General features: G+C 34.3%; 4 protein-coding genes, 1 long non-coding RNA gene, 1 other non-coding gene and 1 pseudogene across 11 annotated transcripts; 4 read left to right on the top strand and 3 right to left on the bottom strand.

The window, feature by feature from the left end:
• Positions 1-29505: 29505 nt before the first annotated feature.
• On the bottom strand, positions 29506-29578 carry Trnak-uuu. Its single transcript has one exon. It is a non-coding gene; the product is annotated as a tRNA-Lys (tRNA).
• Positions 29579-38393: 8815 nt separating this feature from the next.
• Positions 38394-39824, top strand: LOC106666729 (methyltransferase-like protein 2). 2 transcript variants are annotated; one of them, XM_014394109.2, is made up of 6 exons: positions 38394-38580; positions 38638-38790; positions 38847-39074; positions 39142-39255; positions 39317-39489; positions 39569-39824. In XM_014394109.2, the coding sequence occupies exons 1-6, from the start codon at positions 38489-38491 to the stop codon at positions 39706-39708; spliced, it is 900 nt and encodes a 299-aa protein (XP_014249595.1). In that variant the 5' UTR covers positions 38394-38488; the 3' UTR covers positions 39709-39824. The 2 variants fall into 2 exon arrangements, with proteins under 2 accessions (XP_014249595.1, XP_014249604.1); XM_014394118.2 differs by having other exon boundaries at positions 38491-38580; positions 38627-38790.
• A 6127-nt stretch (positions 39825-45951) lies between these two features.
• On the top strand, positions 45952-54849 carry LOC106668477 (tyrosine-protein phosphatase non-receptor type 4). Its single transcript, XM_024229338.1, has 16 exons — positions 45952-45994; positions 46136-46302; positions 46367-46495; positions 46558-46771; positions 46835-46955; positions 47097-47184; positions 49074-49226; positions 49383-49774; positions 49836-49998; positions 51090-51254; positions 51833-51950; positions 52017-52253; positions 52578-52927; positions 53001-53123; positions 53184-53345; positions 53416-54849. Exons 1-16 carry the CDS (start codon positions 45967-45969, stop codon positions 53500-53502), a joined length of 2697 nt encoding a protein of 898 aa, XP_024085106.1. The 5' UTR covers positions 45952-45966; the 3' UTR covers positions 53503-54849.
• Positions 54850-58953: 4104 nt separating this feature from the next.
• LOC106668490 (venom serine carboxypeptidase-like) lies at positions 58954-61118 on the top strand. Its single transcript, XM_014397317.2, has one exon. The coding sequence runs from the start codon at positions 59162-59164 to the stop codon at positions 60524-60526; it is 1365 nt and encodes a 454-aa protein (XP_014252803.1). The 5' UTR covers positions 58954-59161; the 3' UTR covers positions 60527-61118.
• A 988-nt stretch (positions 61119-62106) lies between these two features.
• On the top strand, positions 62107-63982 carry LOC106668484 (venom serine carboxypeptidase-like). The gene is made up of 2 exons (XM_014397303.2): positions 62107-63273; positions 63387-63982. The coding sequence occupies exons 1-2, from the start codon at positions 62485-62487 to the stop codon at positions 63969-63971; spliced, it is 1374 nt and encodes a 457-aa protein (XP_014252789.1). The 5' UTR covers positions 62107-62484; the 3' UTR covers positions 63972-63982.
• Positions 63983-64175: 193 nt separating this feature from the next.
• LOC106670820 lies at positions 64176-66880 on the bottom strand. 5 transcript variants are annotated; one of them, XR_001341133.2, is made up of 7 exons: positions 66746-66880; positions 66562-66691; positions 66401-66498; positions 66114-66329; positions 64535-64660; positions 64360-64461; positions 64176-64283 (listed from the first exon to the last, which is right to left on the bottom strand). It is a non-coding gene; the product is annotated as an uncharacterized LOC106670820 (long non-coding RNA). The 5 variants fall into 5 exon arrangements; XR_001341134.2 differs by having other exon boundaries at positions 66226-66329; XR_002910758.1 differs by having other exon boundaries at positions 66114-66290.
• Positions 66881-67976: 1096 nt separating this feature from the next.
• On the bottom strand, positions 67977-70601 carry LOC106666457 (annotated as a pseudogene).
• Positions 70602-72089: the final 1488 nt, after the last annotated feature.

The raw sequence follows: 72089 nt of genomic DNA, 5'->3' as shown, positions 1-72089 counted from the left end.
TTTACATGATTGATTGCTCGGGGCGGATTATGGAATTTTTCGTCCAAATCAAACATCCCTTCCTTTCGGATACAATTATTCCGACGGTGTATTTGCTCAACTCGCCGAAAATTTCTGAATGCTAAATTAGCAAATTAATCAAAACCGTGTCTCAGACTAATGTTTTTAAATTAAGATCGGGGAAATGATTTTAAAAAAAGTCAACTAACTTTCTGATTTAAAGTTTGGATTTACTAATTAGAAAGCACAGGGTTCGTTTGTTTAAAACAACGAATATACATAAGTGTAGAAGCATAATTAAAAAAATGTATTTGCTGGTAAAATGTAAGGCTTAAACTTTGAGCCGCGTTAACTGTTTGTTATTTAAAAACGGAAATTTAAACGTTACAAAATTAAGAGGGTTGGAAAAACATTTGACCTTATTTTACATATTTCTGATTACTTTTCTAACATCGACCAAGTAACCAAATAATATTGAATCATAACTATACTAAAAAAAGGATCATATTTAATGATACAATATATACATGCTTACATTAAAATGTCGTAGGTTTTTAAATGGATATAATAAATAAATAATGAATACAATTATGATCGCTTTTACCCTTTGGTGTGTCTAGTATCGTTAAATAATAATAATAATAATTTTATTTGCAAAAAGTACAGTAATGTAGTAAGATAAAACATAAAAAAAAGAAAAAATTTTAAGGATGAAATAATAAAACAATAAATAAAAATTAAGCCATTTAACCAATCTGCATCTTTTCGCCTGTCACCTAAAAGCAGAGCTTGTAACAGGTGGCAGGATTTATGAAAGTGAAAAAAATTGTAAAAAATTAAATCAAATGAACTTAGAAGGTCTATAAGGCAAAATAAACGAAAGAAATAATGAAGAGGGAAAAACAAAACTAAACTAAAATGCATTAAATTGAAATAAAGATAAAATAAAAATTAAAGAATACAATAATTGCCATATGATGCCAAATATACCACAAATAAAGTTCAAATTGTAAATTGAAACTTTTTACAGTAATAAATTTTTTTAAATCGTAATGAAAATTAAATTTGTTCAAATTAATTTTATGATTTAAAAGAAACCTAAAAACAACATTTAATGAAAAAAATTAAAGCAGAAATTAGTGTGTGCTTTGGACATAAAAATATTAGTAATTTTTTTATCTTGTTTGTTACTCATTGCTTGATCCAGCAAAAAGATTATTTTTAAAAACATACAAACAAGAACATTTTAAAAACAATTGTTTAAAATTTAAAACCTGAAAAATATCACAGTTTTTGTGTGTTGAATCTAAAAGGTTTAGAAAGGATGGATGATTTTCAAAAGAGAATTTTGAGTTATAATTAATGGATTTCAATAACAATTGTTGGTTCCACCCCATGAAACAATACCATAGCAAATTATAGACTGAACCAAGGCATGATAAACTGATTTTAACTATTTTAAATTTAGGATCTTTAGGATCGGGAATCGGTGATCCAAGAAACACTTTCCTCCGTTCGAATTGTGCGTCATCCATCGAGCTGGAACCACGCAGGACTAAGCGTAGCTAGTGGAATGGCTTCTAAAAGTTCAGGGGGATCTCTCTCAACAATGCGATGAACCTTTCACAATTTAAATGTTGATCAAATTTAAATTTATGTTCCTATGAACACATTCCTTATTAACCAACACTATATATTTATTTACACAGAAAAATTTTGTGTTTCTTGTGACCATGTAAAGAAATTCGACCTGTTCAGTATTCCATTGTTTGTAAACTTAGATTCGTCGGTCCATAAACAAGCTAATAAAATATTTGGATTGTCGGCCAAAAAAAAATCAACGGATGCCAAAAATACGACATATTGTATCTCTTAGACATAAACCCCGAATGACGTACGTGCTGTGGTTAATGGTCAGTGTGAAGGACTTTAAAAAAACGTTTTTATGAAATTCCAAAATTCTGCTTGTATTCCGAAGTGATGTGTGGGATGCTCTATTCAATAAATAATACAATACGAAATACAAGAAAATTGGTAATTCATTCTTCCGGTTCGGAGAGGCTGATTTTTTCTAGGCAATCCGGTGTGATACATATCTCACAAGCCTCATCAGTGTTTGATGGCTAGGTTGGCGTCGATCAGGACACCATCGCCGATAAAACATTGCTGAACAATATTTTCAGTCGCTTTTCACAAAAATCTCACTTCTCACCTTTGTCCTGGTGTAAACAATTGACGAAGCATCCAAGCCAATAGAGCGACTCAAAGAGATTAATTTTTTGTTGATTTTTCAAGATAAACAAGTTTTTAATCTTTGTGCTTAGGCACTGTTTTTATTCCCAGATGCAAGTAAACGACGAATTATAGAATAGAATAATCGAATAATATATAATTATATTANTATATAATTATAGAATAATAATTATAGAAACGATAAATTGTTGTTTACCAACGCCTTCTATTTTAAAAGTAATATTTGTGTATATTTTTAACATCGCCATAGCTATTCCAGTTTTAAATTTTTTTACCATTTTTTTGTTAGTTTTGTTTTCAAATCCGCTATTTGCTTGACTGCGCAAAAAAGGAAGGTAAAAGACAAACAGATGGATGCCCTGTACAATTATTTTTTAAAAATTTTATCCCGGGAAATCCTTGAGCGAATTCAAAGAAAATCATCATTTTCATCAATAACGACATATGTTAATTATTTGCAACAAAAAACATACGGTTGTATTTGAAAAAAGTTACAAGCCATCTTGTATACCTGCGGTATAAAAAAGCTTGTTTTTTTTAAATAAAAATAGATACTTTTCAAAAATAATAAAGGGGTGTGTGGTGATTGAATATAAAAAATATTTTTTGCATTGTATAAATTCACTTTATCCACATCCTACATGTATTTGTTAAATTAAACAATGTTTGTAAATCCCAAGCCCTGAAGATGACCTCAATAAAGATTGAAACGTTGGCATGATAAAGAAAATGTTTTTCCGAAACCTACATCACACCAGACCGCATCTCACGATTTCCGAATAATAATAAAGGGGGGTTGCAATATGGTATTTCTGTAGCTTGCTTTGTGGACAATACAAGTAGCTGGTTCCATATGAACAAGGACACGCTGTATATATGTATATAAACTAAAATACGTTAGTTTGAAATGAATAACAAAATTCGTCCGGTGATCTGGGTTTTTTTTTCTTTGAGTGTTATACATAAATTATGTATACATGTATGTATGAATATATATGTATGAATATATATGTACATATTTATCATAGTTATCATTCATTTGGGCCTTCACTTTTTTTGCTACTCGCATGGTTTAAAAATGTCAAAGGGAGGCGTCCATCATTGCGAGGTAGAGGTCCTGGGTTCGAATCCCTGCATTCGAAACCGACATACTTACAAATGGGCTTTTTTCAAAAAACACTGGCACCACGAAGGTTCAAATGTTGAGTAGAAATGGGAGTAGCCAAATAGGAGTAAAAAACTCTCGTTAAAAAAAAATGTAAAAACAACTCTTGGTATATGCCTTTTTTATTTAAATAAAACGGATAAATTAATATTTTTCCATAGCAGAGCCGCCATATAAACATCTGCGGACGTTGGCAAAGTACTAAAAGTCATAACTTCTCCTACATTAAATCCCACCAACTGGGAAACTCTATGACTCTAATTGGTTTTTCTCATCTTCTCTTAGTAATATTCATAAGGTACTGTCCAGATTAACATCTTTTGGTATTCAGATTCTTTGCCGGGTCCATTAAGCCGTTTCCATATTATTTTCCATTCAGCCCGCACAACAATAAAACTTCCCAGTAATTCAACCGTCTGAGGATGATTCGCCCAATTAAACAGCCCTCCTCCCACCCAACTTCCTTGTCCAGTGGCAATCAACCGAATGGCTGGGATATTGATGTTGGCCCTATCCTGATTCGGGAGGCCTCTCTTTAAGGAATTCTCAGTAGCCCTGGCGGACGGAAAGCAGAATCTTTTTTCATTTCGTTAAATAACATTAATATTTACAATGTAATGATAATATGAATCTTCATAATGCAGTATAACATTTGTAACCGGCATAGTGGAACGTATCACTAACTTTTCCACAGTAAGAAGAAAGTTCAGTTGAAATGAATACCCTATCGACATTCGAATCATTGCAAGATTTAAATCTGACGACACACTCTATCGTTTTTATAAGTAGGGGTTTTAGATTTCCCCAGTGCTTTCGATGATAACTGCGTTCCACTCGGAGAGAAAGCTTCCTGGGATAAGTCGCTTTTTCTATCTTTCATAACCGTAATCTGATGAAAACGAAATAATTGACGTTACGAAAGTTCGATTTTCTCATAGAGCCACATGTTTCGAGAGATTTCATCGCGCCTACATTCTAGGTCCTTAAAATTTCGCAGGTACCTGTTTACGGATCTACAATAATTTAGAAAGTTAGACTTTATTACAAAATTATATTTCCTGAACATTATGGCTTATTGTATCTTTTAAGTCAATTTTCTAAAGACACCTACAACTTGTTCTTTAACCTTTCGTTTATTAATGACAATAGGAAGAGGGAGAGAGAGAGAGAGATAGAGAGAGAGAGAGAGAGAGAGAGAGAGAGAGAGAGAGAGAGACAGACAGACAGACAGACAGACAGACAAGACAGACAGACAGACAGACAGTGGGAAAGCAGCGTAGAAAATAAGAACAAAAACAACAGAAAAGATTCCAACTTTCACACGTCTAAACTTTAAAAAACAAGTCGTTGGCCACGCCTGGTAATGAAGTCTGTCAACCTAGACACGCCCACTTCAACAAAGAGAAAAACATAACGAGACAGAAGTAGAGAAAAAGAAAGAGAGAAAGAAAAAGAGAGAAGCACAAAGACAATTTCTGTGTAAAACAAAATTATAAATTAATTAATTAATTAAACATTGAAAATATACAAAGAGCGATGTACTTACAATTAGTATTAAATCCATTATATTTCTTGGCCCGATTGACCAAATAACTTCTTTCGAAAATTCGAAAGGATGGGTTGAGATGGGAAGTTAGTATCCGAGTGAATCGAAGTCACGATAGCTCAAATGGTAGAGCAGCGGCGTATTTAGCCAAAGGTCGTGGGTTCGAATCCCGCTCGTGACACTAACTTTTTCATTTCAACCGATACCTTACATAAAGATTAATTAATTGAAATTAGTATTAAAGTTTTGTTAACAACGTTGTTATGATTTTCAATGTAGGTCAAATGGTACATATATCTTTATGATGCAAAACAGAACAACATACACTCCATATTTTTGAAAAGTGAACCTTCTAAAAGCTTTAATACATTTTTGGTAGTACTAACAAAGGCACAAATATATTAAAAATATTTATTATCTTTGCCTGTAGTGCTGTTTGTATACTTAAATCATTATGAAAAATGTACGATTTACAGTTGACCCTAACTTGTAAGTACCAAGTAGAAAAGCTAATCAGAAAATGAGCAGCAAAAAACTTGCAAATCGGCCCTTTAGCAACATTGAAAATCATTCAATTATTCACCATTTTCCAGGAAGTCCGTTTGAATAAATATTGCAGTTTTATCGACCGGAAATCGTCGGCTCTCACCGATTAGGTACCGATTCGGTACATTTTCCCAAGGTGATTGAAATTCTCTCGCAGGCCCAGATTTGGGTTGGAAAGAAGTGCATACGTAGGCAAACAAAGACAAGGCGAAAAGGGTGTAAATTCGTTTGGCCCACTCAGGACCCTGAGAATGGCAAATACGATCAAAAACGTCTCCACTCGTCGATGCTTTCTTTCTCCTTTTCATATACACTATTTTACCAACTCCCTTATACCTAATTTTTTCCTTCAACTTTCATCCAAATATCCCATTCTTGGTATTTCAATTTTATCTTTCAGATCTTTAGATTCACCTCCATCCATGTACAAAGAATTGGTCTCGGATATCAACTTAGAATATAAAATATGTGAATCTTATGAGACAATGATTTGCTTAATCAATTAAAATATTCAAATGCTAAAACTTGGCCTTGATAAGTAGAGAAGAGAAGAAATGTTTGTCGAATCATTAGACTTTAAAAATAATCTATTAGTTTTCGTGATCCGATTGACCAAATAAATTCTTTTCAATTAATTAATCTTTAATTAAGGTTTTGTTTGAGATAAAAATGTCAGTGTTACGAACGGGATTCGAACCCACGACCTTCGGCTAAATACGTCGCTGCTCTACCACTTGAGCTATCGTGACTCGATCCACTCGGACACCAACTTCCAATCTCAACCCAACCTTTTGAATTTTCTCTCCTTTTGGCCATTTTTCAAATGTCGTGTAATCTATTTGATTCTCGGCGACAAATGAATTTAAATTTAAAAATAATTATGAATTTTCGAAATTGCCAACGGGAGACTTGTTTTAGAAAGTAAATAGACATCAACAATCTAATTGTTAAGCAGTAAACGTTTGGAGAGGAATAAAAGCGACAAACAAACAATCCTGGCCGAGAGATTGCCTTTAGACTCATTCCGTGCACAAACAGTTGTTTTTTTAACCTAAATGGATGTTTTCACCCCCTTTGACATGTTTTCATATGCGGTAATCCGATTTTTACATTTACCATTAGTGGAACAATTTTAAAACGACTCCCTCTAAAAATATCAACGGTCATAATTGTCTATTTTTAATTTATCCTGGCACTTATTTAGCTCTTGGTATACAATTGAATTATTTGTTGTGTTGGCGGAGTGAAAATCATCTGAGTAAAAAATAAAAAAGCGTTTCTCATAAATTTTTTTAAAATTCATTCAGGCATGCAATATTTAATGACTTCCTTCCCAAACGTTTTTCTATATTTGAACAAAATTTCATAGAACAGAAATTGATTTTCAGATGTTTGACTTTTTCATTGATTAGTAACGACAGCGAATTCGTGAATCACCAAAACCACTTTTTAAATTATTGCCCTTCGATGTCGATAAGCACCCTCAAATTTATTACCGATCAAATAAATTTCGATACTTTCCATCGAGCTCTCTATCCATTTGTCGAAAATACTATTTCATGTTATTCAAAGTAAAAATTTTTAATGATTATGTAGAGATCGTGAGATGCGGTCTGGTGTGATGTGGGTTTAGAAAAACATTTTCTTTATCGTGCCAACGTTTTGATTTTTATTGAGATCATCTTCAAGGCCTGGGATTTATAAAAATTGTTTAAATTGTACAAATACATGTAAGATGTGAAAATGAATTTATAAAATTAATTTGTACGATATAGAAATTTTAGGTTTAATCAAAGTATTTGTACTCACTCAAAGTGTGTGTTTTCTGTGTAAATGTGTCATTGTTGTGTGTCGTGTTGAGAGTGTTAGTGAGATATTAATGTTTTTTATTTATATATGTTTGATTTTGAAGAAGTCGGGAAGGAAGGAGGGATAGAAATTCATTTTTCTATGAGGAGTCGTCTTCTTTGAGGTGAAAGGGACCGACAATGGAAAAAAGGGTAACGGTTTGTCGTTAGGGCTTAGTTAATCTTTCAGGATTATTACTGACGAGATTATTAGGGAAAGGAGAGATAAAGTGTTGGGAATTAGATTATGTAGAATTGTTTGATGTGTGGAATGTAATGATTGTTTTATATGTTGTATTATATGTTTTGTGTGTCATATGTATGTTATTGATATCGACACAAAACTTTGGCACAATAAAGAAAATGTTTTTCTAAAACCTAGGTCACACCAGACTGCATCTCACTATCTCTAAATAATCATTAATTAACGGTCACTAAATACTACTCAGTAAAATACTTTCTAAAAAAACACACACACAGATAACCTAAAGGCACTTCAATGGCTCGCACTACAGGATGGAGAAGACACCATTAAAAATGTGATAATGAACACGGATAGTCAAATCTCCCTGATATAGTTAAAAATTATAAGCAAGAGAGGTCTGTGATCACAGAAATCAGATCACATAAGAAAACAATGAGCGAAGAGGCTGGAAAATAAATACAGAAAAGGTACATGCTTTCCCGAATACTAGGTTGTACTTAAAAGGACAATGAGGATCGTTAACGTCCGCATCTAGCCTATTCGGCCTTATCGGACGTTTTAATTCTCAAGATGAGAGCTGACGCACCTCCACATACAACAGAATGGTGTTACTGCCGCAGCGTTGGTGTAAAGGCAGCTCAGCCCCGAAGACAACCTCGCTCCCCGCTTCCGAGTGGTCGGGTTTGCATTAAGCATCAGATCGAATTGCCGCGCGCATACAGCTTCCTAAGCCAAAATACATCAGTCTGGTCTCTCGCGCACTCCATAGGTAGAGAAGGCCAGATTAGAGGGGCTTCCTTAGCGTAGAAACTACCGGATCCGCTCTGGCCACGGTTTTGTTTAAAGTGGAATTGCTAACCACCCCCTAGAGGAGACCGCCTACGATAAAAGCCTCCAATCGAGCTCAGCCTACACCTACGTGCATACTCGAGTAGGAGCAACCGATTCACTAACCGTACCATCCGCCACTACTCACGATTTCGAGGAACTTTTCAGCATAATCATAGCGTCCTCAACGCTGATACGCTGCCGTCCGATCCGCCGGATCCCGTGAGGCCGGGTGTATAAAGGTGGTCACACGCAAGTTTCGAGCGAAGGTAGAAGACAGACAGAAAAGGTACAAGGTCATATTGACATTCAGGGAAACGAGATGTAACAGTTACAGAAGCCGCAAAAAACACAGAACTCGAAGCAGTAAAGACCGCTGCACCAAAAAGTCACTTCAATGGCAAAGAAGACAGGGAGAATAGACAAAAGGATCCCAAACTAAAAAAATTCCCACAGTAGAATCGAGGATGTCCCTATCAACGGAACACCATTATATGCAGATGGACGAGTTCCAGTGGGACCATTTTTTGTCTGCCCAAATCAAGAATCCACACGAATAAAACTGATAAAGGAGGTTCCGACACAAAGCGGCCAGTGTCCAGTACATCACCAGTTTTAATTACTAAATAGACGAAGACCTTCCAAGGACTTGTTAAAAATATAGCTTTAAATTTATAGAACTGTTAATTGTAAAATTGATCAGATTGTTACAAATCTAAAGTACGTACCTTTCATCACAATTGGAGCAGGTACAAAATAATAAACCCTTCAGCCATACGGGTACTACGGTTGAAAACATCCTCACACAGAGAAGGAGAGGGGGAGAGAGAGAGAGAGAGAGAGAGAGAGAGACATAGAGACAGACAGAGTCAGAAAGAGGTCTTTTATTGACTTCGATGGATGTCAAGCACGGACATTTGATTTTATCTCACGTAACTTGTCTCTAACATCTCATCAATTTTCTTACTACATTTTGCAATATTTTTGCTTTGAAATCTCCTACGTTGGTGTTCTTCTTCTCTAGGTTTCGTCTTTCTTCTTGCTTCTGACTCCGTGTTGAAACGACTTTCACGCTGACTGCTACATCCAGCGTCCAGATGGGACAAATGGTCGCAGCCGGAAATCCCTTCTGTCTTGATTTTGTTCTTGAACCGCGATTTAAAGCTATGCTAGCTTCAAATTCTCGTTGTGTAAATTGGACGCAACTGCGGGTCAAATGATTAGAACTTTTTGAATTTTAGCTTATTCGCGGTCCTTGTTCTGGCGCCAGTTAAATAATCGTCCTTCGGGAAACGCTATTTAAAAAGAAGAAGTTTTATTATAAAAGATTACATTGGTGAGACCGACACTATAACTGACAGAACGGTACAATAAGAATGAGCCCCCGTATCTAGTTGATATAAGAGTTTATACACATATTTGTCTAATTGGACTAATTGGTATAATTGGTCTAAGGGTTGTGGATTACAATGATAAAAGGGTGCTTTTTCGCCTTTGGCCCCTAGGCTAATTGGTTCCTAGTTATCTGACTGGCTTATTATCTGGCACCTCTGACCCGTTCGACTTATCGGACGTGCTGGTTGTCTACATGTAGGTCGTAACTTTCATCAGTGTTTAGAAAACCTTGTAATTTCCCATCTGCTACTTCCCCATTGTCTCCTAACCTTAATCCCATTGAGCACATGTGGGAAGCTATCTATCACCATCCGCAGCCAGTTGACCTGCAACAACTCAGTGAAGCGTTGCAACAGCTATGAAATAAAATTTCGTATGAAATTAGTGACAACCTTATTAACAGTATGCCTAACAGGTGCACAGAGGTTTTAGTTAACAGAGGATACACGGTATTAACTGTTTAAAAAAATTATTGTGTGCCATAAACAAAATTGTTATTAAATCCTTTTATTTTGTTGTTTTTCAGAATCTGTACTAATTCTAGTACTGATTTACTTCAACCATCCTAACCATCCCTAACCATCCCTCAAATTTGATTGGTATATATCGTAATGTTGTGTTAATTTTTAAAATATTACACAGGATTAATAGGAAAAAGAAAGTTAAAATAATGGTCTGTTTTTACGACAGGCCATTACTTTAACTTTCTTTATTCCTATTAATCCCGTGTAATTTTTTAACAATTAACATAACATCTGTTTTTATGACTGGCCATGTCATTTGTTCATCAACAAAAAAATTATTAACACACATAAACACCCTATATAACACCCTATAAAAAAAGTGTAATACATTTTTCCTTTGCCGAATCACTCGGCTTATTTCTTATCAGATTTTTCAAAGAACTGCATATATATATANTATATATATATGTTGAGGTTTGGTGTCATTAAATGTTTTCTAAGACAAAATCATTTCGATTTCGTGAATTCTTGCAAAAAGAATACGTTTAGTTAAGAAAAAAGCCTTACATTATGGACTCAATAATGTGTTGTAATATCAAGTTAAATCAATTATGTTATTAGTTACAAGAAACACTAGATCATAATGATCAGAAAGGTGAATAAACACATAAAAATTATCAATACCAATTTCACAGTTTGAACATTTAATTCCACTCATAAATTTACATTTAGTAATCAGAACCCTTCTTTTGAAGGGAGATAATTTGAATTGGTGAATACGGAAAATGCCAACGTGCAAATTCACGCGAATCAACAAGTCTAATTGGGCTAAAATTATATCTAAATTTAACCTCTCGAACTAGAAGCGAACAGCGAAATTGGACGGGCCAGAATTACATAGACACGATCAGACCGTGCACAACTCGAGGAAATAAATCGTACCTTTGAAAGTTCAATTATTCCGATTTCGCCTCATCCCATTGTCAGTTCTAAAAGAAAGAAAGGGCGATTTATCTCAGGGCCTTTCTTTCAGAATGGATGGGAGGCATCTTCAAAAGCACAGTGGAAATTTCCATTGCATTACTTATATATAAAAAATACAGTTTGTCAGTTTTAACATTTAAAAGGATCCAAAGGGTTATTTAGGCATAAAACGTTCGAATAAAATCCTTACAACGCGTTATCATTGTTTAGGAATTTTATATTTCGCCCTTTTCCAAACGGCCAATTTATGCGTAACATATTTTTTACTTCGATCAAAAATTTATATAATTTTTAATGTCAGTTTATCCATTTTAAATTTTAAAATGAAACGGAACTTTCTATATTACCTCCAATTGTATGTCGGAATTAAACAGGAAAACAAAGTCTATAACACTCTTTATTTTTAACTTCTTCACAGGACACTCAATACAAATGATGAGTCGTTAATAAGTCTTAAGCTTTTTCGTCTTTGCTCAAAAATTAAAAACCTTCCCTCCTTCACTACCGCAGCACTCTCGCGCCTTTTTTCCTCATTCGGCCATTCTTTACGTTTATCAGCCCCGGATGAGCCGTCATCGTCGTTTTGGTGCTGTTGTACCCCAATTCTGGATATCCACCGCAGATGTCGCCATGCTGGTCCTCGTGGTCGCCGACCCGCCGAACGCTATGGCTGTTGATCCTAGTTGCCGATAATCTTACATGGCCCAAAAACTTTCCCTTAATTTTAATCCCGGTGCAAACTGGGTGCCCTGTGTTGCCACAAAATCATCATCGGCATACACTTGGGATGGTTTGCACTTTTTTTCTCTGATGTATTTTGAGTAACCTGTCCATACTCTTCTTGTCACATTCTCTGAGTTCATCACGCATTCTCTGTAATGTTTCTTAACATGCTCCTCGCTCGCTGCGCAACGAACTAGTTTGCTACGTTTTTCCGCTGACTTCGGATTTTGAAGCATTGCTAAAGACATGTCAAAATCTTTTCTTTGTTTTACTTTTCTTTACTCTTTCGACGTTCCTTCTTCTCTTTTTTTTTCAATTTTTAATTCACGATCCAAATTTCGCTGACAAAGCCTTTGCAAATTTTGATTGATGATTTCATGGCTCGCATCAAAAAACAAGTACGGGTTTCTTCTCAAATGGAACTTCATCATTATAATTTATTCCTTTTTCCTTATTTTCTCTTAGTTTCTTAACGACGATATTACTTCACTTCTGGGAAAAAAATTACGTCCTAGTAACATATCGTATGGAATGAGGTCATCGTCAACAACGAGAAAAACAATGTTAGCAAAAGTTTAAATGTGAAACTGTGATCGTAAAGATAATCTGGCCAAGAGTCATAACAAGTTTGGATCCGAGATCCAAAATATTCGTCACACATCCAAACAACGAAACTGGAGGTTTATGAAAAAAACATACTGTTCTATTTCTCGTCCGTTGAACTCCTCTAACCTGTTGTCAAGAAAATCTTGCCCCGCTTTTGTTGTCATTTTTCTCCTTTTCCGGAGCGGCCCACAATTGACGGAATTAGACAGAAGAACAGAGTCTATAACAAATTATTCATTATTAACTTTTTCACAATACACTCAACAAAAATTAATATTTGTCGTTAATACGTCTTTAGCTTTTTCATTTTTGTTCAAAACTGAAAAACCGCCCCTTCTCCACTACTACTCTAGCTAATTCACTCTCCCTCCACGTCCACACTCTCGCGTTTTTCTCCACATGCACAGTAAACAAACATCGAAAAATAATAATAACATTTCCATAAACCAATGACACCAATTTTATTATATAAATAAAAAAGGTTTCATTCGAATAGTGTACAACAATTTGATTGGTTGATACTTTATTATTAATAGCAAAAGATTCGTAAGTTAACTATTAATTATTTCAATTTTAAACTTTATAATAACCAATTAACGATTGTAATAACAATAAAGTGAATAAATAAAACATTTTATTTTCTTACTTGTGGATTGTTGGGTCTTTTATTGTTTAATGATAAGGATATTTTTAAATGTTGTGTAAGTTTGAAATGCAAATGCCAAAGTCCCAATTAGTTATTTGAGTTTGAAAATTCTTTTAGATCTTTACTCTTTGATTAAGTCCGTCTATTACTAAGTTTTCAAAGTGAGGAGAAATTATGTCAGAATAAGACACAATTATTAAAACGACAAGTAAAATCAGGAAGTACCGGCAACAGTGCACGCAAGTTTAAAATTAATCAGAACAAAAAGGTCAAAGTTGGATGAAGTTGGAAAGAAATTCAAGCTTTAAGGAAAAAAGCATGCCATTTAGACAAGTGTAAAATAAAAACATAGTAGCATTTTACAAAAACAATGATAAATGATGACCGAAGAGGGGGCGTCGGTGGCCGCAACGGTTTAGGCGTTGACACGGTAAGGTAAAGGCCCCGGGTTCGAATCCAGTGGCCCTGTATTCTAACCCGACATACTTACAAATGGGCTTTTTTTCAAAAACACCGGCACCCTGAGGGTTTATACGACCTCTGCTCTTGCGAACCATTGTAAAAAAAAAATAATAATGACCGAAAATGTTATAATTGGATTGCATCCAATCCAACGGCTAAATTTCACATATGATCTGAAATGGATCATTTTCTACTGATTGATGTAGTACAAAAACTCAATTAATAATTCATCCAACAATGGTTTACCAAAAATGAGATGGACCATCCATCTAATGGCCATCTTTAAATTACACCCAACGCCTCGAGTAGAAAAAAAACCTATAGTTCAAATAAATTTTCGACATCCGTTTATATGCATATGTATATATTCAGGTCAAACATCGAAAAGAACAACCAATATTCACGTTCTACAATGGATAAAAATAGAAAACAATAGTACAACATGCTGTTATAAAAAGAGTTGAATAGAAATCGTCCGGCACATTCGTCATGGTAACGTCCCCATCGCAAACTGGCATTACATATTCGTTAAAGACAGATCCTACAGCAAATAATCCATAAAAAGAAAAATCGTTAAAATAGGCTGTATTTAACCTAGGTGATAAAATTGCCAACCACACTCTATCAAAATATTATTTATTTTTGTACAATAGCATAAAAGAATTACTGGTTTTATTTCATGCTAAATAATTTTAAAAATATATGTTATAGTTTTAGTAAACCTCTAGATTTTATTACGTTTTGGAAAGAATAAAATATTTTTTTGATTATCCTAAACCAAGGTTCAAACTTCGCAGGTTTTTATCTAAAAATGTGTATTTTTTTCACGTTCTCATGAATCCGTCTGCTATCAGCCCAGGTTTAGGTGGCCAGAGAATAGGCAATAGTGACAAGATAATTCAAGCTTATACGAGTTTTCCTTCTGAAGAAATCGTCAATCTTTTCAAGAAAATAAGATGTATGAAGTATCAAGATACGTGTGACAGCAGCAATGATAATGGACAAATCGTTTATGATAAATGGATCGAAAGAGTCGGATGTATCTCTTGGATTATTCGAACAAAAATTCGTACAAAACAATAAATTTGAGATTAGAAGAATAGACAATAGAAAGAGATAAACAGACAGCCATAGTATTGAGAATAATAAAACTGAAAGTGACACTTGATAAAAAATATATTGATAAACAGAAAAAGAAGTAGGTTTGTTCCCTAAATAGTAAAAAATAGTCAATTGAAGATTATGTGAAAAAAAGACAAAAAGCAAAACTTTAAATAAATATAGTGAGCTTGAAACGAGGGTTAAAATAATTGCAATGAAAAAAGAATGAGACAAGATGGAATAAGTAAGAGATTACATTTAGAGAAAAGTACGTACTGATAGAAGTAGAAGAAGATGGAAAGAGTGACCAAATGAATAAGAGACAAACAGACAGATAGACAGAAAGGAAGATGGAACATGTTGTAAAAGCAAGGATAGAAGAAAGAATACTAGAAAAATATTTCTTACAAGATTACTCTAGAATCGCAAATCATTTACAGAGAAAACACAATAGCAATTTTATCCTTATTTGTCTTTATCGGGTTTATCGGGCGCAGCTCGCCAACAATACATTGCCGCTTTGTCTTTCTTAGTTCAATTAGTTTATTATAAAGAAACAACAAATAATTTAAATCCATTATATTTCGTGGTCTGATTGACCAAATAACTTCTTTCAATTAATTAATTTTTATGTAAGGTATTGGTTGAAATGAAAAAGTTATTGTCACGAGCTGGATTCGAACCCACGACCTTCGGCTAAATACGACGCTGCTTTACCACTTGAGCTATCGTGATTTCGATCCACTCGGATACTAACTTCCCATCTCAACCCAACCTTTCGAATTTTCCCTCCTTTTTGCCATTTTTCAAATGTCGTGTAATCAGGATTCGATTCTCGGTGACAAATTAAATAGCCACAGAGAGCTTTAGTGAAGATATATTTTGTTTTACTCATTAAATCCATCATATTTCGTGGTCCAATTGGCCAAATAACTTCCTACCAAATAAATTCAAAAAAGTAATAGAAGTATCACTTCACTAAGCAGCTTCCCATGGCCATTCATAAATCGCTGAGAATCGAATCCTGATTACACGACATTTGAAAATGGCAAAAAGAGGGAAAATTCGAACGCGTGTAGGTTGAGATGGAGAGTTGGTGTCCGAGAGGATCGAAGTCGGGATAGCTCAAGTGGTAGAGATGCGGTGCATTTAGTCGAAGGTCGTGGGTTCAAATCCCGCTCTCGACAGTAACTTTTTCATTATAACCAATACCATACACAAAGATTAATTTGTTGAAACAAAAAATATATTCTATATCCAAATTTAAAAAAATTCTATGTCGAAAAGTATGTTTTCTTTTACTTTATAAATCCACTATAACACGTTAAAATCATCTTTGGAGATGATATTGTAAACAATTAAAAAGCAGGTTGGACATTCATTTAATCGGGAAAGGGTTAGTTTTACATCCTATCAAAGAAACGTGAAATTGTTTATTTGATCATATTTGTTAAAGTTGTTAACTAAGATTGTTATTTGTAATAACTGTATTCGGTGAACTTTGCACACTGGCGCTATTTACGAGAAACCATTGTTTAGCCACAACTCCTTAACTACCAAAATAGGCTGAATCTGAAAGGATGACTAATGATCAAACTTCTTGCAACAGATCGACGCCTCGAAAACCTTGCAGGTTAATTTCACAGACGTACTGACAAATAGAGACATTGCCGAATTGCTGCAGTGGATTATTTTACAAACAAATATTTGTGTGTAAAATATTCGGGGGAAACCGTTCCGAAATGATTGTCAGTATCGTATATTATTTAAAGCTGGGATTATCCGTGATCTGTTTCAAGTTACAGAGTGCGTTTGGATAAATATAGGCTAATATCCGCCAGAGCAATACGTAATATCCTGAGGGGGGACGTCTGCAGAATTAGCACCTCTCTGTTCACAAATGCCGAGTGTAGATCAATATTTAGATTAACAGCAATAGAGAAGGCAATAATGAAAAAATCCTCCCCAACACGGGAGTTTTTGCCTTCGCAAATATTTCAAATTGGATTTTTGTATCAATTTGGATTGAAGGAAAAATTATTCCTTCATAAATTCTTTAAATATCACATCTCTTTATTACAAACTACTTAAAATCATTTAAATCTTTAGTTTTTGTATACAGAAATTTTATTATATAGGTTTTTGCGTTTCCTTCTTCATTGGTTTAGACGTAAAAGCAATAAAAGCGTGTGGTTAACAAAATTCAGTCCCGATTGCTCGTTATTTTTACACCGGTTGGTCGGCCTATTTTCGTCTTTGGTTTTACAATTGTAAAACCGCATGTACTATGAGCCAGATAATGTGAACTAGAAACCCTGAAACGAACCAGCCAATAAACTAAAAAAGAAAAAATAATTACACCAAAGGGCACGGGGACGCCAGGCTGCACGCAATCCTCGCCGCCTTTGCATTACTGGTTGTTTTACTACAACCGGGGAAAAAATAAAATCCAAGTCTGTCGGTTAAATAGTGACAAGGGACAAATTAATTCGCAATAATTAACTAATTATTTGAGAAATAACACATTAGACGAGTTATACCATTTATACGTCAAAGAGCTGAACCTAGAGCTATACTACTGTACCGGAAACTTCTATTTTGTTATTTATATCAAACTGTATGTGATATTCAATCTACACCAAAAGGCAAAAAAAGTGGCCACCCGTAATATTTTGATTTATCTGTCATATTTCATTGATTATCTTGCAATAATATTCAATCCGTTTTTAAGGGGTTCGAGCAATGTGTGGTGTTTAGTGACCGTTAGTTAATGATTATTCGGAGATCGTGAGATGCGATCTGGTGTGACGTAACTTTAAAAAAAACATTTTCTTTATCGTGCCAACGTTTCGATCTATATTGAGATCATCTTCAGGGCTCAAAGTGTTTGTTTTCCGTGTAGATGTGTCATTCTTGTCTGTCGTGTTGAGAGTGCCAGTGAGATATTGATGTTTTGGCACACACAATGTTTGTTTGAGTGTTTTTCTAAAACCTACGTCACACCAGACCACAACTCACGATCTCCGAATAATCGTTTAGAGCAATCAAAACAAAATCTCCCACTTTTACAATTTACAATTGGATTTTGAAAAATAAATCTTTGAATAGCCATTCTCTTCTTGATGTTTTTAAAGCTTTTTTCTAATATTCCGGTGGTTTGATTGTTTAAGTTGTACCATTTCTAAGTTTCAAATGTGTTCCAGTGATTGTTCTAAGTGATACAGATTCGGGTAGAATCATAGCAATGTTAGAAGATGGAAGATGTCAAAAATATGTGGCCAGGGTGCTTAACATCACCAAGATACTGGAGGTTATTCAAGAAGACCTGATTTAGGATACTATCATGTCACATCTCAAAGAGAGGATCGTTTAATTTTTCGAATTTACTCCGTAATCGAATTTCTACAGTTGTTGCGATCAAGAAATGAAATCACAAAGTTAGAAATGATAATGTCAGTTTAGGAACTGTAAGGCGAAGATTTTCAGAAGCTGGATTACAATGATAAGGCCTGCCACTGGTTTACAAGTTCTGACAAAGCAAAGAAAAGATCAGTTAGGTTTCGCAAGAAATCCTATCAATTGGTCGGAGAAAGATTCAACTAAAGTCTTGTTAACGGATGAGTCAAGGTTTTGTGTTAGGTCTTCTGACGGCCGGGAGAGGGTTTTAAGAAGGAATGATATATCCCCGCAACATTTTGCCTCCGGAGAACCGAGGTGGTGGTGTTATGCGTTGGGCAGGCATTTTTATGGAAGGTCGCACAAACTTGATGGGTTCTTTATTTGTCACTAATTGGCGAGGTTATATTTTAATGCAAGGTTCCACATAGCTAGGATCATTGATGGTTACTTGAAAAGGGCTTTAATTCGATGTTTGAAGTTGCCAGCATAACCCTATCGTAACCTGCGGGACGGGTTACCAAAGAGAGTAAAAGTCGCACCATGATGCCAGAGAACTTGCATGAATTAAGAATGCTGCTGTTGGACGAGTATGAAAATATTCCACAGCACTACGTTCAAAACCTCAAAATCACTGCCACGACGAATGCAAGCAGTGATCAACAAAGGAGAAAGAAATACTTCTTACTGAATTGAATATTTTCTGCTTTGTTTCCATAGCAACATTTTTGTAAAATTGTTTTACTCAGTTTAATTTTTTTTTAACTATATCTTATATTTTTCTTTAAAATATCCAGTAAAGAACAAAAAATAAAAATTATAACGATTACTGCAAAAACAAGGATGATCACTAATTTTGCCTTTCTTTGTATGTATCATACTATATGCTTTGAAATTCATAAGTTTTGATTTTTTTAAAAATTAATTATGGTATAACGAAAGAAAATTCACCAAAACACCGGAAAATAATTTAGAATTAAAATTAACTAACAATTTATTTACTAGTTTTGCACTTAATCAGTTTGGGGGCAAGTAATAAATTGTCAGTTAAAGTTATTCTGACACTAAATGATTTAGTGAATTTATTTTGACGCATCATAATATAAAAATTCTTATTCGAACTCATAAACTTCTGATCTCGTTTAATTTTATTTACATTAAAATAAGTATTTTGTAATTAATATATAACGATAAAAATACATATCGTTTGAAATAAACATCAAAATATCGGGTTTTTTGTCTTTGATTATATTTTTTTCTGTTTTAATATGAGAAAAAGATATCCAGAATAAGCGATAATCAGAACTTTTTCCTCATGCTTCAAATTATGATATCGGAAAATAAAATACCTCTCAACCTTAAAAATAATCAATCTTTCTAAACAGTTGGATTGCTAGATAAAGAAATATAATGAAACTTCGCCCATTTCACTGCAAGAAACTGTTAGATTAAAACTATTATCGTTCCAAAGAAAAGCTTCTTTCAGAAATAATATTAAATCATCTGAATCTTGTAAAATATCCAACTTTTAAATTGTTGCCATGTTTAAGTTTTTTATGTTTTGTTCGGACTGTTTTCCCTTTTGATAATGTTCAAAGTAAAACTTATGTACTGCATATATTCCTATGTTAACATTTGAACACATACATTCATTATTGATATGGGGATTCTTATACATAATTATGACGCTTCCATAAACACACAACACTTACAACAACTGAATGAATTAACAGTACGGCTCTGAAATTGGAGAATGAAAATAAACCTAACAAAAAGCGTACAGATAAATTTAACCCTGCGTAAAAGTAAATATCCTCCAGTGAGTAAAAATGGAACCCCTTTCTCTACCATTGACCTTGTGTATTATATTGGATTTTTCATGGATAAACGACGGGCTTGGAATCCGCACACAAGGCTGAAAAGACAAAAAACAAACTTTTAAATTATACACACTTACGACAAAATTAGACATTGAAAACAAACTTAATTTACAAGATAATACTCTGGGCGTACGGTTGTCAAGTATAAGCTCAACCAAGGATTCCAATTCCCAATGTCTTCACTCTATTTTTCGAAAATTCTCCATCAAACTATAAACACTCCTTGTTATATTGAAATAAAGAGATCAGGGTTGAAGCCTTGTAAGTGAAAAAACCACTTCTTTTTCTGCTGTCGAGCTTTCGGCTGTATTTAACGCCTTCCTCAGGACACTATTTCATTACAAGTTTTAGAAAAGTATTTGTAAGTATGTCGGGTTCGAAGGCAGGGCCGCTGGATTCGAACCCGGGACCGGTATTACAGTGATGGGCGCCATGTCAACACCTAACCGTTGCGGCCACCGACGCCCCAATGGTAATTGCTATATGTGAAATTGTTAGCGTTAATATATCTCTGAAACCAAAGAAAATTACTTCAGGACAAATTTGTAAGCCATTGGCATCATTGTTGCGTGGAAATGATTCGTACTTTGGCAACCGGCCCTCTCTGAACAATCCCACATGATAAAACTCAATTTTGGTGCAACATGCAGCATAATTGGAATCTGTATCACCCCCGCGAGGGCGTAATCTCCTTAAACTCTTGGAAGCGCGAAAAGATAGACAGCAATCTCCCCGAATCTAATTCGACAACCCCCCCTGTCTCCATTTCCAATAAGTGATTGTTCAAATTTCAATCAGACTTGCAATTACATAGGGTTCAGCAACGTCTACGCCAGGCCGCAACGAGTTTACCCCCGTAACGGTATTCGCTTAAACTTAATTGCCTTTTTCCATGAAAATCCCACCTCCCCTTCTTTTGAAGGAATATCTATTTTTTTCTTCTGATTTTTTTTTAACAATCAACAATATGAAATTTTAAATCGTCGGATGAAAGTTGGAATGGCACATCTGAGAAGCTGTCACTACTATTCATTTAATCAATTAATTATTCTTTCTATATAACGTCTTGGTTGAGATAGAAAAAAGTCAGTGTCACGGACGGGATTCGAACCTTCGACCTTCGGTTAAATATGCCGCTGCTCTACCACTTGAGCTATCCTAACTTCGTCCCACTCGGACACCAACTCTCCATTTTAACCTAAAACCGTTCGAATTTTCTCTCTTTTTACCATTTTCAAATTCGTGTAATCGGATTGGATTCTCAGCGACTTATGAAGTGGCCTCGGGGAGCTGTTTCGTGAAGTGATATTTCTTTTACTTTTTAAATATTAATCCATTTACGTTTTCGTGGTCAATTGCCCAAGCTACTTCTTTCAATCAATTAATTATTATTTCTATATAAGATCTTGGTTGAGATAGAAAAGTCACGAGCGGGATTCGAACCCACGACCGGCTAAATACGCCGCTGCTCTACCACTTGAGACAACCTAACTTCGATCCTCTCGGACACTAATTAATTAATTGAAAGAAGGAACTTGGTCAATTGAACACGAAAACGTAAATGGATTATTATGATTTAATGTTTTCAAAAATATCTTCATTCTAAATCCAGGTAGATATTGGACCTTGTAGTGTTCAATATTATTTTCCTGCAGGCGTCAAAACATAAGTGTAGTTAGAAACTTGTAACTGATTGTTTTTAATCATAGTACTGTTGAACATCTATATTAAGGAAAAAAGAGATTATTTGACCGTATCGATAAAAACCTTTATTTGTGAAAAAAGCGATTTTCAATTTTTCCTGTCTTTCTTTAAATCTCGTTTATTACAACTTTTCCAGTCATTTTCAACAAATTAAAATTTTAAAACGCATTTCTATTATTAAAAAAGGGATTTATATAAAATATGGCGTATCTTGGAAATCAAACATTATTCTTTTATCATTATTTATTAAACATTATTATTTATTATTCAGAAATCGTGAGATTCGGTGAAGTGTGATGTATGTTTCAGAAAAACATTTTCTTTATCGTGCCAAAGTTTCGATCTTTATTGAGATCATCTTCAGGGCCTGGGATTTACAAACATTGTTTAAATTTAACAATGTTTGTAAATCCCAGGCCCTGAAGATGATCTCAATAAAGATACGTTGGCACGATAAAGAAAATGTTTTTCTGAAACATACATCACAACAGACCGCATCTCACGATTTCTGAATAATTATCGACTAACGGTCACTAATCACATTATTATTTATCAAAACAATCAAACAACATTAGTCAACAAATGATAGATAAGTCTTATTGATATTATGGTAATTTGTTACCGTTAGAATTTAGAATAAGATTGGAAAGATATGTCCGTAATTTTGTCGACAGAGATAAAAGGAAACCCAGTTTTGGTTTCGAACAAAAACTTGTTGAATCATCCCCAAATACAACGGCAAGCTTGTAGAAGCCTGCCATGGCGGGAGGGCTTGCAACTGATTACCATAATCCATAAAGTTGTTCTCAATGGCCATCCTTTCTACCCGGCAAGTTCAGTAGTGAGATTATGGAAACAAGACACCCCCCTCCGTAGAAAAAAGAAGGAAAAACTCCGCTCTTTTTCATAGATTATTATTCTCTCTACAATCCTCAGATCCATCTAGTGACAATGGCGTAATTCAGCGAGAGACCGACTGACAAACGAGATTAGACGGACCGGGATGACGGGTAAAGAATTTCTTATTAAAAGTCATTACACGAATTTTAAAACTTGTTCTGCGACGTTATTTCATTCGAGTCTGGATAATATTGTTAAATTAAATATTGTTATAAGGATCAAAGCCACACCTCAAATGCTTCCAATTTGGGCTTGTTTTACTCTATACAACAATACGGAAAATATATAGCGCATTCTGACTAGCAAGTTTAACTTCCCGTTTGTGAAGAAGCCTTTCATTTTTACAAATGCCGCTCTTCCCATTTGAATTCTTTTATTCATCTCAGCAGTCCGATCGTTCGTATCCTCGAACAACTCCCTACAATGTATGGTATGTTTTCACTCGATTTATTACACAGTTATTTATAACGATGTTTGGAGTAATTTTGTTTAACATCTTACTAACTATTCTATATTTAGTTTCTTAAAATTTATTTATACTTTAGACTAGTTTTATTCAAAGCCTTTACCATATCCTTCAATTCTTTATTGAAGCTGCTATTGTCACAGCATCATCGGCATTTATCTTTTGATGTCACTCTTGTGAAGATCACAACAAAACAGGATTCCAAGGTTCAATTCTCATAGCTTTTCTAATCATTATCACCCTGAAAAGTTACTTTCTGAAACGACAGTTTTGAAAGCAAACGATAAACCGAATATACTTTACTTTTTTTCAGAAACAATGCAACAGCTTATAATAAAATCAATCAACACACATACGCGATGTCACATTATCGTTAACTAATTAATCTTTATGTAATATATTAGTTGAGATAAAAAAAGTCACGAGTGGGATTCGAACCCACAACCTTCGGCTAAATACGCCGCTACTCTACCACTTGAGGTATCGTGACTTCGATCCACCCGGACACCAACTCTCCATCTCAACCTACAACAGTTCGAATTTTCCCTCTTTTTGCCATTTTCAAATGTCGTGTAATCGGACTGGATTCTCAGCGACTTATGAAATGGACACGGGGTGCTGTTTCGTGAAGCGATACTTTTTTACTTTTTAAATATTAATCCATTTACGTTTTCGTGGTCAATTGACCAAGTTACTTCTTTCAAGCCATTAATTATTCTTTCTATGTAAGGTACACTAAAGCTCTCCTTGGCCATTTCATTTGTCGCTGAGAATCAAATACGACAAACACGACATCTGAAAAAATCGCAAAAAGGAGGGCAAATTCGAAGTTGGGTTGAGATGGGAAGTTAGTATCCGAGTGGATCGAGGTCACGAAAGCTCAAGTGGTAGAGCAGCAGCGTATTTAGCCGAAGGCTATGGGTTCAAATCTCGCTCGTGATACAGACTTTTTTATCTCAACCAATACCTTACATAAAGATTAATTAATTGAAAAATATTATTTGGTCAATCGGACAACGAAATCTAATGATTTATCGTTAACGTTATTGTATATCATTTTTTTAGTATTTTTCCTGTCCTGGCTTTCTATAGGTACAAAGAAAATTTATCATTCAAAATCGTACTGAGTTGTTATTATACTACAATTAATTAAGGTTTTTAGTTAAGATAAAAAGTCAATGGCACGAGCGGGATACGAACCCACGATCTATGGCTTGATAAGCCGCTGCTCTACCACTTGAGCTATCGTGATCTCGATCCACTCGGACACCAACTTCCTATCTCAACCCCACCTTTTGAGTTTTCCCTCCTTATTGTTGTTATTATAATGTAAAATTAAATCGGATAAATGTTAAATTAAACAATTAAACAACAACAAAAAATTGAATCGATGTTAAAGAAACGTTTATAAAGTTATAATAAATAAATTGGAACTTTGGTATTTTTAAAGCTCTAATAAAAGCAAAGAAAGTCAATGACTCTCCTCCGATCAGCACGTTTACACATATCACAACAGAAGTTTCAGTGACTTCACAAAGCGAGGTCGTTAATTGAAATATTAATGTAATCAATTCATGTGCGACTCAATAATTGAAATTCACAAACGGTGTGGTTTAATATTTTTTACTGTTCCCAGACAGGGTTTGTGTTTCTGTATGCCTTGTTGCTAATGTAAAATGAGATCGCAATTTAATTCATAAAGAAGAAAGAGAACTGTTTTCCTCAGGTTTGTTTTTCTGAAGGCTAAATCTCTTTAAGGCTAAGAAGCGAAATATAGCCGATACCTTTTTCTAAAAAAAAAAATTATTTATCAACCCCTACCCTGTAAGGGTCCGTTGCCCTCCAAGGGAAAGTTTTAAATGTATCATGACATGAAGGTTGTCCCACTCCTGGAGCAGAGGGATTTATGTAGTTGATCCTGCTCCTTTTTCCTCCGAGAGCGATTTACAATATAAAAGGGTAGCTGTACACCCTTTAAAGCGAGAGATGTCCCCATTTTTCCTTACTCCGGGAAAATATAATTCTTGCACTGACGTTAAATGAGAATCGGCTTAATTATTATTTCCTCTATGATCAAGCCTTTGTTCGTTTAATCTAATGAAAATCTGATCAAATCCTCCATTGCATTCTTTTATTCAAAATTGATAAAATAAAAGTAAATGTTTAAATTATTATTCTAAATCGATAGTCGAACATTAAAAGTTTATATAGCAAACTTCTATTTTAAGAACAAATCAACGAACTTACTTGAAAGAAAAATATGTTGAGCTCGTTGAAAGTTTCAAAGTGAGCACGAATCAGTACTTCGGCTTTGTGAGTCGTTTTCACTGCGCAACAAAAGGCCTTTGTCCGTGGCTAATGGTTTAAGCCCTGGCCGATTAAAGAGAAAGAATAGCAGCAAATTAAATAAAACCCCGATTGGAAATTAGCCGTCCGATTGTGGGAAAGCTATCCGTTTCAAAGCGCCCTTCAACATTTCAATTCTTGACAAAATGTTTCCGCAGCAATCAAAAACAAACGCAGTAACCGAACAAGCATCTTTGTATTAAATTTTATGAGAAATATACAAAGACTTGTATATTATATTTCGATTTCAAACACAAATACATTTCAATTTTTTAGGGTTGACATCAATATCGTGTACATATCGACTCAAATCTTCTTACCAGAATACTTCGCAAAGTTTAACAAATAGCTAATTTAATTTCAATTAATTAATCTTTATGTAAGGTATTGGTTGAGATAAAAAAGTCAGTGTCACGAGCGGGATTCGAACCCACGACCTTCGGCTAAATACGCCGCTCCTCTACCACTTGAGCTATCGGGACTTTTTTATCTCAAGTGGTAGAGCATCGACGTATTTAGCCGAAGGTCGTGAGTTCGAATCTCGCTTTTTATCTCAAACAAAACCTTAATTAAAGATTAATTAATTGAAACGAATTTGTTTGGTCAATCGGACCACGAAACCTAATGGAATTAATTTAAGCAATTTAAATTATTAAAGAAAAGACACCCAAAATATCAAAAACAATGTTGCCAATTTCATTGTAAACGTTTATTTTAAATATTGCTATTTTAATGTGTTACGATGGCGTGACTTTTCAAATGCAATTTGTAGAAGCAACTTTCTGGTTTGCTTAAGATTATATTCCAATAAAAAATTGTCTTTATTGGTAAAATATTCAAATGCCAAAAGAAAATGCTACAAGAGTATTGTATAAAGCCAACGGTACAAAGGGAAATGACCTTCGATTTTGATTTTCGGAACAAAGTAATCTGACGATAGTTAGAAATACCAAAGTGTTATCAATTTGAAGAAACCTTTTTCTTCCTGCAAAAAAAATGGTTTAATCTGTGATCTAGACACTAATAAAAAACCTATTAATAAAATAACTATCTCTTATTGACTGTTTTCCAACAGTTGTTATCCTCTTATTTCTGTATGTTTACGTTTGTTTCTAATGTTAAATATTTTTTTAAAAAGATGGTAAATTTTCAAAATTTCAATATTTAAAATCAAAATTATTCTTTTTTGATCGACCTTGATGAAAAATTAAAAAAAAAAATAGAAAATGCGTCGATTGGAATGTTATACCACACCCGCTAGTATTTCATTTTAAACCAAAAATATGACTGAACAAAAAAGTTAGAACGATTAAAAGAGTTCTTACGGCATGTAAAAATGTTTGTTTTTATATATGCATACTTGAATATATCTTAACATCTATACAAATTACTTTCAATTGGTTCTATGTAAAAAAAAAATTCTTTCAAACTTTAGACGACTACTAGTAATGATAGTTTTGAGTTTTAATAAATTTACCAAAAGCATTATAAGTTTCAATTTAGTAATTTTTCGTTGAGATAAAAAAGTCAGTGTCACGAGTGGGATTCGAACCCATGACCTTCGGCTAGATACGCCGTTGCTCTGCCACTTGAGCTATCGTGACTTCGATTCACTTGAACACCAACTTCCCATTTAACCCCACCTTTTGAATTTGGGGCGGACCACAAAAACTAGTGAATTTAATGAGCATTATAAGTTTTGAACTGGCGGTGTGGATTGAATTAAACCATTTTCTTGAAATACTTGTTGAGGTCTCTCCATTGTAGTTGGGGAAAAGGTGTAATATTCTTGACTACCGATTTCAGAGCATATATTTTCTTTAACTTCAAGTCTATAACAAAATGCAGAACCTTCACCTCATTCATATTTACCATTTTTCTGGTTAAAACCATTCTCCACCGCTAAAAATTTCATGATATTTAACACTTTTATATAATTTTTTGGTGAGAGGGGAATTTGAATCATTCCTTTAATCATTCATCCAAAGTCTGTTATTTTTTTTTGGGGGGGGGGCTCTTTTGGCGATTGGAGCCTGCACGAATCATTTAGTCAGTTGTCGTTAGATTTCTGAAATGTCAAAGCCACAATGCCATAGACATAGAAATGATAAATGGTGGAATGAGTATGTTCTTCAGTCTTTATAAAATGATGAGTTTCTACTCACATTTACTTGTTTTTAAAAGATCCGGATTTCAAGCTTATAGCTCATCATCAGGTTGAACGACCACGTCTCTCGACATGAATAAATAAAAGAGGAACGCCGATCCCTGTTCCAATGAGAATCTGGTTTTCAATGCCGCTCAATTTAGAACGGCAAAAAGCGGGAATTATATATAATTATTTTATTTATTAATTAATCAAAATTAAAATTAAAATAATACATTAATAATAGATTAGTAAATTAATGATAAAATTAAATAATACAAAAATTTATTTGTAACATTTTATTTGAAACATCCTCTCTAAACCTAAACACAAGACCTTGGCAAAAAGCGGGATTTAGCAAATTTATTGTAATGATTGCGACATTAAATATATAGAAAAAGGGGTAGATCTATTATTGGGTATTAAAACGAGAGTTAAAGAACACTTATCTGAATCAAACAAATTTTCGGAATTTAAGGACCATCTAAATGAAGCAAAACACAATTTCAATTTAAATTTAAATAAACCAAGGTTACGCAGTATTAACAAAGGGAGGGACCTAGACTGGTTTGGGAAATTTGAAATTAAAAAACGTAAAATTGAACATGAAGATAAATGCATTAATAATATAATAGATTTTAACAACTCCTATTTTAAATATGTACCTAAATAATATTAGTCTTACAAATTAATATAATTATTTAATTATTTATTATTTAATTTTATAATTAATTTACTAATCTTTTATTAATGAATTATTATTATTTTTATTAAATATAAATAAAAAACACAAATTAATCACTAATTTATAACTATTTTCTTACAGTATTCATTTGTGTAGTTGTTTCGCACGTTCAAAATTGAGCAACAATAAAAACCAGCCTCTCATTGGAACGTCGCGTTGGCGGAGTATCGGCGGGTTCACTTTTGCAATTGATGTCGAGAGACATGGTTGTAGTACTCCTTCAACCTGATGATGAGCTATAAGCTTGAAATCCGGTCGTTGAAAACAACTAACTGTAAGCAGGAAGTATCTTTTTATAAAGATACCAACTAGCGAAACAATTCACTAAACTGCTGGTATATGACACAACACAACCTTAAAAAAGGGATTTTCGAGGCTTCTCATGTAGTCCCTAGATATAGTCAATAAACAACAAAATACGTTTTCTTCTAAAAAAAATAAAATCGGTATAAAAAACAATGAAACAATGGGAAAAATGCTATGCAACGCCAAATACAAGATTGTCAACAAGATTCACCTTTTTTTCAGTTGGGTTAGTTACAGAGGAGAGACCCCAAGAAGAATTTCAAAAATTGATTTCCCCAAAGTTTGTACTAACATGTTTTCAACATGTCCTTTTATTTGTTTTCACTACAGCAAGCAGCACAGCTGATATTTAAAAAAATATTTGAAAGTAAAACTTAATACAACAAACTTTTAAATACGTAGTAATAATTGTCAGAATATACAAAATTAAATAACATATCATTTTCTAATAATACTATAATTATAAAAACAAATTATTAATACCATTTAAAGACAGGCTTTAAACAAAAATTAAATTATCTGATAGTTTTTAGTGTTTGATTTTGCGTTCTTTTATTTATTTGATGTGATCTCTTATTTATTTTTTAATAGAAGTTTAAATTATACTTTTTTTTAATAACTGGAACCAAAAGGCTTAAAATCCAATCCAAATTTAATAATTGTATGATTTAGGCTTATTCTGTTGCGAGCAGTTATAGGAACGCCGTGAACTCGCCGGGCAGACTAAACAGACGTTTGCCCTGCGTTGCAGATTGCCTAACCCGCCTTGTTATGCTCCAAAGGATGACAACTGAATTTATTTGTAAATTGAAGAGATTTTCTTTTAAAAAGCTAGAAAAAAATTCCGCCCGAACAGGGACTTGAACCCTGGACCCTTAGGTTAAAAGCCTAATGCTCTACCGACTGAGCTATCCGGGCTCTGAATCTACTCGGTTTTCCACGCTCTACATGAACTGCGATCGACTTTTCCCCGCTGGAGACTCTTTCACAGAAAGTTTTCCCTTTTAAATTTTGTTTAAACTTTATAACAATATATTTATTTATAAAAATATACTATAATATACTTATTTTTTCCGGTTCCTTCGCGATTGAGACGAAAGTTACTGATTTTTGTGAAAAAAATTTCTTTGACAATAATTTGATCAAAATAAGAATAATTTTTTCACGACCAGTAATTTTTACGCCATGACGGGTACTCGACCATCTGTATCTTTTAAGGGACTGTGATACACTACCCATTGGTGATACTCGCGTGTAAAGGATTGTTTTTCCTCCAAACTGTTGAAGTGCTGCGTGAGCCGATTCGCTATTTACCGCATCACATCTGGCCAAACGGCACGTAGTCACGACATTGTCCGGAACTGAAAATCGTCGGTGGAAAAGATATATCTCGGGTTTGCCCTTATCACACACCTTAGGCGATCCCTGAATTGAGTGGTTTTTCATGTCTCGTTCCCTGCGGATCATCCGGTCTGATGATCCTAACCGTCCTAACCGAAAGAATTAGCTAATTTAATTAATAGATTATTTTACTTCTAATTTGACGTTTTTGCAGTTTAAGTAAGTGCCACATGACGAACACCATAAAGAGAGCTAATTAAGATGTTAGTTGCAAATAGTTAATAAAAATTCTTAAAATGACAAAATAATATTTTTTTATTGTTTAGCATATCTTAAGTTAAGTTTGATTTCTCTCTCTCTCTCTCTCTCTCTCTCTCTCTCTCTCTCTCTCTCTCTCTCTCACGATTTCGAGTTTTTAAATGGCATTGTGTACACCATATAGAAATTTCCTATAAAGCTCGGTTTAAAAAACGACAATCAAGCGCGTGAAAATGGTGTATAACAAGGAGGGTAGCTCAAACGGTAGAGCGCTCGCATAGCATGCGAGAGGTACGGGGATCGATACCCGGCGCCTCCAGAGTACGGGATGTGCACGCCGTCAAGTGTGATTTAAAAAAAAAAAAATTTATTTTTGGTCTACATGATGGAGAAGGTGTCGGTGGCAGCCTCCGTAATTTACAGTTAGAGAATGGGCCTGGCTTTATCTAACTGTGTGATATTTACTGAGAAGATCGCGGAGGATTTGTCAAAAGGCACATGGCCAAAATGACCGACTTTTTGAATGAATGGCCTCAATTTATAAAGCCTTCTTCGTTTGTTTTTCTCCTTAAGACGGATAGGAGATAGCTTTATAATATCATTGCTCATATACAATATTACAAACATTTTTATCCAAGCACTTTAGAAAAATAAACAATTTAAAGCCCAATTGAATTGAAAGAAAAAAACATATCTATACTATTGGCATTTAAATTAATTAAAACTTGCTTAGTTTAGGGTCTCTTCAGACTTCTGACCTGTCACAAGATTGTCGTTTTTTTAAACAGAACTTTTTCGAAAATTATTCGGAGATTATTCAGAAATCGTGAGATGCGGTCTGGTGTAACACGATTTCTGAATAATTATCGATTAACGGTCACTAATCACACACATTATTCGGAGATCTTGAGATGCGGTCTGGTGTGACGTATTTTTTAGAAAAACATTTTCTTTATCGTGCCAACGTTTTGATCTTTATTGAGATCATCTTCAGGGCCTGGGATTTACAAACATTGTTTAAATTTAACAAATACAAGTAGGATGTGGAAAAAAAGTGAATTTATACAATGCAAAAAAAATATTTTTTATATTCAATCAAAGTATTTCTACTCACTCAAATTGTTTGTTTTCTGCGTAATTGTACCATTCTTGTCTGTCGTGTTGAGAGCGCGTGATATTGCCGTTTTATGTTTATATATACTGGATTTTGAAGGGGTGGGGAAGGAATTCGGTATAGAAAGACATTTTTATATAAGGAGTCGGCTTCTTTGAGGTGAAAGGAGCCGACGATGGGAAAAACGTTGGTAATGGTTCGGCCAGATTATCCTTTCAGGATTATATACACTAGGATAATTATAGAAAAAAAAGCCAGATTGTTAAAGAATTAGACTATGTAGAAATGTTTGATATGTGGAATGTGATGATTGTTTTATATGTTGTATTATATGTTTTGTGTGATGTGATGATGATATATGTATGTTATCGATATTGAATTTGATTAATGATATTGGCGTAGCTGCGACTGCGTTTACATGTGTCTGTTCTGTAATTGATGCTGTGTTTATCCCTGTTGATGTAACCCATTTCTAAAACGTTACGTTTATGTTTGTTTTGTTCTGTGTGTAATATTTTTGGATTGTTAAAGTCGAAATTGTGTTTGTGTTCAAAATGGTGGGTAGCGAGTGCTGTAGGATTTTGCTTGGGTTTTTTGCAATCATAGATATGTTGTTTTACTCTCTTATCCATATATTGGGATGTAATACCGATGTAAGTTGCCGGACAATTTAAACAATTGATTTTGTAGATTACGTCAGATTTATTTGTTATTGGAGTGGGATCTTTGATTTTGGAAAAAATTTGCATTGTATAAATTCATTTTTTTTCCACATCCTACATGTATTTGTTAAATTTAAACAATGTTTGTAAATCCCAGGCCCTGAAGATGAACTCAATAAAGATCGAAACGTTGGCACGATAAAGAAAATGTTTTTCTAAAACCTACGTCACATCAGACTGAATCTGGTTCCGATGTCTCGACAATGGTCTCCGAATAATCATCGACTAACGGTCACTAATCACCACACATTTTTCGAAAATTTATATATGGTATACACAATACCATTTAAAAACTCGAAATAGAGAGAGTGAATTGAAACGGTTTATTTTTTAATACTCGCAGAGTTAGTCCATATTGACCTTCTTTACTAAGAACGTGTTCGATTTTACGAAATTAAATAAATACAAAATAAACAAACAAAATGATTACGGAACATTTTTACGGAAACGTTTTAGCTTTAATCAGGTTTACTAAATTTGACATGTAGTGTGTAATATAAACTATATCTGACCTAACTTAATTGAACTATAAACAATGGATGATTTCACTTTACAATACCTTCAATTAAAAAAAACAACAGTTCGGCATGACACAAGCGTTGTACGGGTTTAGCCTATTCTAAGATCGTTAGAGTCAAGGGGGAGGTCAAAACTCCTTCCTACTGGAAGGATCCCGGAAGTTGTAAGTGGGGGCGGGAGAAGTCGGGTCTTATTTCCACTTTCAACTTCCACATGAGAATATTATTGACTCAGAGCTTTATACTCAACAAATGCATGTAAGATTGATTGGCTAAAGTAAAGAATAGCGGAACTGAAACAGGCACAATTCGCAGCAATGGAAGGTGGTAGCATCAGGCAACGTTTGTGTTGTGCTCATCCTGACTTTTTTAGACATTTTTTCATAGTTAATAATTATAAGAAATAATTATTTCACTAATAGCTCCCCGTGACCACTTCATATGTTGCTTCGAATCGAATCCTGATTACATGACATTTGAAAAATGGAGAAAAGAGGAAAAATTCGAACGTTCGTAGGTAGAGATGGGAAGTTGGTGTCCGAGGGGATCAAAATCACGGTAGCTCAAGTGGTTAGAACAACGGCGTATTGAGCCGAAGGTCGTGGGTTCGAATCCTGCTAGTGACACTAATTTTTCAACTCAATCAAAAACCTTAGATGAAAAGAATAATTAATAGGTCAATGGCCACTAGAAAAATATGGATTAATTTTTTAGTAGTTAAATATTTTCACAAAATAATAGATAAAGTACTTGCTAAATAATGTTACTCGTTGAATTAATCACAAATCAAAGATTTTAGTGTTATCCAAATTGATTATTCATTTGTAAAAATTCATTAAAAAATCAAATAAAAAATAAAAAACTGTAATGATCAAGTGAATTAATAAATATTACTTTTCGTAAAACCGTAATTATTCAGTTAGCATTAGTCCTATACTCCATCTTTTTGAAATATAAGCGAAGAAACTTTTATTTGACAGGTAATTAGCTTAACGATTATATCGGAATCGGTGTAACGGATCATCGGATTCGAATTAAATACTCTTAAAACAAACCAAAAATACATTTGTCGACTTTCAAAGCGGCCACAGTCAAAAGGAAACTTTTCGATCTTCCTCTCACTTTGGCTGTTTTCCGGAGCGAGTTGGAAGAGAGGTAAAAGTATGCAGAAAGAGAGAGAGAAAAATTTCCCTCCGGGGTCGGTTATAAAGTGTATTAAAACTTGAGTTGGTTTTATTGGATATATAAGTTTGTGGCTCGTTTTGAGTTCAACATTGCCATGGGCCACATCCACCTAGGGAATGCAAAAACAAATGTCGCAGTTATCTCATTTCCTACAATTTACAAGGGGAAACTTTACTTACATTCACCTTTGAGCTTCCCTGAAGTCTCTTCCCCTTCATCCCATTTACATGAAGAGGCATGATTTCGGTTTGGAACGGACTGTTGACTACTCATTTTTTAAAAAAACTGTTTTCCAAATTTTTGTTGTTTTATCGACAAGACAATTACAACAATAATTTGTTATTAAGTTGTGCTAAATACGGCTCCTAATGCCAATATACTGATAAATTTGAGCAAATAGTGTCAAATACCGTTCAATTAAAGATCTGAATCGTATCCAAATGTGAAAGAACAAAACTTAAGCATATCGTGCCAAATATTCATAAACGTTTGCATGACGGTAGTGCCCTAATTTGTGTCACTGTGCCACTGCTAAACAATAGGATATCGACAAAAAAAAGTGGTCAATATGATTTTTCAATGATTAACCGACGTCAAAAAGAACTTCGATTAGAGGACTCCAGAATTTGATATGGTGTATATTTCAATTAAAATATGTCACAATTTACTTAAAGGTGTGATTCTTGACAAAGGTGTGAGGAAAGTAAAGCAGGTATATGCGGACCCTGAGATCTTTATTGATCAAACATTTGACATGAGTTCCACCAAGCGGCATCGGAACAAACGAACTTGTTCAATTGTGAAGTTCTGCTGGTTTATCGTTTTGATCGTCAATTTTGGTCCACCCTTCCTCGCTCTTTCGGTCATACGAGTTTTAGCGTGTTCGGTTGTCTGTTGTTCTTGTCTCACCCCTTCGTCATAATGACTGACAAAAATTATTTTTTTCCCTTAAGAATTATTTTAAATGAAAATGGGATTTATTTGACTTTTGTGAAATTATCTTTGGATCTAATGTCTATTTGAACACTGAAATCTTTATTTGGAATTACAGGGTGGAGATATTTCATTACAATATTGCGAAATGATATTTTTAGCGAACAAAAAAAAAAACGGCGGTAAGTTCGCCTCGGGCTTGGTATTCATGAGCCAGGATAATCGGAGATGAAAAGCAACCACATATATAGTTAATTAAATTTTTTAATTAATATATTTTATGAGATTTACTCATTCTTTCAACATCTATAATAACTTGACCAATTTCAGTAAGTGGATGGCAAAGAAAAATTTCTCCTTTGAAATATTCTTGACATGACTTGTTGACAGGTAAGAGAACGAAGTGTAGCTTTTCGCATTTAGCTGAAGAAGCGATAGGCGAGAGCCAGCTATCACGTCATGTCCGACGGACGGAAAACGCCACAAAATCGATTTTGGAACTTCAGGAAAGAGTTGCAAATTAAAATTCTTGCCGAGAGTTGGAAGGCGTCTTTCATCTGTCCGTCGGGCGAGTGAAGGCTTCTTAATCTTCAGACGCACCGGGCCGATGAACTGGAAACTCCAAGGGGAATTATTATTATTTTAAAAAAAACCATCCCTGAAGAGCGAGTCCAGACGTTTGAAGTTCTTTTTGCTTATTTATGACAAGTAGATACCAGGAATTTTTCATTTCCTTTATTGGTCTAAGTATATATTTTCACAAAGGAAAGTTATACAGAGGGAACAAAAAATATAAAGTATTTTTTTATTCCTTGCACTTCACAATAAAACGTATTGAACTTGTACTTGTGTGAATAAAAGAATTGTAACTAGTAAGTATTATCTAGCAGCTAAAATTCAAAAGTTCTGATATTTTATTTATTAAAAACTTTCATATAAATGTGTGGTGTTTAGTGACCGTTAGTCAATGATTATTCGGAGATCGTGAAATGCGGTCTGGCGTGACGTAGGTTTTAGAAAAACATTTTCTTTATCGTGCCAACGTTTCGATCTTTATTGAGATCATCTTCAGGGTCTGGAATTTATAAACGTTGTTTAAATTTTACAAATAACATGTAGGGGATGAAAAAAATGAATTTATACAATGCTAGAAAATTTTAGATTTAAAAAAATAATAATTAAATAAAATTTTCTAGCATTGTATAAATTTATTTTTATTTATTATATTTTATTTTTATTTATTTTATTGCTTTATTTTTTTATGACGTTGGCACGAAAAAGAAAATGTTTTTCTAAAACCTACGTCACACCAGACCGCATCTCACGATCTTTGAATAATCATTTTCATATGAGTCGACAAATTGTTATACATTCGTAAAAAGGAAAATGCTTATTTGCTGACTGTTACAATCTGTACAATTTGTAATTTTTAGAAACATTTATTCTGTAGAAAAAGTAAACATTTTGGAGAGAACATCTATGCATGGTACACAGATGATGAGGAAAAGATCCAATAAGGGTTACAGTCTATATCAGTTCTACAGCATTCACCGAGCTTTAGACATATTCACACCATATAATTTCATCTTCAGGTCTTATTTTTATTTACCAACATAATTGGATACATTAAAATTTATTTTATGATAATATACTGTAAATATGTAATCTACTGTGTGTAATATACTGTATAAGAGCATTGAGATGAAAAGTAAATAAATATATAAAATCAATTTACTCATTTTTTAACTGTCCCATCAGTTTTTATTTTATTTATTTTTTCTTTCTTCCTTTACATTAAAATTACCACATTACAAACTTAGCAAACAACATATTATAGAAATACAATGGATACAGTTAATGTAAAGAACAGAAGGCTGAGACTGAGTGTTGATCTGAAAGCGTTCAAGAAAAAACAAAATAAAATAAAAACTGGTGGAAAAAAAGTGTTTATTAATATAAAAATAGGAATAATTTATTGTAGAAAACAAGAGATCGTATTACATAATCAAGATACAAAAGTGATTTGCTACATTTGTTATCACAAAATTCTTTAACAGACACGATGCGGTTAAGCAGATGTATTGTTTTGGCATCCAGAACCTTGTACTGTTTTGAGAAGTTTTCTCTCTCATGAGCAAAACATATAATTTAAGTTCACTTCTGGAGCTGTATTTGTCAATATAGCAGTTTAAAGTGAACTTATCCTTATTTCTATGTACAAAACAACAATACATATGTGGCACAGGGAGCATCCTTAAGTTGAGATTTCTACAATTTTCCCAGTAATTGAGGTTGTTAATCACTCTACTTGTCTTTCTTTGGGCAGCAAAAACATTTGGCTGAAGCTGAGTGACCCCCCAAACCAATATACCAAACATGCCACCAAATATAACTAAATAAAAGTGTAATATTTTCAGAGACACTTGACCAGATAATCTTCTTAATAAATAAATAAATTTTCTAATTCAAACATTTGACTAGATGTCCACAGTGATGTTTAGAAGAGGAGCAACTTTTATTCCTAATAGTTCTCTATATAATGCATTGTCAGGTTGACCAGGTTGATGTGCCACGAATTTGGTTCAAACTTTTTTGATGACTCCACTCCAAGATATCAGACACATATCTGCCACTTATTGTGGTATGGTAATAGGCCCTGGTTTCACCAAAAAATTTAAAAGTTGAAATTTTCCATTTTTTAATAGTTTTATTTCGCCGTTCTACTTACTCAAATCAAGTATATGAATTTTTTATGAAGATTGCAATAATAAAACCTATAAAAGTTTATCAATAACCAAAAAAATTCTAAAAACCAAATATTTTTCATAATATTGATACTCATTATTGAAATCAGTTTATTTTGTTGCACTTATTTATTAGTATTACTACTAATGTGTGGTGATTAGTGACCGTTAATCAATATTTATTTAGACATTGTGAGGTGCAGTCTGGTGTGATGTAGGTTTCAGAAAAACATTTTCTTTATCGTGCCAACGTTTCGATCTTTATTGAGATCATCTTCAGGGCTCAAAGTGTTTGACTTCTGTGTAATTGTGCCATTCTTGCTTGTCGTGTCGAGAGTGGCCCTCAATAAAGATGATCTCAATAAAGATCGAAACGTTGGCACGATAAATAAAATGTTTTTCTGAAACCTACATCACACCAGACCGCACCTCACGATGTCTAAATAAATTACTACTAATATTCATTTTTGTTCATTATTATAAATCAGTCATGTCAGTATATGTATGTGTTATTGTTTTTTATTGTAATTTGGTAAATACCCATAAATAAATACATATTGGCTAATCGTAATTTTTTATATACCCAGACTCCCTTGTTTAATCAAATTCAAGCCTGGAATCTCAAATTAAATATAAATTGAACATAAATCAATTTTAACATATTCTCTGTATGTATACCCTAATTGTAATGTTTAAATTATTAAAAAAAAATATTTAGACTTTTTAATTAAGTCTTAAGGATCAAACCATAGAACAATAAATGATATAAAAAGTACCTAATACTATATAACTTCATAAAAAACGATATTACATATTTTAAAACATATAATATATATTTTAAAGATAGATAATGTCCAGTGGGAAATTTTTTGACTTAAGAAGTCCCATGGAAGGGTACCTATGTCAGTAAACCCCCTAGAAGGTGGAGCACATTGATTCTGTGTAGTTCCTTTAAGCTAGAATCAACTTGACGTTTTTCATATTTTAATTAGTGTAGTTTGCATTTAAAAATAATGGATGCTGAATGGAGAGAAGAGGACAAACGGCCGCAATTTGGAGCTAGATTTTTAACAAACGAAGGAGATGTGTATCAACACAATGCCTGGTAAATTATTGTTATATTTTTAAAATTTTATAACAACTGAATGAAGCTCTTGCACAGGGACAATGTTGAATGGAACCCAGAGCAGGTGGCTCTTGCTGAAAAGTTAGTCAATGAGAGCTCAATGCACCTGATGGATATGGAAATGCAAGAGACGCTTAAGCGAACTGCGAACATTCAGTGGGATGCTTTTTACAACATACACTCAAATAGGTGAGTCTGTTGATTGTCTTAAATCTTTTAAATTATTAACAATGTGACGATTCAAGATTCTTCAAAGACCGACATTGGCTGTTTGTAGAGTTTCCTGAACTCATACCGAAAGAGGATAAAAATAAAGATAAAATGCTTCTGTGGGAAATCGGCTGCGGTGTCGGAAACACAGTTTTTCCCGTACTCAAGTACGCAGCTGACTCAAACTTGTTCATTTACTGTTGCGATTTTTCCGAGACAGCTGTCGACATTCTTAAAAATCATGAAGAATTTGATGAAGCGAGGTAAACTATAAATGACTGTTGTACATTACAAGATTTGCGACAAATTTTTAATGAATGTTTCAAACAGGTGTTGTGCGTTTGTATGCGATGTAACATCAGAAAACGCTGAAATGCCATTTGAGGAATCAAGCCTAGATATAATCATTTTAATATTTGTCCTGTCAGCTATTGTCCCAGAAAAGTAAGACAAGTTCAAATAAAATCAAATTGCATTTTTTCATGTGACAATTTGTACTTTTTAGAATGGAGATTGTAGTGAAGCAAGTCTATAAGTATTTGAAGCCTGGAGGTCTCGTCATTCTTAGGGATTATGGCAAGTACGACATGGCCGAGCTAAGGATCAAGTCAGGAAGGTGTTTGCAGGAGAATTTTTATGCTAGAGGGGACGGCACATTTGTTTACTTCTTTACACAAGGTTATTATAAAAATAATAATTGAATACATAACTAACATTATCTGATTATTATTGATTTTTAAATATGTTTATTTTTTAGATGAAATTAAAGATTTATTCATGAAAGTCGGATTTCAAGAGGAGCAGAATCTAGTTGATCGGCGGCTGCAGGTTAACAGGGGAAAAAAATTAAAAATGTATCGTGTCTGGATACAAGCAAAATACAGAAAACCAATCTGAAATTTAGTATATAACAGCTTTATACTTGAATGAAACGATACATGACATTTATTTTATTATCCCCACTAAAGTGCAAATATTTAGTTTAATAAGATGATTTTCAATTTTACAATTAATTTGACAAATGTATATTTTCTTGATTACCTCGTATCCTACTGTCACATGTTTATTTTGCAGTTTTTTTGTACATGCATCAATTCAATTTTCCACTGAGAAAGTTGCAGTGAATGCTGTTATAGTTGTGTTTTCTGTTGGTGACACATCACTAGTATAAAGCAAATGCAGGATGGCCCTGGGGAACATCTGCCTTTACTCCTAAAAGGATGCATTATACGTCCTTTTGCTTTACTCAGAATAGTCTCTCTCTGAAAGTAGGAGGAAAGAAGTTCTAGATACTAAATGTGGAGGATTTTTTTTTGTCAAGTTTTGCTTTCATGCCATAGTATCAAAGGCTTGAGAAATGTCCGAAAACGTATTATATTACTAATTTGGACCTGATCTGTCAATAAGAGCCTTTAATCTTTTGAGTCTTAGCCCTTAGCAAGGTGGTTAGTTAGATGTCAAGGAGTGTAATGTAGCAAATGATTGGGAACCACCACTCGCATACTCATCCTAACTGGTTGACTCAACTCAAAAGACCACTCATCCTGCACACGAACCTCTTAGTTTTGTCAACTGAATTCACCATAGAAAGCCAGTGCAAGTTTCAATGTGGAACAGTTCATTGATGAAATTTGTATTAGTAAGTTTGTATGTATTACATGAAGCGTAGAGAGTATAGCAACAAAATTAAAAAGAGGGAAGTGTAACAGCAGTATTTGCGAAAAAGCACCCGATTTTGTAACAACAGAGAACCCACTGGTTTGCCTCCTTTTTTTTGCTACTCTTCTTGCAAATAAGCAGTACAATAAGTGCTTCTGCTTCTTTGGAGCTGGACCAATTCCATCATACTGACCACCTGTTGGGAAAAAAAGTTGATTTCACAAATGAAACCAGCCATGAAGACTTCATGGCTTTGTACTAGTTGAGAATCAACCAGCCAATGAGTTGAACCAACTAAGTTGCCCCATGTAAAAAACTAACAATATCTTGAAAACTTATAGATAAGATCTAACATGTCCACAGTGAAACTAATTCTTGACAGACTGAAACAAATATTTTTAGGGGATTTTTTTATTTTATAAAATGTTATATAAATTACAAAAAGGTGGAAGCTATTTGGAAAGATGTCTGTTGGGTGTGGGAAACATAAAAACATTTTTAGATTTCTTTTGTACAGACACACTTGAAACTTAGGGACAAGGATTATAGCAAGCAGTCTGCGTGCATAGATTGTTTTTCACAAATTTAAAAAAAAAGTACAATTCTTAACAATAACTACTAGCAGTCCTTGCTGGCTAAAAAATATTGAAAAAGCATTGAAAACAATTATTTTTTTATTAGTCATCTTGCAATTTTATTTATATATTTTATGTAAACAAACTTTACGCGATATTGAACGCAATTGATTGGATTGACGCATCAAAATTGAAAAGAATGGCGTAGACGCGGCAAAGTCTCACGTTCACGCCCACAGACTTCGCCGCGGAACCAGCCAATTCGGACATAAAATATTCTCGAAACCTTAATAATTAAAACCCAAGTCAACGGATATCATTAAAAAAAACACCGATTTCGACTTTTGCAAGGCTTTTTATTTTTTCTTGAGCAAGGAAAGGGTTCACGACCTGGTCAATTAACCTCTTCACGGCCTGGACGCGCAACACGAATGAAGATAAGAGACCCTCGATAAAGTCCATCCCCAGGACTTCTTTCTGTTTATTTTCTTTCGGATTTTCTCGGATCCTCCGTCCGTTTTCAGCAGCCGGGGCCGTTTTTCCGGCCGATTTCCGCCCTCGTAAAATGTATGCCGGCCCGTTCGAAAAGCGTTTCCTTCCCAGAGATATTTTAAGAATCAGTTTAATTTCACCTGCGTTTTGTGCGTAGGTTTTTTCAACATCCAAACTCCATTAATCCGCTCCGTCTCGCTTTCTAGAGTTTCACGCCCGTTTCCAGCCTCGGAGCGTTTACTCTCAGTTCATAAATTTAAATGGCTTGGATTCTGCCAGGTTTGATTTGCACCAACGGTTTCGGACTCTCTGATAGCTGTTTAATTAGGTTACTCTAATATTGATTTCTTTTCGATTTACTGCCAACTTCTTTTCGCTACTTCTGTGATATTGGCTCGCATCGCCAACTGACTCGGAGCGATCGGCCCCAAAAGCGGTTTCCAACTAGAGGAGAATGACTGAGGTGAGTACCAGTACTGGTTACACAAATCCTCCTTACCGGAGAACCAATTTACACGATCTGGACAGCCCCCGAAGCAAAGTCACAAATAAATCTTTACACTTGATAATATAATTTAAACAAAAAAAAAATCGAAACGCAATTTTTTTTATATTAGACATACGTTTTCAGCAAAAAATAAGTTTTTGCCTATATTAGATTAATATAGTATTTTTTAAGATACAATTACAATTCTGATTTATATTTATTACTGATCTATATAAGCCCAAATCTGGACATGCATATACATATGCGCACACATGTACAGAGTTGAGCCTGTCACTTCTCAGTCCACCAGCAATTCCTGCCTATGTGCTTTATAATTTACCGACAGACCTTGAGAATCACCCAATCCGGAGGTCAGACCTATGTCTTATCCGTTCAGCCATCGAGATCGGGCTCCGAGTGGTAGTACTAGGTCAATTCAGCACACAACGCATGCATCCTAGATTGAAACTCATTCACACTGTCACTCTTAAGCTGGGTCCACACTTACAAAAATGTACGCCGATGTGTACCAAAGTTACCGTATACACTGACAGGCAAAAAATTACACCCCACTTGTAATATAACTGATTTGTATATATTTTTATATATTAATTAAAGTCACGTTTTTTAATGTTTAATAATTGAGTCTGTCTAAAACAGCAAAAAAATATATACTGCTAAGGAAAATTAAAAATAAAATAAAAATAAAACAGACGGGTAGGTAAAATTTGTTTTAGTTTTGATTTGGATTTTTAATTAACATTTCAATATTGCATATTTCCTCCTCTTGCCTTAATTACATCTGGAAGATGCCGCAGTATACTTTCTACAAGTCTGGAAATGCCTCTTTTCTGGAGGTTAGCCCAATCTTGACGAAGATCATGGAGTGTATCAGGAAACATGCTCTTATTTGTCTTTTGAGGCTATCCCATAAATGTTTGATGGGTTTGAAATCTGGAGAACGGGCTGGCCAGGCTAAGACCCTGATGTTATGCTGTTGAAGGTACGTTTGTACTATGTGAGCGACATGTGGACAGGCATTATCGTGCATTAGAATAGGATTGTCGCGGATTTCATCGAGAATAGGCAACGCATGATGTTCCAAATAATCATCCACAGTGAGTGACAGTCAAAGACCCTCCACGAACAACAACCAACTCTGTGCGACTCCCCATTGAAATTCCCGCCCACATCATCACTGACCTACGTTTAAAAGGTTGGCTCTGGGAAAACTTACAGGCTTCGTATCTTTCATTTCGCCTTCTCCTCACTATTTCACGCCCATCTGGAGATCGTAGAGCAAATCGACACTCATCTGTAAAAAGTTCAGCAGTCAAATCATCCAAAGACCACTGGCTGTCTTCTCGAGCAAATGCGAGCCGTACAACTCTGTGTGTTCTGGTCGATTCTGTTCCTCTTACGGGGCGAAAAGCCATCAGTCCATACTGATTTAATCTTCTTCGAGCAGTGCGTTCAGAAATATGGACACCTCGAACTTCTTGGAGCTTCATCAAGTATAGGCAACGCATGATGTTCCAAAATTTTATCCCCATAACGAGTGGCCGTCAAAGACGGTCCACCAACTCTGTGCCACTCTTCATTCAAATTCCCGCCCACACCATCACTGAGCTATGTTTAAAAGGTTGGCTCTGGGAAAACTTACAGGCTTCGTATCTTTCATTTTGCCTTCTCCGCACACTTTAACGGCCATCTGGAGATCGAAGAGCAAATCTACACTCATCTGTAAAAAGTAGCAGACCAATCGTCCAAAGATCAATGGCTGTGTTGTCAAGCAAATGCGAGCAATGCAACTCCGTGTGTTCTGGTCAATTCTGGTCTTCTTATAGGGCGAAAAGCCATCAGTCCATACTGATTTAATCTTCTTCCAGCAGTATGTTCAGAAATATGGACACCTCAAACTTGTTGGAGCTGATGAATCGCTTGAACGTAAGGTGCTGGTTTGGCAAAATTCTCAGAGTCAAAAACGGTCATCTTGTGGTTCCGTTATACTAGGGCATCCAGAACCAAGCCTTTTATGGTACGACCCAGTTTGTCAAAACCATCTAACACTGAGTGTTTCATAGGGAACTCTGATGGCAATAACTGCATACCTGATGGAACGTCCATTGTCAATAAGTGCCACACCACGCACAAAATCCTCAGCACTAAGTGGCATTTTTAAGTTTAAAAATTGAAATTACGAAAACAAAGATGAAACTAAACAGTTTATTGCTTTAGAATTCAAATGAGACTGAATAAACATATTAAATTCTGTAAAAAAGTAAACATTGAAAAATCCTTTATCCTTGTTTTGGATTAAGGATTAAGTGTGTTTACCTCTAATTGATATTCCCAAATTAAAACATAACATAAACAAATATTTATTGGTAAAAATAATGAGAAAAATTAAGGGCAAATTTTCTTTTATCAAGAAAATGAAGGGAAAAAATCAATTGGGCAGAATTTTTTACCTGTCAGTGTATGACATTGCCATATGCTATATATATTCTTTTAGTTGGTCCTAGTTAACTAAAGTAATTATTTAAATTGATTTATAATTTTTTTATGAGGTGTGGTTGAGATGAAACCGGCCAAAGGTTGTGAGTTCGAGTCCCGCTCATGGCGCTAATTTTTCATCTCAACCACATTTTTATAAAAATTATAAATCAATTTGAAAATAATTATATTAAATAAATATCTTCATGCAATTTGGTTGCCGATTATATTGTTTCCTTATTTCTAAATGGATTTAAGGAAGGCTTATTGTACAATTAATCTTTTAGGTTGCAGTGGAAGAAAGGGAAACTGGTCACCAGTGGCCCTGTGTGAAAAAAGGGAATAGAGCCTAAAGGCTTAATTAGACTGTCAGTCAAAATTTGCAAGGGGTTAATAATTTATTAAACAGTTGCTATTGTTGATTGTGTTTTGTCTACACTGTATTCCAAGTTTTGATCACGAACTGCTGTACAAATAAAGCAACATCCAGAATAATTTTACAGTTAATTAGTTATTTACGTTGTTGGTATTGATATTTTTGTTCTGTTGGTTCCTTTCATCATATTTATTTCCATTGTACATTCTACCTTTCCTCCATTTGAGAATTTACGACATACTGTATAAAATAAGGCTTGTCTGACTGCAATGTACAGAACTTAACATTACTTAATACTTTCTGATTTCAAGAGAACAAAACAAAATTAGTTAAAATAGTTATTCAGATATCGTGAGATGCGGTCGGGTGTGATGTAGGTTTCAGAAAAACATTTTCTTTATCGTGCCAACGTTTCGATCTTTTATTGAGATCATCTTCAGGGCTCAAAGTGTTTGTCTTCTGTGTAATTGTGCCATCCTAGCGTCTCTGTTTATCGATTAACGGTCACTAATCTCTACACATTAGTTAAAATATTTCATTGCTCTTGTTCAAAACAGAGGATAATAAAAAATGAACATTTAAAAAAACCTATAATAACACTACTGTGAAACCTTATTGATCGGTCTGTTAGATTTTGCACACATTCGCTTTAATGTTCTGGCATTACATTGAAACATAATTATTGTTCATATATTATGTAACAAGGTAATTGGCAGGATCAGCTTGACATTTTGTTTAATTCAAAAAACATTATTTACGTTTTTTTCAACTCCATATCGATGAAGTGTGGAGAGCAAAGTAAATAATTTGTGCAAACAGTTTTAATAAGTACTACAAAATTAAAATAATATAAGCTGTATTTATTGAGCAAAATGATCAACTATATTGTGATAATAGATAATCAAAGTGAATGCAAACAAATGATAAGATTGCTATCAGATTTCTTGATTCTGTTCTGTTATTTTAGGATTTTTTCTGAATGCCTTTTTTTGAGGCAATAAGGAAGAATATATTATTTTTAAACTCTGTTGTTGCTGTTTTATGGTTTTTAATAATACGTCTAAAACAACATGTTTGGTCTAGTATATTGTAGTAAAAGTATGCACATTTGAACTAATTAATGATTGTTCACATTGTATAAACTTGAAGTGCTAGTTAATTTTTTTTTAATTGCACATACTTTTTAACAAACAAGAAATGTTTTTGTTTTATTTTTCATTGATTTAATTTATTTCACAGGTGAAGATACGCAAGCTATGATTGAGAGTGTTTCCCGTCGTGCTTTCGGTGGGTCGAGTGGAACTTACAACGTCAGAGCCACAGAACTGGCGAGAGACAGGAGGGTCAAGACTCTCAGTGTAACTGTGGTCTTTTTAGATGACACAAAGCAGGTGTTTCAACTCGAGGTAATGATTCACAAATTTAAATGTATGAATGGGTTCGTAACAGAAAGTTTTTTTAATTTTTTAGAAAAGAGCTAAGGGCCAGGCCCTGCTCGAACAAGTGTTCACGCACCTTGAACTCGTCGAGAAGCACTATTTCGGTCTTCAGTTTTCCGATAATGGATCACCTCCAACTCCTGCCAACACAGACCTTATGGTGAGTCGGTTTTTCCTATTCAACATAATGTGTTTAATATTTATATTTGATACATTTTGTAGAGATGGCTCGACGCGACAAAGCCAGTGAAGAAACAGATGAGAGGGCCTGGCTTTTTTTACCTTAGGGTAAAATTCTACGTATCCGACCCCAGTAAACTGCAAGAGGAGTATACTCGTTACCATTTCTATTTACAAATTAGGAAAGATATTTTAAATGGAAAGCTTTTAGTACCTCCGTCCACGGCCTGCCTCCTTGCAAGTTATACTGTACAATGTAAATAAACAATCTTTTTAAAAAATTCTTTGAAAAAAAGTTTAATCTTATTTTATTATTCAGCTGAATTAGGTGATTATCATCCTGATGAACACGGTCCAAAGTACCTTTCTGGAATGGCCCTCATTCCAGGCCAGACTGAAGAGATGGAGAAGAAAATATCCGAACTGCACAAACTTCACAAGTACGAATACTGTACAACTTTCCTTCTCCTTACACGACAAATCATATCTACAAATTTGTTCATTTATTATGAAAATCATATATTATAGTTAGTATAGCTAGTTTGTTCCATACATATAAACATAAATTTTTTTTTCTTCAGAGGGCAGACTCCTGCAGATGCTGAATTTAATTTTTTAGACCATGCAAAAAGACTGGATATGTATGGAGTTGATCTACATCGAGCAAGGGTAAGTTAATTGAAATGAAAATATTTTGTCATTAAATGATTAATAGTGTAAAACAAAATTCCAAAACCTTGCAAGGTCAAAAACTTCGGATCGACAAAGCTGTTGAGAAGCTTGCATTTATAGAATTTAAGAGTGACTTTACTTTAAAGTTAGTGGCTAGAAGGGCATTGCAATCATTACAACCCAAATTTACCTCTTCTTTTTTTTTTAATGAATTGCATTAATATAATTTTAAAGCGCTTGTCATATGTCCATAATGTCCATCCATAGCATTAAAACTCAATGTAGAAGAGATCTGAGTCATTCCAGAGGTTTTGACCAGCACCTGACAGGTTTTCACAGTACACCTACAGTTATCTTTAACCCAATTTAAATTAGTTTTATAAAGTTTTTCTAGATATTTTGACCAAATTTTAACAAGATTGATACACGAAATCAAGCTGAACTAGTCGACAGGCTACTTTCGCTAACTCGCAACTCTCGACTCAACCAGGGGTTCAAATTCAAAAAATCAAACAAAAACATACTTTTACGAAGTTTTTTTAGACTTTTGATATTTCATTAGTTTTATAAAGTTTTTGTATATATTTTGACCAAATTTTAACAAGATTGATACACGAAATCAAGCTGAACTAGTCGACAGGGTACTTTTGCTAACTCACAACTCTCGACTCAACCGGGGGTTCAAAATCGAAAAAAAAAAATTAATTAATTCAATGCAGGAACAAAATCCATGACCAGGTTACGAAAAAAAAAAATTCGGGAAACCTGGTATGTTGCATTTAGGCCTCATTATCTCAAAATTGCATTTTGTAAGGTTTTAGACCATGACTTCACAGTGGAGTCAACTGTATGCAGCGAAAATCTGAGTATGCAAACCCGCAGCTCAACGGGTTTTGTCTCATCCCTTTGGTGTGATTCAACTGTGGAATCACAAATTTTTGTAATATAAACCAATTCAAAAACCTATTTTGGTTTTTTCTTCACCAATATGTGAATCAGGAAAAATATTTCCATGCTGATCAAAAAAGGAGGAACCAAAGTTGTACAGAGTAGTACAGTGGAAACCTACTGAAAAACGATGGTATAAGAAGTAGGCATTTAACAGCATTATTTTTGATAATGTTAAAACTTAATTTCTTGTATCATTGAAACGATTTTTGTATTAGACTATAATAAGAGAGGACTCTAAATAATCAATTCCTCCCATGTGTTATGTTCTATCACCACCTGTGATTTTCATGTAAGATTGCCTTGTCTAGTAAGAAGCTTTCTTTTCAAAAAACCTAAGGTGACCACTTTTTGCCTCTTAGCGTATATTTAAAAACAAGAATCTGGTTCATGATTCCTACTGCCCAGACTACTCGATTTTCCTCAGGGCAATTAGTAGCTTCCCTTATGTAGCATTTATATCACTGTCTATTAAAATGTAATTGTAGTTTTAATAGTAATAACAATCTTTAAATTTTTTAAAATTAATTAAGGTTTTTAGTTTAGATAAAAAAGTCAGTGTCACAAGCAGGATTCGAACCCACGACCTTCGGCTAGATACGCCGCTACTCTACCACTTGAGCTATCGTGACTTTGATCCACTTGGGGCACTAACTTCCCATCTCAAACCCACCTTTTGAATTTTCCCTCCTTTGAGTGAACTAATGAAAGTAATAACAATACTTCATTAAAATTAAAGGGACAAAAGTATGTTACTACAATGTAATATTTATTCTGTCTGCTGGAATAATTTATTATTTTTTATATGTTAATTACAATTTTATTATTCTAATACTTTTAAGATTTAAAAGCGATAACTGAGATGTGTTAGGAGATTAGATTATTCAAATTGATAATCATGAACATGTGTTATAATTAATAAATCTAATGATTTACAGGATTCGGCTAATAAAGAACTTCAGCTCGGTGTGACTTCTATTGGCCTTGTTGTGTTTCAAAATGGGATAAAAATTAACAGCTTTTCATGGGGGAAAATTGTTAAAATCTCATTTAAGAGAAAACAGTTCTTTATACAGCTGAGGAGAGAACAGGTAAATTAATGATAATAATGCTTTAATGACGGTGAAAAAGAGCAAAATAAAAACACTGCTTATCTGTTAGCTTTTCTTATCATTATTAGTCATAGAATTATGTTTGCGTATTTTTTTTTAATTTTTTTTTAATTGCTCTTTTTTTAATACACACAGAGTGAGAGTTATGATACTCTTTTGGGTTTCAACATAGTGACATACAGATCTTGCAAAGTACTTTGGAAGTCTTGTGTCGAACACCACACTTTTTTCCGCCTCCACTCTCCAGCTGTCAAAAGAAGGACACCTCTTCCGCTAGGGTCTAAATTTTCGTATTCCGGACGGACAGAACTGCAAGCAGTTGAAGAGTCAAAACTCAGACCCAGAGCGGAGCGCACATTCATAAGGTGTTCAAGTAGGAAATTAATGGTCAGTACCGATGAAAAATCAAAAGTGGGGCTTACCAGTTCAACAAGATCTTCAAGACCTTATGATAACAAAGTCACATCGCTCTCGAGAGAACCTAAACGTGCATGGGGTGAAACTTCCCCAAACAACATCAATGACGAGTAAATTAATAACATTATTTTGTTTTGTTAGAAAATATAAACTATTTTTTGTTTTAAACAGCGAGGGTGGATTTCTTGAAAGGACTTTAGAAGAGCATAGAGCCTTCACACCTGTACTTCCTCCTAGAGCGATCTCTTACGCAGACGAAGATCCGGAAATAGAAAGGCCAACCACAGCTACAGGAGTTTATGAAATTTCCCATTATGACCAGACAAATCCTACTGTAAGTTTTTAATATATCAATCAACTCTCAATAAGTTAAAAAAAATTCTCTGTTATCATATAATTATAATTATGGTAAATATTTAAAGTTAAACTGAGAAAAATAGGCCTGTAGGGACTTTCACTGCTATGACTTGAATTCTTGAGTGTCATCATCTCTATCAGTTGAAATACTTTTGAATATTTGCCTTCAGTTTTTAAATTGCAAGGTCCCCTCCCCCCCTATGTGAAAACTAAAAATTCTTTCAATTGGTAGAAAAGTTTAAGTTGGTTCACGAAGTTCAGAAAGGATAAAAAAAAAATATGGCAGTTATTGCTAGAAAATTGGGGTTCTCTGGATTTCCAGTCCATCTTTGTGACTGTTGATCCCTTTTTTTAAAATTTGTATGGTTGAGAATGGGGTAAATTATGTATGTGAGCTGTTGGTAATTAGTTTAATTACGAGTTTTTAGTGTTAAATACTGGGAGAAGGCTGCTATGTCTGTAAGAGGAAATGTGGTTTTTTTTTAAAATTAATTAAGTGAATGTTATCACACAGCAAGCCAATACAGGGAATCTAAGTGAAGAATCCATGGAAGAACAAGACATCATCGAATTAATTTAATCCTACAAAATCCATTCGCAAAGAAAGAACTTTTGTAACTAAAATGCCAAGTAGAATTGGAAAAGATGAACTGATGATTCCTCAAGTAATACCGCAAATTTTATCCACAAAAAAATTAAAACAACTTAGTATCGGTCTGTAAAAAAATAAATAAACAAAAAACTGCTTAGAACAATTTTTGTTTTATGGAATTGGTAGAAAGGGGGTAAGAATGTATATTTATTTCATATATATATTTCTGGAGTAGTTCCATGCTTGTCTATATTGTTGAGGGATCTTGATGATATTCCGTGAAAGGAGAATTACAGGCTCGTTACGGTCTATATGGAGAAATCTAACTACCTACATTGTTGCCCGTTTTTTTTTTTTTTTTTTTTTTTTTTTTTTTTTTTAAGTTTAAGTCAAATCGTTTTGCCCAGTTAAATGTCTACTTACAGAGAGGAATCTGTACATAATTTTTTATGTTTATTTTTAATTTTTGTCATTAGAATGACGATGGTCTAGTGTGCATTCGCATGACTCCTGATGAAGAAGGCCGGTTTGGGTTCAACGTCAAAGGCGGAAGCGATCTCGACATGCCTATTCTTGTCTCTAGAGTGGCTCCAAATACTCCAGCTGATAGATGTTACCCAAAACTCAACGAAGGAGATCAGGTAAGACGATTAAATTGTAAAGTTTTATTAAGTCCTTTCAAAGCATTTATTTAGTTGGAAAGAGAGATAATGAGAACTGCAATAACTGAATGACAGATATCAGGGCATGTAATCGTGAAATCTGTTCACAAAATGAAAAGTCTAAAATGAAGTTTTGAATTTGGGATAATTGATATGAGTGCTTGGATGTTACTTGGAGAATGTCAGTTAATTTTTGAAATAGGTTTGTTATTCTTTGATTAAAATGACTATCTTATTAGTTTTAAAGATTATTAAAAAGTTGTCTATGGAGAAAACACTCCGATAATGATTTTGTGCATCATGATATTCTTTTATTTCAGCTGGTGACCATGACTTACCAAATTAATAAATATATCTCACTTTTTGTTCACTACACATTACATTTGTATTTGCTGTTTAATGAAATCTAAAATCTTAATGAAGAATGCTTAGTTAATGTTTTTACATAATTTTTTAGTTTTTAAAACGCACAGTGCAGAATTAATAAAAAAAATTTTTTTAAATTGGCTCATTTCAGATGATTGTTATTTACATAATATTGTTTATTTATCTTTTAGGTTTTACTTATTAACGGAATCGATGTCGGAGGGATGCCTCATGAACAAGTTGTCAACCTAATAAGAGCTTCCAGAGATTCAAGGGTAGGCGAGTTGATTCTGACCGTCCGACCAAGCAGTAAGTTATTTAAATTCACAGATCAAAAATAGGCTTGCTTTAATGCCAAAAAATGTCTCTGCCAAGGTGTATACGATGCAGGAGAAAATGTGGAAGAGGAGCCGTTATATCAATATGTTTCCGACACAAGTTCCGGCCGGGAGACCTTGGAGCAGAGCATGGCAATCCTGAGGGAAGGCCTGGTCTCTGGAACGATTATTGTCCAGTTTGAACGACTTTATAGAAAAAAGCCAAGTCTGTCTACATCCCATGCGACTCTCCCACACAACACTAACGCAAACCGCTACACCGATATTTTACCCTGTAAGTAAGCCCAAGATTTCTTGATTGATGCCTTGGTCACTTCTGATCGTTGTCGGACTATTCTCGCTGTTTTGACCTGTCAGAAATATTTTGGCATTTTGTAATATTTAGTTGTGAGGAAAACAGCAAAGATAGATAGAGACCAACATGATAGGAAAAAGTCATAATTTTTTTTTTTTAATTAACTCCTGTGCCCAGTATTGTATTGTATGGAGAAAAATTGTTGACATTAGTTTATGGAGCTTTGCTAAGGCATAGTACGGCACTTTTGCCTCCTAATCTAATCAAAGTTAAAAACATTTAGTTTGATGTTTAATTTTTCAGATGACCTGACTCGAGTTATCCTCGAGCATGGAACGAATGGGGACTATATCAATGCAAACTATGTCAACATGGAAATCCCTGGCTCTGGTATAATTAACAGATACATAGCGACGCAGGGGCCATTGGCAAACACCGTCGGCGATTTCTGGGAGATGGTCTGGGAGGCTGGTAGCAGCTTGATTGTCATGGTGACCGGCCTTGTTGAACGGGGCCGCATCAAATGCCACAAATATTGGCCAAACATCGGAGAGAGCATGGAGGCGAGCGGTATCCGAATTAAATCGATTCGGTGTCACTACAACAACCCTGCAGGGTTTATCTGCAACACTCTGACCGTCACTCATATTCAGGCAAGGATTTATTTTTTTTTTTTAATTTCACCAAATTGACACATTTAATTTAATCATTTTGTAATTTATTTAGAGTGGTCTCGAAAGGGAGGTGACTCAGTTGCAGTATGTTGGTTGGCCAGATCACGGCGTGCCTGATAACACAGCTGTATTTTTACAATTTATAGCCGAAGTTCGCAGATACCGTATGGGAATGGTTAGTATTAATTTTCTAAACCTTGAATTTTTCATTATAAACGAATACTTTCACTTCTAGCTCGAGCCAACAATTGTTCATTGCTCAGCCGGTATCGGAAGAACTGGTGTCCTTATTTTAATGGAGACTGCTCTTTGCCTAATAGAGGCAAACCAACCAGTTTACCCTCTCCAAATCGTTACTCACATGAGAGATCAAAGAGCTATGATGGTCCAGATATCGGTAAGTAAATTTGTCAAATTTATTTATTCTTATTTTAATGGCTAATTAACAAAATGATTTTGATTTGCAGAGTCAGTTCAGATTTGTGTGCAGCTGTGTACTCCATGCGTATACTGAATGCCTAGTGAAGCCCCTACCAGAGTTGGTATACCAATAAAAATAATTAAGAAAAACACGCCCCACCGAAGGAAGCGGAGCAGCAGATGTCAGAATCAAAACCAACTATTAGGTGCAACAGAAAATGTGATCCTTTAAAACACTTTGTTTTTCTGTTTGCATCTTTTATTTTAATTGGCTTTTACATTGCTTTGAGCCTTTTTTTCTCCCTTTTTTTAAAGTGACTGTCCCTGAATTGGTTTGATCATCTTATTGAAGTTCTGCTGTTGATCGTTCAACTTTAAAATTGGCCAATTTAATTTTCTTAAGCGAGAGTTTAAGACTTAATGAACATTTTCAAAAGAGAAAAGAAAAATAGCGGTATTTTTTCAGCTTTAATTTGGTACGGATTACCATCTGTAAGAACTGTAAATTAACGTAATTTAAAAAAAAAATGTAAAAATCGCCTTTGACTATTTACCTTACGGATAGGTATATAAAACCTGAAAGCCAAGAAATTCTAAATTATAAAATGGAATGTTAAATTTATTTATTTATGTGGTGATATTTTTCCTCTACTGGTATTGAAAGACGAAGCTCTTTTATTCTCTTTAAGGAAATTTTGTGATATCGGTACTGAATGATGTTACAATTCATAAATGAGCATTCAACCTTTTTTTGTGAGAAATCATCCATCCATCATACGTCCTCACAAATTGAACATGATTCTATCATTGAACCTAGGTGTACATAATTTTTATTCTTTTTTTAATAGCAAAACAAACTTTGATGTTATTGTTTTCTTTTTTTAATATATTTGTGATAATTGGTGGAATGTTATAAATTCACTCTTTTATGGTATTTTGATAGAATAAAAGAAATTGCTTTAAGCGTTCAATAACAAGTCAGTGTTTTTCATGTGTGTATTTGGTAGATAAGGTAAATTTCTTAAAACCCTGACAGTTTTTTGTTTCTGGTTTCATGAATTTTTTACCTATTTGTTGCAAAATTAGCAATGTTTTAAAGTATTTTCAAATTTCCCCGTGTTAAAATGGAACAAATGGCACTTTTTTAAAATAAATGATTAATTTGCCCACCGTAAATAGTCTATAACTCTTCCAAATCTGTATACTTGCCTTATTAACATTTGTGCCAACTTTTCACAGAAAGAACTTCCAATTTTTAACCTTTTCCCTGTAAAAATATCGATTCGAATGTTTAACAGTGCCAACACAGATTAAAAATGTATTTATTGTTCAGTAAATATAACAATAGAATCGTATCGATGTTACTTGTACTTTTTTTTCTTTTTGTAACTTAACTCTAGGTTGTAAATAGTGGCTTGAATTTTAATTACATCGACGATAATTACTGAAGGGAGTGCCATAACAGTGGTAAAGGAAAGTTAAATTTGGTAAAGGAATTTTTAAAACAACTATAATTTAAACTGAGAAGGTATATTTTAAAATATTTAATTAGCCTTTAAGGATATTTTATAAACTAATAATTTATATTTAATTATAAAAATGTCATGATACTTTATAAAAATTTTGGGTTGCACTGCTTTAAAAAAAAGGTGCTGGGATATTTCCAATTTTTGTATTGTGATTTATAAACTTTACTCTTTTAGAGAACCCAGGTTGTGCTTATAATTATTGTTTTTTTCATTAAGAAAAGTTGTTAAAAAACTAAAAAGCATGTGTAGTCTAGTCTAGTCCAATAAGTATCATGACATTTGTTTTAAGCAGTAGGATTTATTGTTCATCGTTTGTATTAATAAAAAGCCCCCTTTCGAGGTTAAAATGGAATGAACTTTTTTCTTCTTTTTAAACGTAAAATTTAAAGTTTGGTTTTTAAAAACATATCAAAGTAAATTTTGTGATCCGCAATGGAAGACACAGGTAAAGGATTGTTCAAGTTGAAAACAAAAAGGCGGGCTTTAAAAAATTTCACTATCATCTGTTGTAAACATCCCTCCAAAATATAGTGTTCAAAAAATATTGTATACTAGGAATTTTAGACCAATATAGCTATATAATGTTTTTATAATCGTCCTGTTTCGACAATATTGTAAATGTTTTAGTATCAATAAAACAAAAATAAATTTGACCTTGTATTTTTATTCTTTTGTGTGTTTCTTTTATGATAAAGCCAAAAGTTTCTGTTTGTAAATTGATTGATTTATTGACCAAATTTCTGTATAGATGCAGTTACAAATTAATGTTTTTTGGGTTAAAGTGACGGAGCACAATGACTTCCTCATCTAAGCAGTGCATATAAAGATTTAATTTTACATAAATTAAATTTCTGATTTATCATTATATTTATTGCAGTTTGTGGGAAAAATGATTATGCAAAAACCAAAAATGTATAGGGAAAAAGCCATTACTTTATTTAATGAATTATAACCATACTAGCACATATGCAATAATTTAATTTAATTGTAATGTGAAAACCCTATTTCCTCTGTGATGGTCTTTCATCAACAATATAAGCATGTCAAACTACAAATTTAAAATCAGAATCATTGAACACAGAAATGGTTCAAAACCAACACAAGTTTAATCATGCAGCAGAGGCACATAGCAGTACTGCAATTTCCTTTCTTTTTTTTTAGTTTGAATTTTTGTTCCGATTGCACCATGGATAGTATTCGTCCTCTAACTTTTTAAGATCAGGGATCAATAAGTGATATTTTTTATTTTCCTTTATCTCACTCACTACGGGGCCATTAAAGAGAAAACTTGAGTTTCCAGAACTTCATCTGTTCATGCCTCTTAATGTAAGTATAATAATCTTAACATTATTCTGGGTTACATGATCATATTTTAATGTTACTTTGGTTATAGCTATGATTTTTTGGTTTTACTTGAATTTTTTTTTTTTTTTACTTACCAGATCTGAAAAGTTGTATAACGAATCTGAAAATTTTTTGGAGGTTTTCTGGCTAATTTTGGGTAAATCTCATGATGACAGGTGATACTGACAATGAAGCAGAAGAAATAATAAAAGGCGATCTGAGCGAATCAGAGCAATTTGCTTGTGAAGATGAAATAATAGATGATGAAGACATGCTGTAGAACATTCTGTCCCTAATTATACTTTTTTCGATGGAAAAGATGATGGTTTACAGTATGGATAATCGATTTCATAAAACGTGAGTAAAAAATATAAAAACTTGACCAGTTATGCATGATTTACGTACAGAGTTCAATATATTTCTGCCTTATCACTAATATACGATCGATATAGTACTTTTCACTAACATTAATGTCAATGAAGCAAATGAAATGCAAAACCTACGAAGAAAAATAAGATAATGGCTGTTTTGGGGGTACTATATTTACTGGGAATTAAAAAAAAAAACAAGTAAAACAGACACGAAAGAAGGAAATTTGGAAAAAAGGATGGTTCTGGTCTGCTAATTTTGAGAGCTTTTTTTAGCAATAAAAGTTTTTTGGCATTAACTTTACAATCATATCCATGGCCCGCTAAATGTCTTCTAGAAATATATATTCATATTTCTGCCAGCTAATGGGGGGAACCCCACCCTGTACTACAGCTCTTCTTATGTACGATTTAAATAAATCTTTTGCTACAATCATAAAATATTACTGTATTATAATTATTTGAATTTTTTAAAAATAAAAAATGATTTTTGCTACAAATAGGAAGACATTAACTGATATATTAATGATTCTTTATGCTAGTATTTGATATTTAAACAGATATTCCAAGTGATTTCCTTAAGTAATCTAATTTTTTTCTTTCCTTTCTGAGTTTAGGGCACATCATAATTATATGATCCATGATGAACCTACATTTTCTCAGATTAACGAATCGGTCAAATTATTTTTAAATAAATATTGTTACCACAATGCATGATTGGAGGAAGAATTGATTGAGAAATTTGTAATTTGTTTGTTTAAATAAGCCCTTATGTAAATTAATCATCCTAAGTCTTTTATTAGACAATATTTTATTAAATTATTCAAAAATCGTGAGATGCAGTCTGGTGTGGTGTAGGTTTTAGAAAAACATTCTTTATCCTGCCAATGTTTCGATCTTTATTGAGATCATCTTCAGGGCCTGGGATTTACAAACATCACACCAGACCGCATCTCACGATTTCTGAATAATTATCAATGAATGGTCACTAATCACCACACATTTTATTAAATGTTGCTATTATGTAACTTTGTACTTTTGAAGCCTGTAAATTTACACACAAAAAATGCAGAACTGGGTACCGCACAGACCCACTTCTGTAATATTTATATACGCACCCACTGCTGAGTTAATGACCGTCTAAGTATTTCAATATGTAATTTCAATCTAGGAAATAATTGTTAATTGAAACAAATTCAAAAGAACTGTTTAAGAACTGGTTTGATAGTAAGTAAAAATAGTGAAGTAATTATTGTCATACAGGAGGGCTTAATGGACAACTACCCTTTGGGTATTGCGGATAAGGATTCCAACCACTTTACAATACTTTTGTTGAGATTATCAACAAATCATGGGCTATGCAATGATTCGAAGAACCACTAGCGTGGCAAATACGAGTCGAACACCCTGCTACTCAACCACCACAGTAGACTAGAAATAACAAAAGTAAAACATTCACTGATGTGCCTTGTTGAAATTCTGTGGCTAGTTATTAAGCCTGTTCATTTTCTCTTATACTTTTGTCCCAGAACAGAACCCACCATAAGATAACCTTGTGTATTCCAATGGCCTTTAGTCAATTTAAGCACTTTCAGACTACCTGCTCACTAAAAGCATACAAATTTAGTGTTTTATAGCTGCCTTTCTGTCTGAAAGTACATGCTTGGAACTGGCAGGACTAATCCAAGGGGCTTTTGCGAGGTTGTAAATTGGCCCCTTTACTCCTTGTTCAATTTTTGATCCAACAATGTCATATTGTAGGGCCCCTTGAAGTCTTTGGTTACAAATGTTAAAGCAATTATACCTAGTCATGTGCAGTCATTAGTTTCAGAAATATAATTAAATTGGTGAAAAGTTATTTAAACCAACACACTTATCTTCAACCTTTGCTGTATCATTTTTAAACATACAGTAGTTCCTGCCAACAGATATTAAGATTAGCTTATCTTTATGTCTTATGATAAATTATTAGTACAGTCAGCAAATACTTAGGTAAATATGATCAGATTTGCCTTAAACTGTGTTGATTAGTGACCATTGGTCGATGATTATTCAGAAATCGTGAGATGCAGTCTGGTGTGATGTAGGTTTCAGAACATATATTCGTTAAAATTTAAACTATGTTTGTAAATCCCAGGCCCTGAAGATGATATCAATAAAGATCGGAACGTTGGCACGACAAAGAAAATGTTTTTCCTACATCACACCAGACCGCATCTCACGATTTCTGAATAATCATCGACCAACGGTCACTAATCACCACACATTTCTACTTTATATAAATAATAAGAGTCTTATTTAATCTATTATCGAACTTTTAAATTATTTTCATTTTGCCGAATTTAGGGTGGACATAAATGTTTAATCATAAAAAGTTAATACTAAAGTACTAGATTTGGTACTAGAGATAATGTCATAATAAATTAACTCTGATTGAAAAATTGAGATAACAAATCTGCATTTGATGATTGTGCGTTCTCGAGCTATCTGTAAATTTATGGAGTGTTTGATTATTTTATTTAGTACAATTGAGTTGTAAAGCACATTCAGACATGAAGTTAAATAATCTAGTTATACTTGTTTGTATTACTTGTGTTAAGGGGTTCGTTTCACAAAAAAACACTGATGCCCAGGATGTTTTTGGTGATTTTGGCAAGCCGGCATTTCTTACAACATACATAGAGAATCATGATATCGAGGGTGCAAGGAGGGCCTCCGCCGTACCGCCATTTTTGGAAGATGTGGAAAGCTATGCTGGTTTTTTCACGGTAAACAAGACATATAACTCGAATATTTATTTTTGGTTTTTTCCTGCCAGAGAAGACAAGGAGAACGCCCCTGTAGTCGTCTGGCTCCAAGGGGGTCCTGGAGCTTCATCTCTTTACGGTCTCTTCATAGAGAATGGAGTATACTGTATAAACCAAACTGGATCCTTGGAATTGCGCACTGTATACTGGTCTAAAATTGCAAATGTGATTTACATCGATAACCCAGTAGGAACGGGTTTTAGTTTTACAGACAGTGAGCAGGGATATGCCACAGAGCAAGCGGGAATCGGCAAGGATTTGTACAACATGATTGATCAGTTTTTCCTTGTTTTCCCTGAATATAGGAAAAACAACTTTTACATATTTGGTGAATCATATGGCGGAAAATATGCCCCATCAATGGCATATGCAATCCATACAAATAACCTTATCAGTGACAGAAAAATAAAATTAAAAGGAATCGGCATTGGCAATGGCTTCACAGATCCTCCTAATATGATGTTATATGATGAATATCTGTACAATATTGGTTTGATCGATGAGAAAGGAAAAAATATTTACAAACAGCATCAAAATTTGATTCTAGATGCATATAAAAACGGACTCTATGAAAAAGCTGGTATACAGTTCTGGAATATGACCAAATGTGTTTTCTACAATGAGACAGGTTTTACGTTTAGTTTTAATTTTCTACACTATAAAGATGACTTGATGAATGGAGATATAGGAAAATTTCTTTCACAAAAATACGTGAGAAGGGGCTTGCACGTCGGGGATATACCTTTCTTATTCAACAATACAGTTGTTATTCAGTATCTGTTAGCAGACACTCTCCAATCTGTTGTACCCTGGCTGGAGACACTCCTTGAAAACTACAGAGTTTTAGTTTATAGTGGTCAGCTTGATATAATCTGCGCTTACCCTCTTACAGTCAACTATCTGAAAAAGCTGGAATGGAGTGGAGCTCAAGAGTACAAGAATGCCAAAAGGGAGAAATGGTTTGTCGATGGTGAACTGGCAGGCTACGTAAAACAGGCCAAAGGGCTTACTGAGGTCCTCGTGAGGAATTCTGGACACATGGTGCCACAAGATCAACCAACACGGGCGCTTATTCTTTTGAAAAAGTTCATCTTTAACCAACCATTCTGAAACTATTCATGAACTTTTAAAATAGCTAAAATATTAAAACTTATATTACCATATGTAATTATAAATTATAATTATACATTCTTTACATATTAAAAATATATATATTTGGAAGATTGGAATTGGAATGGTAAAAGGAAACATATTACATACACTAGGATACACAGTAGACTGAAAAGAAGACAAAGAAGCTGATTTGTGTTCTGTAGTGTTTGTTTCATTTCAGTATCCCATCTGAGACTGGGGAACTTCTTTTCATTAAAGGTTTCTAATGAAGGCAGTATTTGGCTTTTCATCTTTGAGAGACTCCAACTTTCTCAGCAACAATGGATCGCCTTTCTTAGTTTTTAGATGAGAGCCTAAACTATAATATGCCGCAGTTCTTGATGAATTGACTGTCACCAGATGCAACTTCACCTTCTGCCCCAACCAAAATTTTCATGTTTTTAAAATAAAATAAAAATATTATGAATCAACAAGTAATTATAAAATAAACTAGGAAAAGATGCTAGCGTTTTATAAATGAATAAAATACCTCCTTTATTCTAAATTTTGCTATCTAATTTACAAACCAAATAAATATTATATATTAGTAGTAATTATCTGTGTCAAATTACCCAATTAATACCAATTTATTAACTTATAAATAACTCCAACCCAACTGACCCAACAGTCATGATAAAATATTGTCCAATGTTAAAAGGTATTTAATAGTGTTGTGTGGTGATTAGTGACCGTTAATCGATATTTATTTAGAAATCGTGAGATGTGGTCTGGTGTGATGTAGGTTGCAGAAAAACATTTTTGCTACTGGCACTCTCGACACGACACGCAAGAATGACACAATTACACAGAAGACAAACACTTCGAGTGAGTAGAAATACTTTGATTGAATATATAAAATATATTTTGCATTGTATAAATTCACTTGTCCACATCCAAAATGTAATTGTAATATGTAAACAATGTTTGTAAATCCCAGGCCCTGAAAATGATCTCAATAAAGATTGAAACGTTGGCACGATAAAGAAAATGTTTTTGTGAAACCTACATACACCAGACCGCATCTCACAATTTCTAAATAAATAGTAATTAATAGTAGTGCACTACTGCCAAATGGAGACAACAAAATATTGTCTGATATCCAGTGGTGGAGAACAGTCACAAGTCGATCAGACGATAAAAAATTGGGTTAAAAGGTCATTAACAGTAGTGCACTACTGCAAAACGGAGACAACAAAATATCGTCTGATATCCGGTGGTGGAGACCAGTCACAAGTCGATCAGACAATAAAAAATTGGCCAATGTGAAAGAGCACATTGCATTTAATTAGACACGTTAAAATATCGGCCAAATTTTTATTGGTCAAAAAATATTGTCAAGTGTGAAAGGGGCCTAACTGGGGGGGGGGAGTTGAAGGGAAACTTGGGTCAAGAGAAATAAAAATTTGACAATAGTCCTTTAATTTTTTCTCCTTTTCAGGATGGATGAATCTCTTTTTATGTGCTTTAAGCCAAATGGCAAACAAAAGTAAATGTTCTTCATCCGTCTTCATTCGTCTTCATCCTACACTGTCAATTAACAAACCACAAAGAAATAGGCATTACATCATTACTAACGACCAATTACAATATTTTATTATTTGAGCAGTGTGAAATATGTCTAATTTTTAACTCCATTATCATCCCTTGTTGCAAGAGAAAAAAAGCCATAAAGTACATCACTTTAGCATATTTGCTCTGACAGGCCATCCTTCACTATTTAGATTCAAATTCATAACTGTTTCCCAATGTTTTACTTTATCTGACTATGACATGAAATTTCATCATACATAAAAAAATTATAACATCAATCATTGATGTAATTATGGATTGTATTAGAATAAACACTTCAACTTACAGATAATACTTTGTTCATAAAAGAAATTTTTAGACGGGAGGGGATCAGTCTCACAGTCAGAATGAAAGTGTTAACGTTTATCACACTGTGTATACAGTGTGTATTATCGTTTAGTCCATATAAGAAAATTGAATATTACCAAGTTTCAGGACAAGATTATGGCGAGCCAGTGTTTCTGACAAAATATTTGGAAAAGCATGATGTTGAGGGAGCAAGAGAAGCTTCATTCGTGCCTCCAATGGTCGAAAACGTATTCAGCTATGCGGGATATTTCACAGTCAATAAAACACACAACTCAAATCTCTTTTTCTGGTATTTTCCCGCGGAGGACAACTTGGATCGAGCCCCGGTGGTTGTGTGGTTGCAAGGTGGCCCAGGAGCTTCTTCGATGTACGGCCTCTTTACCGAACATGGGCCGTTAAGACTGATCAACGGTGAAGTAAAACTCTATGAACATCGTTGGACAAAATTTGCCCACATGATTTACATTGACAACCCCGTCGGAACCGGTTTTAGTTTTACCGACAAAGATGGTTATTCCACTGATGAAACAATGGTGGGAAATAATCTACACGAGGCGATCAGACAGTTTTTCCAGGTTTTTCCGGATTTGAAGAAAAATGACTTTTTCGTCACTGGAGAGTCATATGGGGGTAAATACGTTCCTGCGATGGCGTATACGATCCACGAAAAAAATAAATTATCCCATGAAAAACTCAACTTAAAAGGATTCGCTATTGGAAATGGTCTATGTGATCCCATAAATATGTTGAACTACGGAAAGCATCTTAATGAATTAGGCTTGATTGACTCTCCGACAAAATTGAAATTTGAAAGAATCCAAAACAAGGTATGTAGTAAATTACTATAACTTGGTGATTGGCTAAAATGATATTAAAAAAATATTTTGATTAAATTTATTTTTTGGGTGAAGTTAAATTAACCATTCATTATTTTATTTAGTTACGTGAGCATATTAAAAAAGAAGAATATGTTGAGGCTTTTGAGACATTTGACACTCTGCTGAATGGTGACTTGACACCCTACCCCTCGCTTTTTGCCAATGTGACAGGATTTTCTTTTTACTTCAATTTCTTACACACCAAAGATAATTCTGATGCAGATTTGGGCAAGTTTTTCCAAAAAGACACTGTCCGCAAGAGCATTCATGTTGGAAACTTAACATTCAACAGCGGGCGAGTAGTAGAGCAACACCTTGTCCAGGACGTCATGAAATCGATTAAGCCCTGGTTTGAAGTCCTGATCGAAAAGTACCGAGTACTGATCTACAACGGTCAACTGGATATAATTGTTGCATATCCTCTAACACTGGATTTTCTCCAAACAGTCAATTGGAGCGGAAGCCAGGCTTATAAAAGAGCACAAAGGAAGAAATGGTACGTGGACAGCGAACTGGCCGGCTACTATAAAACAGTCAAGGGGTTTACTGAAGTATTAGTCCGCAATGCTGGCCACATGGTTCCATCTGATCAACCTGTCTGGGCTTTTGACTTAATGGAAAGATTTTTGTACAATAAACCAATGTGAAAACATTAAAACGTGTTTTTATTAAAAATTGGAAAAAAAAGATAAATAAAATAAAAGAAAAATTAAATTACTTCAGAGTAAATCATTAAGACAACCTTTGCTTTATAAAAATGGTAAATTCACTGTATCACCGTAAAAAAATATCATAAAAAGACTTATTTTGGAAGTTCCTATTCAGGTTTCATATTTTGAAATAATCCCAAAAACTGTTTAAACAAATTAACTTTATTGCAAAAAATTAATTAACAAAAATTAAACAAGATCACATTGTCAATCATTTATTTGAGCTTTGGCATAAAATTGGTCTGAGACCTGAAAAAAAAAGTATGTCAAGATTATTCTCAGTATTTACGATTCTTAAACAGAAAAATGCAATATTTATAATTACCAGAAATTGAATGTCCTATATGTGCTACAATATTTCTCGTACAGGATTATCAATGGTAACTTTTGGTTCAGCTTTTTCTAGGGGATTTTTGTTAGATGCGTTCTGAAAATAATACATTAAATACATTATTAAAGGATAAAAAGAAAAGGACCAAAATTGAATGTTGAAAAATTACCAATTTTGACTTTTGTCTTAGTTAATCTGCTCAATTTCTATTCGCTTAGAGCAGGACTAGCATTGAATATAAGATCACCAATAAAAATAAATGATACCGTCAATAGGGAAATAATTACTTTTCCATCTAGAAAAAAAAAAACAATTCAAACATTGAACTAATGTTCAAAATAAAAATTAATTATAATTTATCATTATAATTCATCATAAAAATGTTTAATCTAAAAGGCTTTACAAATATTTACTTTCAGATATAGACAAGCTTTTTCACAAATGAGACACTGCATCAAAGGGGGGGGGGAATTCTGCTACATCTAAAGATCGCTTTCACTTAATGTCTTTACTTTTTTAATTTCATTTCCAATTATTCTTATTCTTAAACGTTTTTCAAATGCTCCAGCCAGGCATTTGAGTGAGTTGAGTATCAGGGTCATAACATTATTAGAGGAATGATACAGCCGGTGAGAAGACTCCAGTAGAATAAATGTAAATCAAGAAGGGTTCCTCGGCCCTTCAGAGAAACAAGGCTTCACACTAGAAGGCCAGCAGAGGCTTGACCTAGGTCGACAAACAAGAGAGATGATAGATTCATCAGGCTCTACAAAACTGCAGCATTACAGGAAATGAGATACAAAATATGTTGAGACAAGACCGAACTGTTTGATTTCCTCCAGGGTGAAAGAAGGCTCAATGAAAATAACCTCATGGCCCGGCACCTTGCACGTGGACCTCTCCTTATCAAGCTCAGAAAAATGGCCAGGCTTCAATTCACACAGAAACATGTGAATTGGACATTGGAAGATTGGGGACATGTTCTCTGTACAGATGAGGTGAGAATTTGCCTCAAATCTTCAGATGGGCATAATTTCATATGGAGACACTCAGGAGAAAGGTACGCCTCATGCAATAGGGTTCCTTAGGTGGCATTCCTCGGTGGGTAATTGATGTTCTGGGGTGGCATTTCTTTGAACACCCGCACTGAATTGGTTGTTGTGCAAAGAAAATCTCTAACTTCACAGAGATACTTACAAAACATAACCATCACAACATGTAGTGTCATTTGCCCCCCACATCGGTGAGAACTGAGTGCTTTGGAAGGCTTTGAAGTTCAGATATGAACCCAATGGAACACATTTGGGGCCAACTTAAGTGACGAGTACGACAGTGAACCTAGGTAACACCTAACACCCTAAAAAAGTTGGAAACTGCTGTTTTTGATTAATGGCTCTGGATTTTACTAGAAACCTTTTCTAAGGAATGAAAATGCGTTTAAGAGATGTCATTTGTGCTAGAGGTGGAAATACTCGGTATTAAAGGGGACAAAACTTTTTTTAAAATAATTTTTATGTTTTTGATTTTTTGTTTTTTTAAGAATTAGGTAATAAACATTTACTTTTTAAATTTCTTATTTTTACAACTTATTTTTTGCTATGCGAAATATGAATAAGCATAAATACATTAAAATTTAAGGGTGGTGCGTTAATTTTGTACCTCAGTGAATTAATGTCAAAAAAATACAAAATGCTAAAATCAAAATTATCAATCAAAACTAAAAAAAATCAGACGATATAAAAAATTACCTCAAGAGATTATTTTACACGTGCACAATCTAAGAGTTTCAAACAATCACAAGATCCTTTTCTCTTTTTTGTATAATGATATTACAGGATGCTTGCAAAACATGCTCCTTACCATGCGGAAAAAACTAGTTTTGAGATCAAAAACATGATGTGTCAAAACAAGCGATGCGGGGCCGTCTGTAATTAAGCTCTGGTTAGTGAGACCCTAAACCACTACTGTTTAAAAGACAAACAAAGGGGTTAAACCAATATATGATGGGTAATAAACAAACTTGCAAGAAAATTACCTCGAGTCTGTCACCCTCGAATTTGAACTCTTCCAAAATAGTGCTGTTGGAGAAAAAATGCTGTTAAAGGGCTTTGTATTTTTGTCGATGGAAGTTATCTGAAAATGATTAAAAACAACATAAGTTAAATTTATCAGTCACTTTTTTTAAATATATATTACCTAACATTTCAAGGGTTTCTGTGTAAGCAGGGTCCTTTTTTTTTTTTTTTTTTTTTTTTTTTTTTTCGTTTTTCAATCAACCCAGCACATTCAAAACTAGCGTCTTCAAATGGGGAATGTGTTGTTTTAGCTAGAACACAACTCAGTTAAGATGGTCAAGAGAAAGTTTCTTGTCTGACATCACCTTTTAATGTCATCTTCTTTTCAGTCTATGAGAAAACTGTCTTGTTCTTGTGTAGGGTTGTTAAGACTGAGGCCTTTACATCTTTTCATTTTTCTTTGTTTTTTGATTTTTTTTTTTTTTTTTTTTTTTAGATATTTTAAAAGCAATTTCTTCAAGAAAACTTTCATTTTTTCAGATTATTTTGTCACATTTAAAATGGGAATTACGAGTAATAAGAACATTGTTATATACAATGTAACATATATAAATAAATTATCAATATTTTTCTCCATTTAGATCTTATAACTATTTAAATAATATACTAATCATCTTTTTTTTTGCTTTTTTTAAATTTATTTATTTAGTTTTTTTAAGGAAAAACCTTTATTTTCTGCTACTTTTTAAATACTCCATTTAGTTTTTTATCAGTCCTTCAAAAATTAAAAATTAAAAAATAAATAAAAAGTTTACAATAATTGATACATTTTTTGTTTAAATTTTGAGACTCATTTTAAACTGCCAAAATAAGTTGAAGGACTTTTTTCACTTTTCTAAATGTAAGAATTTAGATAAAAATCGCATTTAAATGAAAACGACAACAGTTAGACTAGTCTATTGCTCACACTGAATCAATAAGTATTATAAACAATTAAAAAATAAAATTGACGTCTAATTTTTCTACTTTTTAAAAATAAAAAGTTAAATGTCGAATAAGTTTTTTTTTGTTTTTTTATTTTTTTAGTTTTTTTTTAAAGAAATTAAAACTCAATCTGCCCAATAATTCGAAATTTTTGTTCGCGATTTTACCCAACGAGTTAGCCGAAAAGTTTAACAAGATTTTACATTTTCTAAAAAAAATTACCGATTTAAATCCCTTGTTTCGACGAAATTTATCCCATTTATTAATACAAAATTGACCCTTTAATCCTACCGACTGTTTAACACTTATCATAATTAATTCGATAATACGACAAATAAAACTGCCTAATGTTTTATTACTGGATTTTATTTAATACATTCACAAGTCGACCGACGATGGTGCCCTAATCCGGTAGGACACGTATTTCTCCTTTATTTATTTCAAATACAATATTTCCTTTCCCTATTTTAATATTTTTATTATTAAACGATTTTACTCCCCCCAGAATGCAAGAACTGTTTACTTCAACGCGACCCAATCCCCCGACGGCGTATTTAATTTTCCCAACGATGGCAGATTCAAAATACCCATAACCCCGGAATATTTGTTGGTTTAGATTTGGTACATGGCGAGCCTCTCACGGAGTAGTTCTGAGAATGGATCCGTGAATTTCTTCCAGTTCTCTTCGCCCAGTTCATTCTTGTACCCATGGAGGACCTTGGAGAAGACGGCCTTTAAGTGATCCCCGGGGTCGTCCCAGGTTGCGATCGCATTGCAAAAGAGATACAAGTCTCGCAGAATGCCCACAGGACGGATGATGATCACCTGACACATGCCTTTGAAAGTAGATTCTTTTTCGTATCTATCGCGTATGTTGCCAGCGGATAAGCACCACACACGGGAAAATTGGTCTAGAACGGCAGACACCTCAACTGGGCAGACGTTTCCGATCCTACCGAGTGCTATCGCCGCGATATCGACTAATATCCTGTTGCCCGAATTGATGATCGCGACAAGCTGTTTAATTATAAGGTCCACGTAGGGGTTCAGCTCGCTCCCATCGACTTTAACACATATCTCACCAATCGCCCATGTAGCATTGTTACAGACAGGAAGACACTGTGGGTTGATGTTACAGACTATCACTGGGATGAAATTTCCCCACACGGGGTAAATGCAAGGGAAACAGTTTCTTGCCATGTCTCCGAGCAGAGAGAAACTACTCTGTCTTACCTCCGGTGTGCTGTTCTGCATGCATTGGTACAAGAGGTTTAAAAGGTTGGAGTTGCGTATCAATGGCTCCATTTGCGGTCCCAGACCACCTACCAGGCCTGACACCAAATCAAGCGAGCAGATTATAAACTCGACCTCGTATTCAGGGAGGTCATCGTTCTTTGGGTCTTTCTCCTTGGCCATCTGCTGCGCCAATGTCTTTTCGATAAGCACGAGACTCCTTTTAAAAACAGGTTCGGCAAAAGGAATAAAACCATGCTTCAAGGCGACTGCAACAGACGTAATACATTCGAATAGGCAGAACAAGTCCCTGTCTTCGTCGTTGGTTTTGTTCCATTTGTCAATTAATGGTGGCATCAAGAGATTAATGTACTCCTGACTGTTAAGACAACTTCCAACATAATTAGCTAATGTGCCAACAGCATCGTAAAGCAGGGATAGATTCCTTCTTTGGTATTTAGAAAAGGCAAATACAAAAGTTTTAAGAATGGCTTCAAGATGGTTGATAAGTTTGAAACTGGCGACCTCTTCCAGTTTAGCCAAAGCGGAACAAGCACTCTCTTGCACTTTTTTGTTGGAATCGAGCATCCTGTGAAGCAGTCCAGAAAGGATCTGCTCAAGATATACATTGCTGGCTTCAGAAACCACCCATTCGTAATATCTGGAGAGGGTCCAGCAAGTGATCACCCTGATGAGCGATCTCTTATGGCTCATGCATTGAATCAAATATGGGATCAGGTCATTCAGATGTTGAATGATCCCACTCATGCAACCTTCTGAAATCGCACCGAGGGCAAGGATCCCAGATTCTTTGATCACCCAATCATTATGGAAAAGAGTCTCATTTAAAATTGGTAAAATCACAGGAAGGAGGTCCTCTTTGAAGATCTGAGCGAAAGTATCTAAAGCCGCCGCATTGCTCTTCCTTATATTCCAATCTCCGATGATTTCTTCTTCATCAGAGCATTCTTCCCTTTCGTTATCCAGAGTCTTCTGTCTGTAAAACCTCGGCTTGATGTCTTCATCCCTGTCTTCGACAGCCTCATCGTCTATGTCCCCTTTAAGAACAGCTATATCAAAATCCGTAAACTTCATATTGCTCACAAGCACCGGTACCAATTTGGGAAGGTAAGGACCGAGGACTTCTTTACAAATGGCCTGCTCAGACAGAGTGTGCCAGAAGTCGGTGGCCTGTAAGGCGACGTTCTCATCCTGTGTCTTTAGTATCATGTATTCGATCACAGGTTTTATGTAAGGAAGAAGGCTGTCCACCTTCTGCTCCAACAGCTTGACGAATGCCTGACACACCTGCCTGCAGACCTCTGGGTCGTTGTCGTTCGATATCTCAAAGAGCACATTCATAAAATAGTCAAAGTTTTGCAAAAAAGTCACTGACTTGTTGGAGATGAACATGTTGATGCAGGTGACGGCAGTCGATCGCACCTTCGTATCGTTGTGTCCGAGGAAGTTGAACAGTTTGAGTACGATGTGGTTGAGAGGCGAGTCGGGGTCACGCAGCTCGGTCATGTCTTCGCATATCTTGATAAGCGCGTTCATCACGCCCTCGCAGGCATTGCCGTCATTAGTCTCGAGCAGGCCAACAAGGCAGGGGAGAAGCTCCGGCCAGCTGGCCAGCGAGTCCAAACTCACCAGGGTGGAGATGAGCGTGCCTACCGTCTTCCGCACCAGCGACGACTTGTCCTGGATGCTGACCAGTGCCATCTGCTTCACGTATTCGACCACGTCCGAGACGTCGGTTCGCATGTTCTGCTGGTACCTCCTCACGATGTTTTTGACGTTGAGGCAACTCCGCGACCGGATCGCCTCGTCCTCCTCGGGCATCTTCGTCACCACGTACATGAGGTACTTGCAGAACTCCGGGTTCGCGCTAAGCTCCTCGAACCTCTCGCTGACGGCCCGCTGTGTGGCCGTGTCCGGTGCCATCGACAGCTTCAGCAGGACGAGCACATCTTTCAGCCACTGCTCCTGCGGCTGGAAAGTCATTTCCCCCTTCCTTCCTCCAACTAAAAACAAAACTGAACCAAACGAAAAACGGCAGTTTTTACTTTACCTTCCGTTCCGACCCTAACAGTCGCAAGTTAACCATTCGAAAGGAGAAGGGCCGAGTCGTACAACTCGACGGCTATCGAATATATCATTTAAACAAGCTTCGGCAGATTCGCCGCTCCTTCTCGATCTCGACGGACTCGCCTTCAACTTGCAAACGGATCCAAAAGAAATTTGACGGATACGACTTTTTTTCCCCGTTCGCCCGTGAAAAAGTGATTCGGTCGAGAAGTTGCCGCTTCAAGTGGCCGTGGAATCCACGCTGAGATTCGCCCTTTTCAAATTCAACATTTCAACCTCCAGCAACACTCCTCTCAAAATCGCTAACGTTAACAAATAAGTAAATATTTAACTCTTGATAGAACATTATTTATTTACACCAAGATATTGTTCACATTCATTAAATTAAATTTAGTTGTACTAGTAAATTTTTTTATTGGGCTCCCATTTCATCAATTTCAATTTAGTTGTCCTAATAAATTTTTTGTTGTTCACATCCATTAAATTAAATTTAGTTGTACTAGTAATTTTTTATTGGGCTCCCATTTCATCAATTTTAGTTTAGTTGTCCTAGTAATTTTTTTTTATTATCGAGTATTCATTAAAATAAATTTATATCCCACCCATCATCTTATTATGTAGGTAGTTCACAAAATCAGGATGGACACTATCAAAAAATTTAGTTTTTAGTAAATTTTTTTGTTGAGCCCTCATTTCATAAATTTCAATTCAGTCGTCCTAGTAAATTTTTTAAATGAATTCCCATTCATCCAATTAAGTTTAGTTATCCTAGTAAATTTTCTCAGTTGACATTCATCAAATTAAATTTAGTTATTAGTAATTTTTTTATGAAGTTCACATTAATTAAATTTAGTTGACCAAGCAATTTTTTTTGTTGAGTTCACATTTTATAAATTTCAATTGTTGTCCTAGTAAATTTTTTTTATTGAGTACACATTCATCAAATTAAATCTAATTGTCCTAGTAAATTTTTTAGTTGAGTTCACATTTCATCAATTTAGTTGTAATAATAATTTTTTTAGTTGAGTTCACATTCATTAAATTAAATTTTGTTGTACTGGTACATTTTTATTGAGTTCCCATTTCATCAGTTTCAATTTAATTGTCCTAGTAAATTGACTTTTAAATTTATTTAATTATGTTGACTTTTTGGTACTGGCAATTTAAAGCACTTGCCTAATATTGTACCACTGTTAATACATGTAATTCAAGTTGTATTGAAATCCACTATATTTTACAAGTGAGATACTACACTAATGTACTTGCCAACAAAACAAATGTTAATACAAGCAGTTAAAAAAAAAACCTTTGTTGCCCCTAGACAAATATTCATTAGCACATATGAGGCGTTGCGGATACGAAGGGCGAACTCGACATCAGGTTAATTTTTTTTTTTTGGTCACC

This window comes from Cimex lectularius, unplaced genomic scaffold (assembly GCF_000648675.2).
Source record: "Cimex lectularius strain Harlan isolate CLEC.00 unplaced genomic scaffold, Clec_2.1 scaffold302, whole genome shotgun sequence".
Lineage (NCBI taxonomy): Eukaryota > Metazoa > Arthropoda > Insecta > Hemiptera > Cimicidae > Cimex > Cimex lectularius.
The sequence above is the reverse complement of the archived record's forward strand: the minus strand, read 5'-3'. Positions and strand labels throughout refer to the sequence as shown.

What these genes read in the sequence shown, in the direction of transcription:
- LOC106666729 (XM_014394109.2), top strand. Translation starts at nt 38,489, where the DNA reads ATGGATGCTGAATGGAGAGAAGAGGACAAACGGCCGCAATTTGGAGCT. An exon ending in TCAGCTATTGTCCCAGAAAA is followed by an intron (nt 39,256 to 39,316) that starts GTAAGACAAGTT and finishes TGTACTTTTTAG; the next exon opens with AATGGAGATTGTAGTGAAGC. An exon ending in TGTTTACTTCTTTACACAAG is followed by an intron (nt 39,490 to 39,568) that starts GTTATTATAAAA and finishes TTTATTTTTTAG; the next exon opens with ATGAAATTAAAGATTTATTC.
- LOC106668477 (XM_024229338.1), top strand. Translation starts at nt 45,967, where the DNA reads ATGTTTGGTCTAGTATATTGTAGTAAAA. An exon ending in CTGCCAACACAGACCTTATG is followed by an intron (nt 46,496 to 46,557) that starts GTGAGTCGGTTT and finishes TACATTTTGTAG; the next exon opens with AGATGGCTCGACGCGACAAA. An exon ending in TGACCGTCACTCATATTCAG is followed by an intron (nt 52,928 to 53,000) that starts GCAAGGATTTAT and finishes TAATTTATTTAG; the next exon opens with AGTGGTCTCGAAAGGGAGGT.
- LOC106668490 (XM_014397317.2), top strand. Translation starts at nt 59,162, where the DNA reads ATGAAGTTAAATAATCTAGTTATACTTGTTTGTATTACTTGTGTTAAG.
- LOC106668484 (XM_014397303.2), top strand. Translation starts at nt 62,485, where the DNA reads ATGAAAGTGTTAACGTTTATCACACTGTGTATACAGTGTGTATTATCG. An exon ending in TTGAAAGAATCCAAAACAAG is followed by an intron (nt 63,274 to 63,386) that starts GTATGTAGTAAA and finishes TATTTTATTTAG; the next exon opens with TTACGTGAGCATATTAAAAA.